The sequence below is a fragment of the Sturnus vulgaris genome, chromosome 29 (genome assembly GCF_052056855.1).
Source record: "Sturnus vulgaris isolate bStuVul1 chromosome 29, bStuVul1.hap1, whole genome shotgun sequence".
NCBI lineage: Eukaryota > Metazoa > Chordata > Aves > Passeriformes > Sturnidae > Sturnus > Sturnus vulgaris.
The window spans coordinates 5,893,737-5,954,684 of NC_142271.1; the positions used below are offsets into that span (position 1 = coordinate 5,893,737).

General features: G+C 52.7%; 2 protein-coding genes across 3 annotated transcripts; one reads left to right on the forward strand and one right to left on the reverse strand.

The window, feature by feature from the left end:
* The first annotated feature begins 25,954 nt into the window (after positions 1 to 25,954).
* CAMK1G (calcium/calmodulin dependent protein kinase IG) lies at positions 25,955 to 39,548 on the forward strand. 2 transcript variants are annotated; one of them, XM_088180214.1, is made up of 13 exons: positions 25,955 to 26,538; positions 30,023 to 30,326; positions 31,856 to 31,984; positions 32,242 to 32,316; positions 32,994 to 33,132; positions 33,227 to 33,350; positions 33,849 to 33,924; positions 34,410 to 34,522; positions 35,838 to 35,916; positions 36,652 to 36,739; positions 37,062 to 37,708; positions 38,112 to 38,228; positions 39,018 to 39,548. In XM_088180214.1, exons 2-12 carry the CDS (start codon positions 30,235 to 30,237, stop codon positions 38,203 to 38,205), a joined length of 1,656 nt encoding a protein of 551 aa, XP_088036340.1. In that variant the 5' UTR covers positions 25,955 to 26,538; positions 30,023 to 30,234; the 3' UTR covers positions 38,206 to 38,228; positions 39,018 to 39,548. The 2 variants fall into 2 exon arrangements, with proteins under 2 accessions (XP_088036340.1, XP_088036339.1); XM_088180213.1 differs by having other exon boundaries at positions 25,958 to 26,538; positions 30,209 to 30,326.
* A 170-nt stretch (positions 39,549 to 39,718) lies between these two features.
* On the reverse strand, positions 39,719 to 60,484 carry LAMB3 (laminin subunit beta 3). Its single transcript, XM_088180212.1, has 22 exons — positions 60,412 to 60,484; positions 59,835 to 59,989; positions 51,901 to 52,015; positions 51,666 to 51,739; positions 51,385 to 51,564; positions 50,843 to 50,906; positions 50,412 to 50,587; positions 50,032 to 50,155; positions 49,570 to 49,758; positions 49,335 to 49,490; positions 48,691 to 48,890; positions 47,726 to 47,837; positions 46,962 to 47,334; positions 46,278 to 46,438; positions 45,510 to 45,718; positions 44,422 to 44,625; positions 43,703 to 43,847; positions 42,708 to 42,915; positions 41,613 to 41,754; positions 41,300 to 41,476; positions 40,796 to 40,949; positions 39,719 to 40,399 (listed from the first exon to the last, which is right to left on the reverse strand). Exons 1-22 carry the CDS (start codon positions 60,458 to 60,460, stop codon positions 40,263 to 40,265), a joined length of 3,504 nt encoding a protein of 1,167 aa, XP_088036338.1. The 5' UTR covers positions 60,461 to 60,484; the 3' UTR covers positions 39,719 to 40,262.
* Positions 60,485 to 60,948: the final 464 nt, after the last annotated feature.

Genomic DNA, 60,948 nt, shown 5'->3' on the forward strand with positions numbered 1-60,948 from the left:
CACTCACGGGGCACTCAAGAGCCAGCACATTTCCCATTTCTTTAGCAGCTTTGGAAAGGTACAGTGAGCTAGGTATTGCACGGAAAGGCAAGTTTAAAAAAAAAAAAAAAAAAAGACAATTGATGGGGCAAACATGGGACTCTTTGGAGATGTTGTGCCATGCTTTGGGTGAACGCTGGGCTTCTAGGCAGCCCTGGGAGAGCAGGGTGAGGAGCAGGGTGAGTGTTGGGGTGGTTTGAGAGCGGGGGCCGGGCAGGGAGGAGCCGGGAGCTCCATTGGCTGCGGCCGCAGGTGAGCGCGGGGATAAAACCGCACCTGCGGCCGCCGGGAGGGGCCGGGATGGAGCCGAGCTGTGCCGGGCCCCCACCCCGGGAATCTGCTCCAAAAACTGAAACAAAGAAAGAAAGAACCCCCCAGTTTCCTTAGTCACCCACTGCTCCAGCGGGTCTCTGTGTCCTCAGCCTGTTTTTGTTGTTTTGTTGGAGCTCTGGGAGCGGCTGCGGGATGGGATTGGGAGCTGCTCAGCACAGCCAGGTGAGTGAGTGACCCTTCCCCCGGTGTCCGGAGGGGCTGGGGACACCTGGGGGTCACCTGTGCACAGGTGGGGGTGGGGGGCTGGAGGCACAGGATGCTCTAATTAAGGAGCTGTCCTAATTAATCCTGCTCCTACGGCAGGAGCGCTGCTCATTCCCTACAAGCACCATCCCAGCTGCCCTTGGCTGTGTGTGAGCCAGGGCACGGCTTCTAAAAGGAAAAATGAGACTTTCTTAAACGGCTCCTGGGGATATCTGAAGTCCCATTAAAGGCACTGAAAGCAGCAGTTGGTGCTTGGGGAGGTAATTCCAAACCAGCAAGGATGTGGAGGGTGCTGCTGTTTAAGAACAGCCAGGTTCCATCACAGCCTCTGCAACTCTGGGCTTGCACTGGTGCAACAATCCCAGATCGGAGCTGCTGTCCAGGCCCCTGTTTGTAAGGATTTAACTTCGTTTCAATCAATTTATTCTTCTCTTGATTTTTCTCTGTGACTCGCTTAAAATTGTTCCCTATCCAGTGGTGTCCTAAGAAGTGAAACATTTTAGAAAATTTGCCTTAGAGAGGCAGTTTTTAACTTGTTTTAGTTTGAGTTTGCCAAGGTCTTTGAGGTCCCCAAGTCCTTGTGGTGTGGTGTTCTGGGATGCTGGAGCTTTCTTTGGGTGAGCTCCCTGCTGATCTCTGGGATCAGAGGGACCAGGGGGCTCAGGCTGCGTTTCCCCCTTCCTGTGGATTCCTGTTTGTGTCGTGTTGCTGTCGTGTTCCAACAAAAGTGTCCAAAGGCCTTCCCTCACTTTTCCAAGAGAGAATCAGGAGCTTTGGCTTCAGCTGCTGCTCAACAATCAGGTTCCTCTCCACGTGCAATGCACAGGGTAAAGCCAATTTCAAATGGAACTGATTCTTATGGGGTAAAACTTCCCTAAAACCAATAGAAGCTTCCCTTTTGAAAATGTGAGGGTAATGCCTGAGAAAGGCAGAAAAAATTGGAAAAATGGAAGCCCCTGAATGAGCAGGAGCAGCCCAAAGGGTTCGGGCTGGGGCTCTGGAGGTGCTGCCTCTGGAATTCAGAGGGTTGGAGCTGAGCCCACATCACAGGGACAGAAATTATTTTGTGTTTTCTCTCCTGGCACTTCCCAGAGCACGCAGGGCATGGCACTGAATTCCCAGAGTTTGGGAATCCCTGGGGTCAGTGCCGTGCTCAGAGAATCTGCCTTAAGCTCTTGGTCCCTCACAGACCAAGGACTAGAGAAATGTCGGCTCATTTTAAAGTTGAGGGAAGTCCAGGACAATTTTAGCTGACCTTTAGTGGAAGGTTTGTCCCTTCTGAGGATGCAGCAGAGCTTTGCTGCTGTTCAGGTGAAGCTGCAGCCTGACCCCCAACACTTCTCCCCAGCAAAAATCGAGGAATATCTCATTAAAATTTGAAAAACCCAACTCCCCACACTTTAAATTGGTTGTTCAGGGCTGAGGGGAGCTGGTGGAGGTAGAGCTCGTATTTCAGGTTTTTATTACCATTGATTTAATGTGAGATTTGGCTGATAAAGCACCTTGATTTAATGATGGGAGCTGCTCCCAGGGCAGCTGCAGCTGGGCTCGGTGCATTCCGGGCTCCGAGGGGTTAATGCCCCGGGGCTCAGATGAGGCATTTGCGGGGTGAGCCCGTCCTAACTTGCCTGATAAAAGCGTTTCAAACAAGGCAGGATTGCACAGAGGAATTTCAGTTGATGGGTTCCTGCCCGGGCCACCCTTTCTCAGGGCTTACCCAAAAGCTTCTGGCAAGTCCCGACACGGGAGAGAAACACCCTGAAATATTTGTGCTGTTAAATCGTCCATCAGCACCTCTGCACCGAGGCTTTGTGGGTTGGGTTCTTGGTTGGTTTGGGGTTTTTTTTGTTGTTTTGGGTTTGTTTTTTTTTTAATTTAACTGCAGGCAAGCATTTCAGTTCACCTTCAAGGCAAGTTTTGCACTTTAACCTCTCTTTTCCCAAGCTGTGAAGTGCAGGCAAATTAAAATTCGCAATCTGAAGTTATCCAAGTGCGTGGGAGATTTTCCAAAAGTCAGAACTGGACCCTTCTGAGAGCCCCGGGTTTCCCAGGCACTGAGGAGGAAGGAGCTGGAACCTTAATTTGGCAAAGCCACCCAAACTGGAAACACCATTTGCAATTCCTTGCTGGGATGTGGAGAATTTCCATTTCATTCGTGGGATTTGTGTGTTTTGATGTAGATATCCTTTCATGTCTGCAGTTCTTTAGAGGAGAAGCAACATGCAATGCTAAGGACATGCATTATATTCTGATTTATTAATTTTATAGATAAAACCAGTGCATATCTATAAAGTAAAATATTTAAACCTTTAGTCAGATTCCTTTGCAGGAATCTCAGAAATATCTTTACTTCACCGATGTAGGGATGGGTTGGACTTTGTTAACGATCTTAATTTTCATTATTTTTGTCTCTTTCACAGATGGGAAGCTCTCAGGAAGAGGCTGCACACCTTTTAGAGGGTTTTTAAGTATTTAAAACTTCCTGGTGCCACGATATCCATGATCCATCTCCCAGAAGGGACGAGCAGGGCCAGGATGGGATGAGTTCCTTGCCCTGCCCGGGCTTCTCCAGGGGAGCAAACCCCAATTCCCACATGCTGTGGGGCCGGGATTAATGGGATTATCTCTCCCCTAGCTCGGCTAAAGGCAAGCAGTACCTTAACACACTCCCAGGATGGCCAGAGGTCTTTAAAAAGTTCCAGCACTTTGAGGAAAATCACCTGCAGGCATTCCTGGGGTTTTGTAAATTCAGGGTTTGAGGCCCGAAGGGACCCTGGCCATTATCTGGTCACACCTCCCTTGTAGAAGCCATAAAAGTAGGAAAAAAACCAAAAAAAAAGCCTTGAGCATTTAATTTGCAGCAGCTCCTGGTGGCTGCAAGGCGCTGGGCAGATGCAGAGCTGCCACAGGCTCGGCTCAGCTGCTCCCAAAGTGTCCAAAGCAGCTGCTTTGCTCCAGGCTGGCACTGCAGAGGTGAGAACCAGGGGTGTGGGGAAGGAAAAAAGAACAATTTCAGGGCAGAGAACCCCTGCAAGCACCGAGCTCACACCTCCACACACACCTGAGCACCGCAGGTGACCCAGCCTGGGCTCCCCAAAGGCTCCTGAGCGCCCCAAAACCTCCCCCACGTGTTCCTGAGGGCAGTGAGGACCATCCATGGGTTCTGTTGTCCTTCATTCCACCGGAGTCTGTCTCGTAGCCATCCAGATTTCAGTGGAGTGAAGCACAAGAGACATGGGCTGAGCCAGCACACGGGAGTTGCTGCCACTGCCGAATTTGGGGACGCCAGGCACAGACCTCGCTGCTGGGAGTGGAGAGGGGAGCACAAGGAGCTCTTTAATAACCTGGCTATTTCCTGAAAATCCCCAGTAAGAACCCTCTGTGTGAGCATGTACTTCCTTTCTGCATAATGTGTAAAGATTAAAAGTCTACAAAGACCACAAGCTGCTTTCTGGGAGGTTTAAATACCTTATTAGCAGGAAATTAAACCCTAAAGTGGATAAATGAGCTGTGTAACCTCATCCCTTTCAGTCATCTTCCCTCCAGGATGGGACAGCCAGGGAAGAAACCAGAAAATAATCTCGTTTCCGTGTGCTTGCACCGCTGCATTCCCTCCAAAATCTCTCCCTGCAGAATCCCCAGTCGTGCCTGCCTCCCTCCAACTCCCTTTCAGAACCTGTAAAAGCTCCATTAATATTTTAGACTCATTTATTTTGTAATAAAATTAATGTAAATAAAATGGAAGTTGAGGGAGAACTCAGATTTTTCAGGCTGAGCACAGGATAGATTTTTCAAGGTGTCAGTGTAAATTCCTTGAAGGTTAATGCAGTTAAACATATTTGATGCATAAATGTGTCACATCTAATGCTAATCATTCACCAGTTGTAATTGCCTTTTCAAAGTCCTCACCTCCCTGAGACAAATGCAAAAACGAATGAGATCTGGCAATTTTAAAACAAAAAAAAACCCAACAAATAATGTCTTCCTCCCATCAGGCTGTATTATTTGCCTTGATAGATTTAGTAGCAGATTTGAAGAATTTATTGTCCTGTGTTATTTCTCTCTGGCTGATTGGCAGAGCTCTCAGGAGCCCCTTGCTGATGGTTTTTCCTGCAAGCACGGAAGGCTCTGCTCCCTGCAAAGCCACAGCTCCCACCCACCCACCCAGCTGCTGCCCTCTGCCTCTGCCCAAGTCTTTATTTATTAATCCAGGCCCATTCCCCAGCCCTCCCTGTGTTGAGTATCCCACAAAACCAGGTTTCCCTGCTCAGGGTTGAAGTTATAAATTGTCCCAACAGACCAGAGCACAGCAGATCTGCAGTGAGAGTCTGGCCAGCCCTGCACTGCTTCCCTTTTCTGTATTAATACTTCATATCTTGAAATTCATCACCACCGAAGCCAGTCCAGCTTTTCATGGTTTGGTTTGGAAGGGACCTTCAAGGCTGTCCCATTCCAGCACTTTCCATCACACCAGAGCTGTCCAGCCTGGCCCTTAGCACCTCCTTTCCCTGCAGGATTTCCCCTCAGCACATCCCAGAGCTCAGCAAGCCATTCTTTGGAGTTCTGGTGGTGGGTGACAAGGACACTACAGAGAATTTGGAGGGTTTGTTTTTTTTTTTTCCCTTTGTTATCCTTTTAGCAAAACCAGGAGTCCAAGTGCACCAGGGTAAATCTCACGTGTCAGGCACAAGTGGATGAAAAACGCAGAGTTTTGTGTATTTACCAACTCCAAGCAATAAAAGAAGGGCTCCTGCCTTGCCCCAGGTCTGGGGGGCAGAATTCTGTGCTGCTGCTGAAGATCCACGGGAGCACATTTTACCTTCTCCCCCTCCCTGCCTGCCCTCAGCTCCCCAGGCTCCTGAGCAGGGCAGGAGAGGCCGGGGGATGAAGGCAGGAATAAATCCAGGTATCAGTGACACGCTGGGGAATGTTTACAGCACTACAAGTCACACATTCCCAACCCATTTGTTCTGCTTTCCCTGTATGAAGGGCACTGTGGGGAGCAGCTTTCCATACATTAAAGCCAGGCACATAACGAGACAGCAGCAGAGTGGCAGAGCCTGGACCAGGCTCTGTCAGCTCGGGCTGACTTAGCAGAGCTCCCTTCAGAGCTGACAGCTGCTGTGTAAATGCGAGCTCGTTATCAAAGCAAGCACGGCTTGCTGCTCACTCTGATGGAGCAGCAGAGACAGGAAAACCCCTCCAGTTCCTCTCCGGAGCAGAATCTGCAGCCTGACTGTTCCCAGACCCCGGTGACACAGATGTGGCAGCTCAGGCAGGGGAAGGCTCCTCTCAGGGCACAGGGATGGGATCAGTGCCAGCCTGCAGGGTCTGCCCCAGCTCCTGGGCACTCCACCCCTCTCCTGCTGCCCTTTGGATCCTGTCACTGCAGCTGGGAACGCGAGAATCCCAGGGGAAGGGGAGGGTTTGGGGCACGTTTCTTTGGAAGGTTGTGTGTGCAAGTCCTTTGCATTATATTGAGGTGCATTAAAACCTTCAGGCTCAGGTAGCCCTGGTATATTGGGGGAAAATAACCACAAATAAGGCAAATAATCACAAATAAGGCAGATAATCACAAATAAGGCAATTAATCACAAATAAGCCCCGAGCAGGGCAGGACTCCCACTCCAGGTTCACAAATGGCCAGCATAAAAGCAGGGAGTGCTCACCCACTGCAACCTGGCAAAAAATGGACTGTCAGGAGCTGAAAGGGGCCTGAACCAGCACAAAACCAGGCTGGGTTATTCCAGCAGATCTGTCCTTTCTGAATATTCCCCAAAGGAAACAAGGGGAGGAATTACACTGCTAAGCCCAGGGAGACACACTGCTGGAAAAGCCAGGAGTTTTCAGCTTTTTTTTCATGGTTACATTTCAGTGTTGTGCCGAAATGCCTCACTGAAAGCCAGTTTTCATTCAGGAGACAGCCAGGCCTCAAACAGCATTTCAATACAAACCTTCCAGCCCCTTGAGCTGCTTCAAATGAGCGCTGCCTTGTCTGGTGTTAACTTTGTGGAACTCAGAAGCAGAGGGGAGGTTTGGATGAGAGGCCCTTTAGAAACCCTTTACAAATGTAGATTTGATTGACTGACTGATTGAACTTAATTGCAGACATTCTCTTAATTGTACACTTAATTACTGACACTGTGTCAAAAGATTTCTGATGCAGCACCTGGAGGACAACCTTGCAAGTGCCAGTCGGAGCCAGCTGCACCAGACACGGGGACGTGCCACAGCTTGGGAGAGGGGGGAAAAAAATCATAATATTTTAATAATATACAATTAGGGTTCCTCCCAGCCTCAAACACGCGTGTGCACATGCACACAATCCCCGATCGTGGGGAGGAGAGGAGGAACAAAGGGGGATAATGATGGGCCCATGTGACAGTGCCACCCCTCGTGTCCCTGCGAGCATCCCCGGCAGGGAGGGAGGGAGGGAGGGAGGGAGGGCACGGTGCCATCGAGCGGGGTGGCAGCACAACAAGGAACAAACCAGTGTTTGACTGGGGGTTCTCACCTGGAGAACTCACCTGGAAAGCCCCGGAGGTTCTCAGCAGCACCCCGGGGACACTGCAGGTGAGAGCAGAGGTGACAGCAATCCCTGCTTGTCCCTGCAGGAGCTCTGTGAGTGCTCTTCGACTTTTCAACAGCAAAATGAGTTTGAGTGAATTCAAAACCCCAAAATCAGAGCACACCACAGACAAGCAGCAGAGAAGACTGGAATTGTTTTACAGCCACAGAACTGCGATTTGCTCAAAACACCTGGAGCCTCGTTAATTTACCTGTGACATGTTGCTATACTTAATTGCCTTTGACAATTAGTAACATTTCAACACCTCCTTTAATGGCCCAATTATGAGAACACTTGTCTTCCATGCAGCAGATAGAGGAAAATAGATGGGTGAATCTCCAGTGCAAAACTCCTCTGCAGGTATTTGAAAGAAGAACTCGGAAAACAAAGCCCAAGAGGCGGCTGGGACGTGGTTTGGTGGCACAGGAGCTGAGTGTGCCCAGCCCTGGCACTCCTGGCTGGCACAGCCACCTCTCCATCAGCAGCACTGCCAGGTGAAACACAGAGAACCGAGCTCAGCACTCCCCTCCTCCAGGTCCTGCACTCGGGCTGTGATCCATCCCTGCTCTCTGCTGACAAAGAGCATCTCTGGACACCAAATCCTGCTCCAGCTATCAAATCCTGCTCCAGCTATCAAATCCTGTTCCCAACAATCAAATCCTGCTCCCAGCTATCCAATCCTGCTCCCAGGTATCCAATCCTGCTCCCAACAATCAAATCCTGCTCCAGGTATCAAATCCTGTTCCCAACAATCAAATCCTGCTCCCAGCTATCAAATCCTGCTCCCAGCTATCCAATCCTGCTCCCAGCTATCAAATCCTGCTCCAGGTATCAAATCCTGCTCCCAACAATCAAATCCTGCTCCCAGCTATCCAATCCTGCTCCCAGACTGGGACAGGCACTGCAGGAGCACAGAACCTCTCCTGGCCTCACAAGGGCCTGGTGGAATGTGTCAGAACCAAGCTCTGCAGAGTTCCTTGGTTGAATCCCTGCAGCCCGAGGCTGTTCCCTGTCAGAAACAGGCAGGGAGATCCTCAGGGCACTCCAGGCTGGGCACAGGGGCTGATTTCACAGCTCCTCTGAGCAGCAGGGACTGGGGGAACCTTGCTGCTGCTGCTGGTGTAATTGGAACAATCCCTGCTGATATTCACCAGCACAACAATTCCTCTTCTGCCTTCTCCTTTCACAGCAACTCTTAAATTATTAGGATCAGGACCTGATCTTTTGCTGACCACTTTGTTTTCTCCCTGGAGCTGTAGTAAACCAGGAGCAGGTCTGAGGAAACTCCCCAGCCTCGAAGCTGCCCCAAAGTGGCTCCTCCGAAAGAGCAGGTGGAGTCTCCCCACTGGATGGAGTTGATGAATAAAACAATGTTTTATTAAACTACTATTATATTTTGATTGAACAGCGTTTGGACTACACAGGAGCAGACATATTCCTGAAAGTAATTGGTTTTCCACATCTGCTTTCCTTTCTAATTGGACTAATTACTTCAGTGTAGGATCATGTTCACTACTCTCCAGAAAGCAAGAAACCTTGATTTACAGTGAGAAGAGCAGCAATTAGAGAGAATTAATTCATACGGCAACATCTAAATAAATCATATTATGAGAAGACAGCAATGTAATTATTGTGACTGGTGACTCCCTTGTGGAGAAACATCATCCTTAAGCTGAAATCGAGCAGCTCAGTCCTCCGAGGAATCCACCACACTCCTCCAGCCTCACAGAGCTCTAGTACTGATTTTAAGACCTAATTGAGGTGCATTGTCAAAACCAATAGGTTCTAACACTCCTCAGGCAGCTGAGGAAAAGCAATCAAATCCTTGACAGCCCCACGCTTGTCCTCAGAATGCGATGTGTGCTCAACAGCCATGGATAACAGATGTCAGCAGCAGCTTCCCGGCAGAGCTGCAGGGATTTCCTGGGAGTGGGATCCTCCCTCTGGGATGAGCCAGGCTTTTCTCCCTCTGCCCCAAGCCTAACCCCATCCCGGGCTGGTTAAAGGGTTTGGTGAGGAGATCCAGCCCGGGATGGGGCTGCTGCACACGTGGATAAATCTCCTCCCCAGTGAGCCCTGAGCAGTCTGGTGCTGCCCTTGGGATGGGGATGGGATTTTCTCTGCTCCTTTGGGAAGTGCTGAAAGCGTCTGAGGGAGCTCCTTTCATCTGCTGTCCTTAATGCCACTCTCCAGTTATTAATGATGCTAATGACTCATTAATGACATTAATAACATTAATTTCTCTGCCCTCAATGGCATTCTCAAGAACATCTCTGCTCCTCTCATTGCTACCGAAAACTGATTTCTTCTCCTCTTGCACTTCCAGAAGAAAACCCACCAAGCCTTTGTTAGGGGGAGGAAAGGGATAATTCCCACACTTAAACCAGACAGTGCTGAATATCCTGGGCCATAATTCCATGGTTTTCATGGAGCAGCTCCAGGTTTCTTTACACACCAAGATTCTTTTCCTCCTCGGGTACTGAATTCTCTCAACCCAGTTTTTCTGCTCTCAGGTGTCTCAGTGACTCTGCCAGGGTCCCAGGCTGTCACACAGGACCTGCACAAACACGCAGGATCAGCACAGTGGGATGTGGCACCTCCTAAATCCCCCTCAGCACAAAGCCACCCTCACATCCCAGCGCTGATCCGTCAGGAATTCGGGAGATAAATTGTCACTCTGGGCAGGGACAGGCAGGTCCAGCCCGATCTGTGGCACAGCAGATAAACACGACATCACTTCAGGGAGCCTCCAGGGAGAGTGTTTGACACCGAGCCTGAGGGAAGGCAAAGCCCAAGGGTTGAAGCAGATTTAGGAGCCTCAGCCCTCTCTGTTATTACTGACTGCAATTCAAATCTCTCCCTTCTGAGAGGTTTTCATAGCTGCCTTTAAATCCAAAAACGCTTCAAAAAACCAGAATCAAATAAAAATGAAGAATTCCCTCTGCATTGGGAGTTTCTCCAGACTCTCAGACATTTGCATACATCAGGTGAGAATCCCTAGGGATGATTCCCTGTCACCCCACACCCGGGGCCATTGCTGGGCACAAAACACATCAAGGGGGTGAAATTCTGCACGGAGGGGGGTGAAACGCTGCCCCCCAGCCCAGCTGCTCTCTGTGCTCACAGCTGCCAGAAATTTGGATTTCAGTGCCACGAGGAACTGCCCAGCCCAGCTGTGTGCACACACCTCCAGCAGAGCAACACAAAACTCTGCTATTCCACTGCCTGGCTCCGTTTTTATCTTCATATTTGTTACCTTAACCAGGCCTGGAAACAGGATCATGGGGAAATGGATCTAATTACTCTGGAAGCACGGAAGAGATTTTTAATTGGTTTTGGCCCTGAATATCCCTAACAAAAATACAGATGCAGAATGAGCAGGGGTCCGAAAAGAGAATTAAGGGCGCAGGAAGCACAAGATCATTACAAAAGGAAAAAGAAAGAAGTACAATAATAAATACACCCAAGTATCACAACAGTGTAAGAACTATTTTGAAGGGAAGTGGAACAGCTAATAATTCACAGCCATTATTCTTTTATCATTGTTCAGTTGAAGGTTGAGAAGATTTTAAAACTGCAATTATGAACAATAGATTTGCATTGAAATCAGCTCCTCTGCTGTCTTTATCCCTCCTCTCCCCTCCTCCTCCTCCTAAATAAAGAGGTGGAAGCAACAAAGAAAGCAACATCTTGAGTACAAGAGAGAAAAGGGCTTTTTAAGGAATATCCACATGATCAGATGCTCCAAAAAAAGGAAGGAAAGTAGAGCCTGGCTCCTTGGGCAGCTCTTACAAAGCAAAGCAGTGAAGTTGGGTACCTGAGCCAGACCCCAGAGCCAAACCCCGAGGCTGCAGGCCCAGCCCAGGAGCAGGCAGGGGAGATTTTCCTCTGGAAATCGCTTTGGAGAGAGGCAGCAGCGTCCCTGTGCGTGCCCAGCCTCAGCTCTCCTGAGGATTTACCCCCTCCAGCAACTTCAGAGATTTACAATCCCTTTTCTGGTAGAACACTGCCTGCTTTGGATTTGTTTTTTTCATTTCTGGTGCCTCCTTCCCCGAGTCTCCTAATGACCGTGGATTAATGAACAATTACAAGGCTTCATTCTCACTGCCATGTAATTCCAAGAAAGGAAGAGCATCTTTCTGGAACATTATGCTTGAAAAACAAAGGAGAGCTTTGACTGTCAAGTCACTGATGTTCCCTCTTCACTTAAAAGCTTTCCAATTTACTTACAAATTATAGTGTTTTTAATGCAAATTAAGCACTAGAGAACATTCTTTCCTTCCCCCAGATTAGCAAGAACCAAATTGACCAAGAAAGCCAAACATGGAATCTGGACTCAATGAATATTTAAAATAATGAGGCTGTTTAATTATTCTGATTGGTGCAGGATGATGTTAAACCCTCTGAGCTGATGACAGGGTTGGAGCACACGGCCTCGCTTTGTGAACGCTGGGAAAGTGTTTTGTGGAACCCTGTGTTCTGTTTTCTGTGAAATCTGGGGGTGAAATGCAGCTGCTCGTGCTCCAAACCTCTGGGGAATTCCTGCTCCAGGAGCAAATGCCAGGATGGGAAGGGAGAGGAGCTGCAGGAAAGGTGGGAGGGAGCACATCCCATTATCCCATCCCATTATCCCATCCCATCCCATTATCCCATCCCATCCCATCCCATCCCATCCTTTGCCTTTTCCCGAGGGAGCAGGAGGGGATTTATAGCTGGAGGGGATTTATCCCAACCCAAAGGAACATTTTGACCCCAAGCCCAGCTCTCTGAAATGGGCCAGGGGAACACAACAAGAACAGGGACCAGGCTCAGGAGGGAGACTGGAAGCAGCTGCAGTTGCTGAATCATGGAGAAATCTGCTCAGAGTGGGGCTCTTCCGTTTGTTTTCTAAATATTTGCCATTAATTTCGATCTCAAAATGCTCTAAAGAACGCCAGTGTCCAAGGGTAGGATCCAGCTCTCTCCAGAGACCCGGGCTCTGGAGCAGATCCAGGATCTGCTGCTGTGCTGTAACCCCCCCAAACTTGCCCAAAATGGCAAAACCTGCTGCTGTCAGTGGCCACAGCCCCCAGAGCAGCTGTGCTGCAGCCCACACAGCTCTGCACCAGCCAGGAACCTCCTCCTGCAGCTCCCACTGAGCTTTCCCACTGCTGCCAGGGGCTGGCAAATTCCCCCTCAGGAAAAAAAAAAAAAAATAATAATTCAAGCTTCTACCTACATGAGCTACTGAAGGAAAAGACACAAAACCCACAAAAGCCAACTAAGCAAACAAAAAGGAGATAAAAGCAGTTTGCTTTAAGGCAGCAGCTTTTCTGAAAGCCCGCAGTAAATCTTTAAGATTATCAATAATGAACACATTCAATGTCTTTTTCCGTCTTCTTTTAAATCACTTCTTGCAGTGGAAAGAAATCAGTCCGGGGGGTAGTTCCTATGTGAGCTGCATTTATTATCAAGGGATTGAGAGTGCTGGAGATGGAAAGAGGGAAAATGAGCCTCGACAGGGCTTTGGGAAAAAAAAGCACAGCGCCACTTTCTAGTCCTTCCTCCACCTCTTTGTCACAGCACCCCGTAATGAGCCCTGGAATTCATCTCAGCTCTAATGACACTCACAGTGGTGGATGTTTCTCCCAAATTTAGTCAAGTGACAACACAGAGTCTTTAATATGCAAAGGAGGCCTTTGTGTAACTCCTCGGAACTTTGGTGTCTTGTCAATTCTTACAGGAATTCCGGGGGAAACAAATTGCGCTAATGGCAGGAGGGGCTGTCACAGCAGCGCTTGATGTTCCACACTCAGCCCGGCTCTCCTGGAACATCCCGGGATTCCTCGGGAATTGCTCCAGCCTTGGGGACCCCTGCGTGCCACGCAGCCAGCAGTGCAAGGGGACACTGCCCGGGGACACTGCCCCAAAAAACAGTCCTGTACCAAAATCCAGCCCTGTCCCAAAATCCAGCCCCAAATCCCAGCCCCAAAAACCAGCCCTGTCCCAAAAATCAGCCCCAAATCCCAGCCCCAAATCCCAGCCCTAAAAACCAGCCCTGCCCCAGAAAATCCAGCCCCACATCCCAGCCCTAAAAACCAGCCCTGTCCCAAAAATCTAGCCCCAAATCCCAGCCCTGCCCCAAAAATCAGCCCCAAATCCCAGCCCCAAAACACAGCCCTGCCCCAAAAATCTAGCCCCAAATCCCAGCCCTAAAAACCAGCCCTGTCCCAAAAACCAGCCCCAACCATCCCAGCCCAGCTCTCCCCACTCCTGCTGCCGTTCCCCAGGCAGGACGGACCCCAGAGCTCCTGGGGGAGCTCAGCTCGCCCTGGGCACCAGGAGAGCTCCTGGGCACTGCCCAAAGCCCAGCAGAGGCGATGCTGCCAATGCCCACGGTCCTGAGAGCTGGGCTGGGGCCTCAGAGCAATGGGATGGGCTTAAAATTAAAAAAAAAAAAAAATCTACTTAGACATTTTCATGGGGTTGTCTTGGGGGTTTGGTAGTGGTTGCTTGGGTTTTTGTTGTTTGTTTTTTGGCTTTTTTTTTTTTTTTTTTCCTTTGGGGCTATTTTTTGATTAAATGGGAAGGAAATAAAGCAATACTCCCCTCCTAGCCCAAATCATTATGTTAGCAAATCCTTCTGGCCAAAGGCATTAAATTAAAAAGAATGTGTCATTTTCTCCTGATAATTTTTAATTGATCACATCCACCACGGAGGTGGAGCTTGGCTAGAAAGGGTCTGCACCAAACAGCTCCTATTTGTCTGTGATTTCCCTGGGGCATCTTTTAAACCATTAAAATTTACAAACAACTTCATTTCTTATTAACACAGTTCCTTAATTGCTTCCATGGGAAAAGAGTCAAGTTATTTGCATCTTCTTTTCTTGGGGCTCCAGGGCTTTAGAGCAAACATTTAAGGATGAGCTTTGAAATGGAGCAGTTGTGCTGCAGAGCCGGGCCAGGCTCCTCTCCAGGCTCAGACACCTGCACATCCCACGGGGTTGTTTCAAACCTCCTGGACAAATGAAGGGATGGTTTGGGGCACATTTTGGGATAACCACTCTTGGCAGCTCACACCAAACCATTTTCCTTGTCCCCCACATCTGCCAAAAGCTTCCAAGGAGTGCAGCCCCATCATCTGAACTCCCACAAACTGCATCTCCTGCCCTGGGGGAAGGCACAAAGCCCAGCCCAGCACAAATCCTGCATTTCCCCGGCCAGGAACTTTCTCATCCCCAGGGCCCCTCATCACTCGGATGCATTAATTAAATCTCCTGTGCTCACATCAGTGGGGATGAAGCCGTTCCCAGGTCCAGGAGAGCCCCACAAACAGCAAACACCACCCAGGTTCCTTTGCTGAATGTGCCTGGCACAGGGTCGTGGCTGAGGAGCCCTGGCATTGCCCCCAGGCAGCTCCTGCAGGGCTCAGAGCAGCCCTGGGCTGTCCCAAGAGAATCTCAGCTCGCACAGACCCTCCAGGCAGCCCAGCAGAGCAATTTCAGCATTTCTGCTCTGCTAGAGGCTCCTCCCGCAGCTCGGGCAGGGCTTGGAGCACCCTGGGGCAGTGGAAGGTGTCCCTGCCCATGGACCGGATCACCTTTACCCAGGAGTGACGATCCCAGGCAATGGTGATTCCCGATTCCCTGCCGGGATGTGAGTGCAGAGGCTGCACCCCGAATCCCCCCTTGCCGTGGGTGTCTGCTGGAGCTCCACATTCCCCACGTGTGCCATGGAAATCCCCACTCCTCCCACGATCCGGGCTCTGCCTGAGCACCAGGAAAGCTCTCCCAGCAAACGGCACCGGCTTTGCCATAAGCGGATACATCGCACAAATTCTCTTTACATCTAAAGACTGAAATGTAAATCCCAGAGCTATATTGAAGCTGGAGCTCGCCCAAAGCCAGGAGTCTGTTGCTTGGCTTTAAATATCTGGGAAATGGAAAGGGATCCTTTTAGTTAATACTAATTATTATTCAGTCTATCATTAACAGCAAGTGTGCTTTGATAGACGGGTTGAGAAGCAGCTTTGGTTTGCACTGATGAGTCTGTGACGAGTTGCCAAACTTTTCTTATTACTGATAATTAGCTGCTGTTCGTTCATCAGCTGCTCCTGCTCCAAGTGCTGAGGGCTGCTCATGCCTGGGCAGTTCTGAGACCGGAGGGATCTGAGCAGGCTTCCCAAAAATCTGGGAAAAAAAAAAAAAAAAAATCTGAGTGGGCAGGGACAGCTGCCTGCACCAGGACAGAGGAAACAAAATAAATATTTTTTTTTTACTTCCATGATCTGAACTAATTTTTATAAAATTACCTTTGCAAAACTCGAGCTGCTCATCCTCCCTCCAGCATTTTTAATAACACAAACGCGATGCTGGGACTGGCGATGGCAACTTTTAGGTTTTTTTTAGGTCTGCTGCTGGTATCAAGGGAATGGCTTTAGGTGTGTTTTAGAACTTCTGACACATCCATCAGGGTATGACAAAGAGAGCTGGGGCACAGAGAACCCATTAGAGGAGCTTTGCTCAAAATTCCTGGCAGTTGAGTCATACTTTTGTAAAATAAAGCCTCTGTTGATGTCTCCTCGGGGCATAAGAAGTGTTTATAAAATACCCATTACACACGGGGATTATGAGCAATTTAGAGATTTATTTTGATACGTGAAGAAGCTGATAAAAATCTCCGAAAATTTCGAACATTAATTTCTCCAAACGTTTCTCCTCGCAGCTCCTTTGTTCTAGGGGACAATGGTAAACAATGTTCCAGTGACCTCCAGTGGGGACTGGGGAGAATACAGCGACCCTGGGCTGAGCACAGGGCCCGGCCAGGACAGGGGACAGGACAGGGGACAGGACACGGGACAGGACACGGGACAGGACACGGGACCCTCCCGCAGTGCCCTGGATGGACAAACAGAGCGAGGGCTCCGGGCAAACCTCCTTTGTGTTTTATTCAAACAGCTCCAACTCACCCCCATCCCTCTGACACACAAACTCAGTGAAAATCTCTCCTGTTTGGACAACAGGACCTTGGACAAAGCTGCCTGAGCCCACCCAACCCCAGAATTCTGCAGATCCTTCACCTTTTCATCAGTCAGCACAAGCCAAGGGCTCTCAGCTCGGTCTCATTCCTGGTTATCTCCTAAGGACTTCTGAGCCAGCCCAGAACCAAAGACTTTCAGTCTAAGATTAATCCCCTCCCTTCCTGTTGTTGGTGGAGGCTAAGGAAGAAAAGGAGGATGGTGATTTTTAAACCACAAATCCTCCTTATCACCATCTGGTGCTGATGAATATGGGCAGAACTCTGGAGCTCCGTTAATAAATGCAGGATTACAGGGTAGAACTGATAGCAGGGGGAGCACATCAGTCACACACAGCAGAGCAGAGCTCAACTCACAGGCATGACCTTGAATTAAAGGAAACAGTGACACAAGGAAAACCCACGTCCTGTTCTGGATCTGAGTCAGGAGAGGATTAACCAAACCAAGACTAAACCAGGATTAAACCAGGCCAAGACTAACAATCTTCTCCTGATCTCAGCTTTCACAGCCACCAAGACCTGCAGTGATGTTTATGTGCAGTGTCTGCCCCAGCCACTGCTCCTCTTAAAGCCCCTGGAGGAGCTCATGGCAGCTCCTGGAATTGGAGATCCTGAGGGACAAAAGCCACAGGCTGGCCTGGCTGTGCTTGCTCTGCCATCCCACAGCCCTGCCAGGAACCTCCTGAGCCACCCTGAGCCACCCCAGACACAGCAGCAGCCCCAGGGAGCTCCACATTCCCGCAGGATTCCCCTCGCCTTCTTTCTGCCTGATGGCACAAGAACAATGGTGTGTGTGCCTTTTGCCTCTTCCTTTTCAGAGTTAAAGAACAAACACAGACCTCAGAACTCACTGAGTGTCCCAGAACACCATCCCTCACTGCACTGAAGCTGCACAGGAGGGTAATTTCTCATCATGGAGGGAGCACCAGCACCAGTGCAGGGTCTCTGTCTGCCACTGTCTGCACGATATTAATGTAGAAAATAATATATTGGCTGGAATCAATACTTGCCTGACTCCTCCATCCATCAGCCCCCCCTCCATTTGATAAAAGTCCTTCCATGTCACGTTTCCCCAGACTGATGAGATCACAGCACCTCTTCCCAGCATGAGTGATGGTGTGGGGATGTGTAATTGCCCAATAAATCACACCCTCCGGATCAAAGAGCTCAGATCCTCTGGGTGCCAAGGAGGCACAGCAAACATCATCAAATACAATAAGTTAATTAATTGCTGCAAGATTTTTGCCACCTTGAGACAGGTTGAGCGTGACTTGTCACACACAGATCCCCTGAAAGAGCCAGGCAGAACCTCAGGACTGCTCTGAGCTGGGAATTCTGTCCCTCCTGGCTGCAGGACTGCTCTGAACTGGGAATTTTGTCCATCCTGGCTGCTCCCATCCCTGTCCCCAGCACAGCCCAGCACCAAGGAGCTCCTTCAGCCACAATCTCCGAATGTGAGCTCAGGAAAAAACCCCACGGCACCCAGAACCCTCTGCTTTACAAACATCTGATTCCAAACCCTTTAATCCTTTCTGTCAGCGCTGCAAGATCAGGTATTAACATCTCTGTAACCTCTTGTTCTAATTAAGACAGCAGATCTTTGGAACTCACCTCCCCAGCAGCTTCAAAGCCGACACTGACAGGGCACTGAAGTGTTTGTGCTTTTGGTGAGTGGCCCTTGTAAAACAGAAATGATAATGAACACACCACAGGAAGCTTTAATAAAAGCGTGCAGCCATTAGCAAGGGGATTTGGGCTGGAAAAATCCCAGGTTTAGCTTTGGGAGATTCCCAGGCTGGTGCTGTGGGGAGCAGGCACTGCTCCCAAACGCTCTGCAGAGTTTGGGATGCTCTGCCCAGCCCTGCCCTCCCCACACAGCCCCGACCTGTGTGTCCCAAACGTGCCTGGGGACAGCAGGGACAGCCAGGAGAGCCTGGGCAGCCACGGCAGGGCCAGGGAAACCCAGGAGCAGGAATTCTGCCCTCCTGGGGGCAGTGGGAGGATCTCACATGGACACAGACCCCATGGTGTAATACTTAGTATTTAATACCTAGTATTTAGCATTTAGCATCTAGTACATAGAATTTAATATCTGGCATTTAGTATCTAGTATCCAGTGTCTAGAATTGAGCATTTAGCATTTAGTATCTAGGATTTAGTATTAAGTATTTAGCATTTAGTACTTAGTATCTAGCATTTAATATCTAGTATTTAGTATTTAGTATCTAATATTTAGTATTTAGTATCTAGCATTTAGTATCTAGTATCTAGTATTTAATATTTAGTATCTCACATTTAGTATCTCATATTCAGTATTTAGTATCCAGCATTCAGTATTTAGTATCTAATATATTTAGTATTTAGTATCCAGCATTTAGAGCCCCTTCTGAGCCAGGTTTGCGGCAGTCAGAGGTTCCTCCCCTCTGAGCACCGGGCACAGCACACGGGACTGAAGGAAACTGAAATCCCAAAAGCTCCTTAGGACTTGGCTGGTTTTTGCTCGTCTGCCATCAGAGGCTGAGCACTTTCTCCTCCTGCAGCTCGAGAACCGCGGCTACGGGGAAAGGGAACAGCAAAAATGTCAAAATGGGTTTGGAATCAACATCCCCAAGTCCCTGCACGAACTCCTGGTGGCACTGGGAGCTCCCCACGCTCCCCTTCCATCCGTGCAGCAGCCAGGCGCTCAGACAGAGTGAAAAACCAAGAAAACAAGAGAGGAAAAGGAAGGAAAAGCCTCGATTTTCTCACACAGCTCATCCAGCCCTCCCCCAGCCCAGCTCCCATTTCTGTGCTGCTGTCCCAGCACAGGCTTTGCTGCAGGGAGCTCCCTGTTTGCACAAAATTCACTTTTCCCTCCTCATCTGCATCTCCTTCACCTGCTGGGTGTGCCCAGAGCAGATTTCAGTAAAATTTTTTGGCCACAGACATTCAGCTCTTTATCCCTACTCTGCCCTTGGCCAAGATGAAGAATTAAAAAATAAAAAAATAAAAAATTAAAAAAAACGAAGCTAAAACACACAAAGAATTAAAAAAAACAAAAAAACAAAAAAACAAAAACAAACTCAGGGGAGAAAAAATCTCGGTGGGGAGAATAATTCAGTTGGAAATTTCAGTACTTTTCCAAACTTCTCTGTTGGATTTCACTCCATGCTGGTCTCTCCCAGATTAACAGAACACTTGGCCAAGTTAACCTTTGGAAAGGTTCTTCTATCGATCTGACATTCCACAGACATTTACATTTCTTGGAGGGAGGGAGAGGCAGGGAAGAAAATTAAATTACTTTGCTCAGTGATCTTAATTATCTGAAATAATTATCTCCAGTCAATTCTCAAACAAGAACTCTCTGGAGAGCTGTGCATTTCAGTTTGGATAGAGCAAAAGGAATTGAGTCCAAAGGAACACATTTTGTAACTTATTTAGAAATACCTAATTAACCATCTGAGCGAGGAACCCAATCAGGGTTCCTCCATTGCACTTAATTATTAAAAGCCATTTGTGGGGAGACACAAAAGGAGGGGTTTAAAGCAGCTCTCTGTGCCTCAAGAAGTAATTTTAGCAAAGAACTGAACGAGTTGTGTGCACAGGGGCGATGTGCCTGTTTGGGGGCCACTCGAGGCATTTCCATGACTTGTGTGGGATTCGTGGAGAAGCCAAACTAAGGATGCTCCTCCTGTAAAATCCAATTAATAACTCGGAGCTCCCGGCAGGGCTGGCTCTCACACAGCCCGGGTGGAGAAGTCCAACAGGGTTTATTCGTGGAGCTGGGATGGGTCCCCACCACCTGGAGCTCCTCTCCTGAATTTCCCCCGCAGAGCTCAGCCCACCCTGCCAGCCCCCGAGGTGATCCCAGCATTAAAAACAGGGGGGTGGTTCGGGGTTCAATCAAAGCAAACAAATTGCTAAAAATAAATTGGTGGCCCATCTGTTGCCAGGCAAGGAATTCAGCCTCGACAGTCGGGGAAGGGGATGAAAGGCTGCAATAAACACCTTGAAATGGATATCTGAGAAATTCTGTGGCCTCGGGAAAATGGAATGGTTTTCTCTTCCTTCTCGTTTAATTCGTTTTTCCTGAGGGGAAGAGCGAGTGTGGGTTTGTACAGCGTGGGGAGAGAAGCAAACAAACACTGAGATTAGGAATGTTCCAATGAACTTCTGCTGCTAAACAGGATTTGAGGGGCAGGACGTGCTGCAGGGGGGCTGGGGGTGAGCACGGAGCCAGCCCAGGCTCTGCTGTGTCCCCACAGCATCCCAGGGACCTCCCTCATCCTCCCCGCACCAAAAACCATCCTGTGGCAAACCCTCTGCTCAGAGAGTCAATATTGTGCAGCTGTAATGTATCTTTTTGCAATGTATAGTGCATTATTTTTTTATTATTATTATTATATTACATTATTACAGTACAGTATAGTATTATATATATAATGTATATTTTTGTAATGTATACTACAATATTATTATTATTATATTATATATTATATTTATATTTTTGTAGTGTATATTGCATTATTATATTATTATTGCATTGTATTGCATTGTATTGTATTATATTGTATTATATTATTATATCATATATAATATGTATATTTTTGTAATGTGTATTGCATTATTATATTATTATTGCATTGTATTGTATTGTATTGTAATATATTATATTATATTATATTATATTATATTATATTATATTATATTATATTATATTATATTATATTATATTATATTATATTATATTATATTATATTATATTATATTATATTATATTATATTATTATATAATATATAATGTATATTTTTGTAATGTATATTACAGCTGTAATGCAATATTTTGGGCTGTAATGGCCACTCTGGCTGCAGCTCTGGAGAAATCCAATTCTCCCAGGGAGAGGCAGAGCAGCATCAGCGCCTGTGAGGGGTTTGGGCAGAGAGAGCAGCACAGAGCCTGTGCCCACCCTGAGCTGCTGAGGGGTGCAGGGACCCCTCCCAGTGTCCCCCAGATCTTATTCAGAATTTGGGGTTTTTTCTTTCTTTGTGTTGTTAATAAAGCTTTTCTTTCATACCCTAGTAAGTTTTAAACCTACCTTGCTTTAACTCCTAATTCTATCTCACAGCAGAAAATCGGTATATTGAAATAAAGAAACCTAAACTTTCACATTCCCTGTGCTCAGTGTGAAGCCGTTCCCTTGTCCTGTCCCTCCAGGGTCCCTCCAGGGTCCCTCTCTGGGGTCCCTCTCTGGGGTCCCTCTCTGGGGTCCCTGCAGCCCCCCCAGCTCTGGGAGGTTCCCTGGGCTCTCCCTGCAATCTGCTCTTCTCCACACCCCCCCTCCCATCCCATCCCATCCCAGTCCAGGGCACGTTCCCAGTGCTGGTGGCCACCAGGGCTGGGGACAGGCTTGGGGGTGACATCCAGAGCTCCAGGCAGGGCTGCCGGGGTGCAGTCCCCAGTGTCAGGAAAATCCTGCTTTTCTCAGCCCTCCCACACTCTGAGATGGACTCTGAGGCTGCTCCTGAAATGTTTTGTCATCTCTCTTCCACTTCCCCGCAAGCTGATGAAAAAAAAGCACAAATCCCTCCGACGTGTTGTCTTCCCAGCTCCTGATATGTTTTGGCTACTTGCAGAGAGTAAGAGGAGTCTTTGGAGCAGATGTGAAATTCAGCTCTTGTTTCCTCGCTTGTCATCACTCAGAAAGCAAAACAAACACTTCTGCTCGTGCAGAACCAGCCCTGGTGTGCTGCTCTGTGCTGCTCCTCCCCAGCCACCAGGGCTCCCCCCTGTCCTCGTCCCAAATTCTTCAGAACCTGCTGAGAAGCAGCAGAGATCAAGATAGTGTTGGTGTATCACTTACAGGAGGGTTTTTTGTTTTTTTTTTCCTCATGTTCTTAAGCCTGTAATCACAGATAAAATAGAAAAAAAAAAAGTGATTTAAAGCTGCTGTGTGGCCCGGGAGGAAAAAACCTGAACTGAAACACGCATAATCCTGTATGAGACAAGCCCAGAGAAATGTAATTGGATTCTTCCCCAAACCAAATTCTACAGTACAGTTATCTCCTTGATTATTTACTGCTCACAATAATAAGCTGACAAAGAAAAATTGCTCCTGGAAAAGTCTTCCAGGCAGATCTCACCATCCTGAAAGATTTCTTTGGCTGGGAATGCCTTAATAGGTCTGGGTTCTAACAGCAATCACAAGGTGTGAAAGGAATGGCTCTGGAAATTCTGAATTCCACGGCTCCTGTTGCCTTCTTTGGAACAACTGAGGTGTTGAAGCTTCTCCCCAGTGGGGCCAGGGCAGGGAGGTGCCAGGGCCCAGTCAGAGGTTCTGGAGGTTCCCTGGGGGTCCATTCCAGCTGTGCTCCTGGTCCCAGGGGAAGTTTCCAGGGAATCCCAAAGCTCTGGGAGCTGCACCCAGAGCAGCCCAGAGGGCAGGACATGAAATAAAACCTAGCACAGCCCCAGGCTGCACCCAGAGGGCAGGACATGAAATAAAACCCAGCACAGGCTGTACCCAGAGGGCAGGACATGAAATAAAACCCAGCACAGCCCCAGGCTGTACCCAGAGGGCAGGACATGGAATAAAACCTAGCACAGGCTGTACCCAGAGCAACCTAGAGCTGCAGGACATGGAATAAAAACCAGCACAGGCTGCACCCAGAGGGCAGGACATGGAATAAAACCCAGCACAGGCTGTACCCAGAGGGCAGGACACGAAATAAAGCCCAGCACAGCCCCAGGCTGCACCCAGAGCAGCTCTCCCACCCTCCCAGGCAGGGATGGGCACTCCCTGGGTGCCTGTCCCAGGATGAGCAGGGACTGCAGGGCACGAACTTCCCAGAGCCTGCAGCAGCCACGGCTCCCGGAGCCTCCCCGGATGCACTAAATGAAGTTTTGCTCTTCACGGCTGCATAATTAACCCCTTGAGTAAACATCTATTCAAACCTGCATAATTAGCACTGAATTTTTCAAAAGGCTAATGAAAGGCCCTTTTAGGTCCCTAATTGGCTTCCTCTTCGTCAGCTCTGGGTATGAGCTGTCAGCACAGCACGGGAAGGGCTCTGTGCATTGGGAATGGGAGGCTGGAATTCCACACAGGATGGCCAAGGGTGCCCAGCCAGCCTCTCCTCGTGGGGACTCTCCCAGCAAACATCACTCAGGCTGGGGAAATTCAGCCCCAAACCCCCAAAGTCTGACTGCTGGGTAAATTTTGGGGGGGTGGTTTGTACAGGGTGTTGGGATGTGTCCCAGAAAAGCAGTTTTCTATGGAAATGATGGAGATACAAGAGATGGAATTATTTAGGGACAGATAATGAAGCTGTGCTGTAAATGTGCCACTGAATAGGGTAATTAACAGTAATGCTCATCAGGAGCTAATTACATGATTCTTTGCCATTTTTTAATGAATAGTTGCCATGTAGTTTCCTGGACCAGAATTCCCAGGTTAAGGAGAATGTGCAAAACCTGGGGCTGAGTTCCATGGGTAACTCATTCACCAGTTTATCCACTGAATTTTTAAAAATAAAGCCTGGAAAAAAGAGCAGCACTTTCCAATTGAAACTCAAAGAATCAGCATCCACACCCACCTCAACTCATCCCCAGTCATGCCATGAATGGAGGAGCCTCCCTGCTTTACAGAATCCCTGTTTGAGGGCAACAAGAAAAGCAAATCACACTCCCAGACTGAGAAGAATGCATTCTGGAATCGCACATCATTGCCCGGAGTTCTGCTACGATGACTTCCCCTGGCCAGCTGTTCAAAACCCCAACTGCACCAAAGTGTTCGTACAAAACTTTTCCTTCCGAGGGCTTTTCCCCGCTGGTTCCCTTTTGCTGCCGAGGCCAGGTGGCTGCATTGGCTGTGCTGCAGTGCTCCCTGCTGGCACCGGAGCTCCTGGGCTGCTCCAGCTGGGCAGGGCTGTCCCCGACCCTGGCACACAGCCACAGAACGCTTCAGCTCGGGAAGGAGCCTCGGGGACATCGAGCCCAACGCCAGCAGTGCCACAGCCACCAGTGCCCACGTCCCCAAGGGCCACCTGGGGCTGCCAGGGGCTGCAGCCAGACCCAAGGCTCCCAGCTCCAGGAAGAGCCAGGCACTGCCAGCCCTGGCTCTCTGCATTCAGGGTGTCCTGACTCAAAATCCTCTGCCAGAAAACCCCCCTGGGCACACAGGTCCTGCCTGAAGGGCCCTGTTCCCTTCTCACAGAGGGTTTGGGTGGGAAGGGATATTAAAGATTATCTATTTCCAATTTCCCCTGTCCCAGGCTGCTCCCAGCCCCAGTGCCCACCTGGCCTTGGGCACTGCCAGGGATCCAGGGGCAGCCACACACCCTCCCAGGGAGGAATTCCCTCCCAACATCCACTCGGAATCTTCTCTTATTTAGTTTAAAACCACTCCTCCTTGTCCTCTCACCAGCTGCCCCTGTAAAAAGTCCCTCTCCATCTCTTTTATGACACTCAGGGGATATATATATATATATATATATATATTTCCTTTCCTCACTCTTTGCGTGTTGCAGGTGTTGGTCCCCAGGGATGGGGACACCAGCACTGTCCCCCCATGCACAGGGGCTGCTGTGCTGAACATTCTGCTGCTTCCCTCCCACCCCCTGGCTGTGATTCCCAGCAGCACAGCCAGCAGTGCTCTGGCTCTGCTGCCTTTGGTTAATAATTGCTATTTTAGCTCGAGCCCACGGAGAGCTCTGCACGAGTCCCTGAGCTGCGTTGCTGCTGTCCCAGATTTCCATCAGGCAAGGTCAGGAGCCACCATCTCCATCGATTCCTGCTGAGCAGAGCCCTCGGGGAGCTCTCCCCCCTCACTCCTGCAGGTTGTTGGTGTTTTTCTCTCTTTCTGAAGGCCAGGCTCTGAGCTCGGCCATGTGGGAACGCTGCAGTGAAGAGCTCTGCTCTCCTTCCCTTCTCTCAGCAATGTTTGCTCCCCTGCTGCAGTGGGGCTCTCGCTGTGCATTCCTGGCACATTTACAGCCAGTTCTGCCAGGGCAAGGCAAGGCGTGGGCACCCAGGGGCTGCAGCACGGGCACAGCTCCCTTTGTGCTCCTCCCCTGTGCCCGGAGCTCCTCCAGACCATCCCAGCATGGCTGTGAACCTCCTGATGAACCCCGCGATAAACCCTCCAAAAACCCCCTCATAAACCCAAATAAACCCCTCTAATAAACCAAATAAACTCTCTAATAAATCTCCTAATAAATCCCCCCGAACCCCCCTAATAAACCCCTTAATAAACCTAATAAACCTCCCAATAAACCCTTTAATAAACCAAATAAACCCCCCAAAACCCCCTCATTAGCCCCTCTAATAAACCCCCTAATAAAGTCCCTCACATCACTCTGACTCTGGTGTCTCCCCCAGCACTGGGAATGGTTCCCTCTCACTCCCCAGCTGAGTCCTTACAGTGATTTTTATTTTTTTTTTTTTTTGTAAAATCCATTCAAATTCCACCTAAAGCCTGCACTAAAGGAGACCTGCACGTTCAAACCACACCCAGGAATCCTGACCAAAATCCCAGTGGAGTTCCCAGAGATGGAGCCTGACCAGCAGGGACAGGACCAACCCCAGAGAGCCTCTGCCTTGGAGCCAAGCTACTGAGGAAAAGATATCGAGAAAAAGAATGGGATTTTCAAGTATTGCCTCAGAGCTGATTTATTCCTGACATAAAACTAAACTTCCCAATGATATGGACTTTTTCCATGCATTATTCTAGATGGCAGTGTAAATCAACTGAGAATGCAGTCAGTAAAGTTGTTATTGCCAGCTCTAAAACTCCCACACTATAGAAAAGATTCAAAGAATTATTAATATTTCCTCTATTCATGTGCGCTGTGCTTGAGCAGGCACTCACAGGGAGGTTTGGGAAGTCGAAATCGAGCCATTGTAGGGGCTGAAAGAGCCCCGAGCCGGGGGCATGGAGATGAACCCCGCTCGCTGATTGCTCTGCACGGCTTTGTGCTGTTTGCAGGCTCTGGATGAGGAGCATCCCCTGCCCAGGGCTGAGCTCCTGCTGGCACAGCCCATCCCAGAGCAGCCCCACAGAGCTGCCAGCACCTCACAGCCATCCCAAGGGGCGGCTTTCCAAGCCCCGAGCCCTCGGGGGTTCGTTCGAGGAAGGCAAATTCTCTTTGCATCCCTCCGGGGATGGGTCAGCAGCAGACGGAGCAGGGGCGAGGGGCGGCTGCTGCACGCCCAGCTCCATCCTGAGCCTGGGGCATCTGGGACTGCCAGCCCTGCTGCGTTATCCCCCTGCCCCTGCCGACTCCCTGGTTACCATCTCGGCTCCATCTCCTCCTCCTCCTCCTCCTCACCGAGCTCTAATCCCCGCAGACTCGGAGCTGAGCGCCGCCAGCCAACAGGAGTTGCTTTGTCTGTGCTGACTTGGGTAAGCAAAAATATTCTTTCCTTACGAGCCATTTGCTGTTCCTGCTCTTGCAGTGAAGCAGGTGGGAGCCCTGCTCACCTGCTCGGCGTTAAAATGGGTTTTATCTTGTGACAGGGAAATACCAGAGGACTTCTCCTCCGTAGTATCTTCCAGCACTCGTGTTGCATTCAGCAGTTTCATAGAAAGCTGCCTCTGATATTTTACAGCCAAAGTATTGTAGGGAATCTGGGATGTTTGTAATGAAAATGGAGATTTTGCAAGTGCTCCCCAAGTTGCCTTGGCATGGATGGTGTGGTGGGAGGGATACAGGAGCTTTGAGCTGGGTTTGTTTTTAATGGCGAGCTCGTGGTTTCAATTTCTTGTTCTTTTGTCCCTGACCACGGAGGCTGCCCTGGCACTTCATTCATTCATTCATTCACATGCAGATTTGCTTGCTTCGCTGTGGTTTTTTGGTTTTGGTTTTTTTTTTTAGATCAAAGCTCTTTGAATTTGCATTCTCTTTTTTTTCCTATAAACTTTTAATTCCAAAGGCAAACCCCTGAAAGCTGCATGTCTGCTCCCCCTGCCCATGGAAGTTTGTCACGAGACCATTAATCATGACTTACAATCATTCTGCTAATGCAGAGCATCCATTCAGGAGCAGGGTCTGCCTGCTGATGGATTTGTTGCTGTGGGATGTGGAAGCAGAACAAATTTCCTCAGGAAAGATTTAAGCAAGGTCATAATAACATCCCCTGCACTCTGATCAGACAGAGCAGAGCAGTTTGTTGGCTCGGGCTGTGGGAGAGCCCAGAGGTCAGACATTGATATCAGACTTGTTTATTATCTCCTAGCTCTGATAGAAACTCAGCTGAAGCCCCCAGTGTTGCTGTGTTTGTTGTGGTGGGGAAAGGGGAAGCTCCACAGCTTAAAGCCGTGTTGTGCACTTCATCCTCGGCTCCAGAGCTTCTCACCTGCATTAATTAATGAGCTTTTCAATCTCATTACACAACCACAGCACAAGGTGTGCTTGCTCTGCCAAGAGGTGAACGGGCTAAAGGGCACCACAACCCCTTGTTGGGATCAGGGGCTAAAATAATGGGATTTCCCAGTGCCCATGGGTGCCCTGGTGTGCATCCCCCTGCTGGGCTGGGTGTGTCCCCAGGCACACCTGGATGGGGCCAGGGTGGAGCTGCCAGGGCAAGGAGGGCAGGGTGAGATGGGCACAGGCAGGGCAGGAAAAGCTGCCAGCCCCAGCACCAGGTGTTTGCCCAGCCCTGCCGTGTTCTCTCTCCTGTGGGGCCTCTCCAGCTCAGGGAGCCCATCCAGAAAGCCAGGTTTGGGCACCAGCAGTGGGAAAGGTGAGGGCATGAAGGGCACAGGGTGCCCAGAGCAGCCCAGGATCCCTGGTGGTGCCCAAGGCCAGGCTGGAGCACCCTGGGACAGTGGGAGGTGTCCCTGCCCAGGACAGGGGTGGCACTGGGTGGATTTTGAGGTCCCTTCCCACCCAAACCATTCTGGGGTTTTGGGATTGTTGCACCAGAGCTTGAAGGAATAATAAAAGACAAACAACAAATACATCAAAGGCTGCATTGTGACCAACTGCTGTGAAGTGCAACAGGTGAGGTAAGCAGAGTGAGAGACAACGATGAGCTCCCAGAGACCCCGGGAATTCACGTTCTCCTGATCCCACAATCGTGGCTGGACCCAGAGGCTGCCGTGCCCTGCACCAACCCCTGGGCAAACTCTTCCCCAAAAGAGACAAAAGCACGGCAAGGAAGTGATCCAGGAGGAGCAAAGTGGGGCAGGTCCATCACCTGAGCACACACAGAGTCACAGGACTGGGGTTGGAAGGGACCTTAGAGATCATTCCACCCCCCTGCCATATGCAGCTTCACATCTCAGGAGCTCAAACATTGCATTGTTTTGCTCTCAGAATAGCAGCATTGACTCCCCTTCCTCGCAGAGAGGCGAGGGCAGGCAGGAAATGACTTGCTGATGATGGCACAGAAGAACTGAGAAAGCAGGAAATCAAATCCACGTGTAGGGAGGGAGGGCTGCTCACACAGCCTGTCCCCAGCACCAACTGCCACACAGAGTGACAGCAGGAGCAGCTCTGAGAGGGGCAGATGATTCACAGAACGAGGAAAACATGATACTACCTTCCCTTGGGAGCAAAACCCGCTTCAAAATAAGGAACTTGTTGAATTCACAAGGAGTTAAACATCAAAATTCTCTGGGAATGGAACTGAAATGAGCCAGGACTGGGAAAATTTAACCCTTGGGTTGAATGGGCCAAATTCTCAGAACTGAGTGTCCATCACCCAGTGTCCCCAGGGGTGGGGACAGCCAGTGCAGGAGGGTCTCTGTGCCCTGTTCCCTCTGTCCCACGGAGCTGGTCCCAACCAGGACGTGCTCCAGCACAGGAGCCCAAAATGCCACTTGTCCCCAGGGCCAGGCTGACCTACTTGGGTTTTTTTTCCTCTTTTTTTCATCTCATATTCTCTGGTTGACAGCAGCCTGGGAGGGGAATGGAGAGTTCCTCTCAATTTTCCTGTCACTCAGCACCAGCCCGCTGATCTTTATTTGGAGTGGATAAAACTCACCTGCCATCCCCAGCTGAATGTCTCTGCCAGTAAATTCCCTTTCTGTGATATTCCAGATCTGTAGATTTGGGATGGGCAGGTGACTGCAAAGAAAACATTGTTTAGGGATTTAAAATAATTGGCAGAAAGGTTTCTGCTGATTGATCAGCATTTTTGTGAAGGACTTTTCACCTTCCCTGCTTTCAAACAGCAGGATAAAGCTGGGTTCTAGAAGGAATTTCTGTATTTCTGTGAATTACACAGGCATCAGAAACCAGGAGGTAAATAAAGGTCAAGTTCAGGAGGCCTTTGGTGATTTTATGGACTGAAGCCTTTAACTGTTTACAATCGAGTCGATTTTGGTTTCAATAATGTTAAATTAACCTTTAAAAATTGTGTCAAGGAGCTGAAAACCCTGCAAACGTGCTAATTAAGGAGATAAAGTAGGTTCAGGAGGAATCCAATATCTAAGCTGTCTCTCATGAAAAAAGACCTTTCAGCTTTTTCTCTGCTTTAATACTTCTGCCTTTTCCAGAGGGATAAAAAAACATCCACGAAAGCTTTTGCTTTGTCTTCTGAAGTCTCAGCTGTGTCCCACAGCCTTGGGCTCCCTTCCTGCTCTGGGAAGGGGATGTTCCCCATGTCCAGGGATGTTCCCCAGTCCCAGGGATGCTCCCCATGTCCAGGGATGTTCCCCAGTCCCAGGGATGTTCCCCAGTCCCAGGGATGTTCCCCATGTCCAGGGATGTTCCCCATGTCCAGGGATGTTCCCCAGTCCCAGGGATATTCCCCATGTCCAGGGATGTTCCCCATATCCAGGGATGTTCCCCATGTCCAGGGATGCTCCCCATGTCCAGGGATGCTCTCCGTGCCCCTGCTGCCCAGGGTCACTTTTAGATCTCCTTTTCCCTCATCTCCAGGTTCCTCTCTCACCTTCCAGTGCCCCTCCAGCCCTTAGAGCTGATCTCCTTACGGGTGCTAAGAGGTTTGTGGATCATTTTCCACCTCCCAGACCTTGGGCAGCTCTAATTCTGATGGAGCCGGGGAGTCCTGGGCTTCCTGCAGGCACACAGCCCGTCAGTGACCTCTCCCCCTGCTCCTCACAGCGTCCCCTGGTTCCACTCTGGAGGAGATGGGGCGCAAGGAGGAGGATGGCAGCGGCTCCTGGAAGAAGCAGACCAGCAACATCCGCAAAACCTTCATCTTCATGGAGGCCCTGGGATCGTGAGTACCGTCCCCAGAGCGCTGGCCCTGGGCAGCAGCAGCCCCAGTCCCGGCTCCCCAGACCCTCCTGGCCCTGGCCAATGTCCCAGGGACCCCCTGCCCTCCCCTGGGGCAGACAGGAACGGGTGAGGGGGTGCCCAGGATGGTCCTGCTGCCATTCCTGGCACGATTCACCCTCCCCAAAGACCCCCAGATCCCCCTGCCCTCCCCTCCAGCCCCTCTGACCCCGAGGGATCCTTGCACCAGGAGGTTTTTGCCCCTCTCCTGCCTGTCCCTGCTGCTGCAAGGTCAGAGGAATTGCAATAACAAGTCGTATATTTAGCTCAGGAGCCCTGACTCAGTTGGGGAATGAAACAAAAACAAGGATGTTGGAGTTGTACAATCCTTCCCTGTGCGTTAACAGCTTAATTTGCCTATTCATGGGGATGAGACAACAAAACATTTCCAAGGTGCTGGGGGAGGAATTGAATTACCTCCACCAGCAAGTTCTGTCATGGACAAATTTTCTGTGACTTCCGAGCCCATGACAAAGCTCCCGAAGAAGCAGCTACTCCCAATTCTGTGCCTTGTCAGCCTCAGAGATTAATTGAATTATCCAGCAGCTTTCACTAAAGGAATGAGGTTAGAAAAAGCTTTATTCTCTCCTAGCTCACTTGTTGATTCATCATTTTTAATAAGGGGCATAATTATTATAAACTGTTTGGGACAGAGATGTAGAACAGATGCCCCAGCAGCTGATTTGTAGGTTGTTCATTTCCTACTATTGCTTTAATAGGAAAATTTACCATTAGAAATTGGGATTTATTTTTTTTTCCCCCACATGCATCGCTTCATCTCTCTGAAGAATTGAAATGAAGATTTGGGACTTTAAACCACCTCAAAGTTGTGATCACCTTCCCCCAGGGTCCCCAGCCCTGCCCTGCCCTCTGCTCCCTGCAGGCTTTGCAGGCTCAGAGCCAGCCCCGATTCATGACCCCAATTAAGGAGCTGCTGGATTGATGAGGATTAGTGAGGACTGGCCTGGCCCAGTGTCACTGTCACTGCCCCAGCCTCATGGCCAGCTCCCCAGGACAGAGCTGTAACAGGATTGGGGTTTTAGGCAGGTTATAAATACCTGCTCCTGCTCTCAGGGCTCACTGTCACTTTGTCACCGAGGGGAGCAGCAGCCTCTGCTGACAGGAGAACACCCAGAGGCTGAACTGAAAGATTAACTGAGGTTCTGCTGCTGTTTTGCATTTTAGACCTGCAGAATGTTGGGTGACACCAACCCAAACTGCAGCTCCCTGGTGGACTGTGCAGGATTAACATTTTCTCTACAGAAAACAAAAAGTGGGGTTTTATTTACATTGCATAACCTTGCCCTGAACATCCTAATTTTGGGGCTGCTCCAGTACAGTTCCAGCTTTAGAATCAGCATCCACCTGAAGTCCCCACCACAGAGTTTCCCTGTGCTATTTCCCCTCTCTGTCAGTGCCTCCCCATCCCCAAAGCAGCACCCTCTGAAATGCAGCTTCCCCCCCTCTCTGCAGAGGAGCCTTCTCAGAAGTTTTCCTGGTGAAGCAGAAAAGCACTGGCAAGCTCTTTGCTCTGAAATGCATCAAGAAGTCTCCTCTCAACAGGGACAGCAGCTTGGAGAATGAGATAGCAGTGCTGAAAAAGTGAGTGTGAGAGTCCAAGGAACATTCCTGATGTGCTGGGTACTTTAAATAAAGGCTTTGGTCCCCCACTGGTGGTGCCTGGTGCTCCAAAGCGAACTGGATGGGCATCAGTGATCCTCTGCAGGCAGGGGTGGAGCAGAGAGCACCCCAGTGAACTTTCCCTGCAGATTAAAGCAGGATCACTGCTGAGTTTTCCACCCCAGAAGCCCCTTCTGTCCTTGCCAGGATTTGTTTCTGACCCACATTTCCCTTTGCAGAATAAAGCACGAAAACATCGTGACTTTAGAGGATATTTATGAGAGCACAACCCACTTCTACCTGGTGATGCAGCTGTGAGTACCAGCAGAGCCATCTCGGGGCCACACAGAAGGACAGGGCAGGAGCAGGGGGATGTGTGGGATCCCAGCAGAGCCCAGAGCCCCTCCAGGGTCCCTTCACACACCCTCAGTGCCGAGGCTGGAACCAGCCCTGTCATTCCCGGGGGCTCCTGGGCCCATCCCGGGCTAACAGAGACTTTCTGAACCATGGTTGGGATCGATTTATGCAAATTAACTGCTCACAGTTTAGCGGGGCAGAGACAGAAGTATTTCTAATTAAAGCTGTGCCATGCAGGGTTTCTAGAAATGGAATGGGCACGTGTCAGCAGCAGGGGAAGAGCTCTGAGCACCCGGCTGCTGCTTGACTGCAAATTCAGGAGAGAACAAAACCCTTGTAAGGAACAAAACTACCTGTGGGGTGGAGCCTGAGGCAGGGCTGGGTACCTGCAGCTCAGCCCTCCCAGGATTTGCCTCAGAACCTCTCCCAAATCAGCCAGGTTTACCAGCAATCCTCACCGGGATCGCACCCGGGAGCACCCACCAGCCTCAGCCTCCCAAAAACTGCTGTGAAAGGAGCAGAACGCAGCTCACCTAAACGAAAAAAAAAAAAAAAAAAAAAAAAAAAAAAAAAAAAAAAGAGCATTGTTCACGTTTTTCCCAGTCCTGTTCTTTCTGAGCTGCCCTCTCCACAGGGTGTCTGGGGGAGAGCTGTTTGACAGGATCCTGGAGCGGGGCGTTTACACCGAGAAGGACGCGAGCCTGGTGATCCACCAGGTGCTGACAGCCGTGAAATACCTGCACGAGAACGGGATCGTGCATCGCGACCTGAAGGTGAGCCCTGCCCTGGCCCCACCGCCTCCTGCTCCTCTTTGCCATTTCCTACCCCAAATTTCACCCTCTGAGCACCCCCCCGTTGTGTTGCCAGCCCGAGAACCTCCTGTACCTCACCCCCGAGGAGAACTCCAAAATCATGATCACGGATTTCGGCTTGTCGAAAATGGAGCAGAACGGGATCATGTCAACAGCCTGTGGGACTCCAGGATATGTGGGTGAGCCAAGGGGCAGCAGTGGGCTTGGCTGGTGCATTTCCTGGAAAAAAGGGTTGTGCACATGCAGGGCATTGCCTGGGAGAAGGGAAAGAAATACATCAATATGTTGATAACAACGTCAGACTCACAGATGCACTGCACAGACCCTATAAACGAGTGTAGGGACTGAAAAATTTCAGTATTTTTAAAATGCAAAGAAAAGGGTAATTTTGAAGGCAATATATTTACTGAAAAAAATATTAAAATTATTTTAATGCAGTGGGATTTTGTTTCATTCCCACCAGACTGCATTGGCTGGATGCAGCTCCGTGGTTAAACCTCAGCACGCAGGCAGAGATTGTCTGTGGTTCTTTCTATACAGTGGCATAAAAAAGACACAAAAACCGCAGAGCAATTCAGCTGGGAGACGGGGCTGCTCCTGGCTGAAACTCCTGCTTTTCCCCGTGCTGGATAACTCATAATTGCTCAGAATTCCCCTTTGGTTTCGGTGTCCTGCAGCCCCCGAAGTGCTGGCCCAGAAGCCCTACAGCAAAGCCGTGGACTGCTGGTCCATCGGGGTCATCACCTACATCCTGTGAGTACGGGCAGCAGCAAATCCCTCCATTCTCCCCGAACTCCCCACGTCCCCCGGGCTCTGCGGCGCGGGGGCGATGCCAGACCTCCCCTTTTCCTGCAGAGCACTGAATTCCTCCCAAACACAGCAATTAAAGGGATGTGGGGATGCAGTGCAGGAGCGGGGATGAGAGGAATCGCGTTTGCTCTGTTCCGTGCCTCATCCTTTGCTTTGTTTTTTACCAGTTCCCTACAAATACCATCCCATCTTCCCGGGTACTTTTTGTTTCGTTTCCTCCCACACTGCTCAGCTCGGTACCAGCTGTGGCTTTGTCCTCTCGCTGCTGCAGTGAAGTTTTTAACTCTTTGGAGGGACAGCAGGGTGGGCAGAGCAGCTCCTCGGTCACTGCTGTCACTCCTCACTCGTGTGCCCTCCGTGGGCTGCAGAGGAGCCTGTGCCACTTCGTGGTGGCACTGAAGGGCCCCTGGCTCTCTGCTCTGCTCCAGGCTCTGTGGGTACCCCCCCTTCTATGAAGAGACTGAATCCAAACTCTTTGAAAAGATTAAGGAAGGCTACTACGAGTTCGAGTCTCCGTTCTGGGATGATATCTCCGAGTCAGGTAAAGCTCCGGGGCTGGGGAGCTCCACATCCCCTCCCACAGGCTCTGATCCCAAATCCCCAAACCAGCAGAGCCCCTGAACACCCTGTGCTGATCCCAAATCCCCAAACCAGCAGAGCCCCTGGAACCGTCTGTGCTGATCCCAAATCCCCAAACCCCTGAACTCTCTGTGCCAATCCCAAATCCCCAAAGCAGCCAAACCCCTGTGCTGCCCCAGCAGGGACGGGGAGGGCTGGAGCTCTGACCTGAGTCACTCCCTCACACGCTGGGAACGGTGGGGATGATCAGGGGCTCCATCTCCTCAGTGCTGGGGGATGATGCCAAAGCAGAGCTGCCCTGGCAGGGAGGGGCTGCTTGGAGCCCAGCTGAGCAGCATCCTCAGCTGAGGCCGTGGTTAATGTAATCTTGATTTTCACAAATGATCACTGAGCTCTGAGTGGGCTCAGATTTCCCTTGGAAGTGTCCAAGGCCAGGCTGGACAGGGCTTGGGGCTACCTGGGACAGTGGGAGGTGTCCCTGCCATGCCAGGGATGGCCCTGGATCAGCTTTAAGGCTCCTTCCAACCCAAACCACTCTGTGAATCTGTAAAAAGGGAAACTCTGGGGTTTTCTCCCCATTTTTTCCCTCTGTCCTTCACCAGCCCAAGCTGCTGGTGGAGCTCCCTGTGCACAGCTCACTGCAGGCAGCATCCTCACGCTTATTTCAACATCAATCTTTTATACAAACAAACAGACCTAGCGGGGGGTGTGCTGGGGTTTAATAACAAACATCACGATCCTTCCTGCAAGAAAAACAAGGGGAAAAAAGGGGAGAGATGTAACAGCTCTTCAGGGCAACTTCTAAATCTGCTCAGTTTGCACTTCATGGTTTTTAGGTGAATAATTCAACTCCAATTCACACAGGCTAAGAGTGAAGTTTGCTACATCCAGAGTTGATATTTTTCCACCTGGAGCCTGTCACAATGAGAGTTTTCCTTTACTGGAGTAATCACAGAATTACTGACATTGGAAAAGATCTCCAAGATCAAGTCCAGCCTTCGACTGAATCCCACCAAACCTCATCACCAAATACCAAATACCATCCACTCATCTCTGAGCACTTCAGGGATGGGGACTCCAATTCCTGACCACTCTTTCAGTGAAGGAATTTCTGCCAATATCCAACCTGAACCTCCCCTGGTGCAGTGACACAAACCCCTCCTCCTCAGGGCTCACCTCTGTGTTCATCCGGCAGCATTTCCCCTGTTCTGTGAGGATCAGCTCTGGGAAGAAGGAGGAGCTAACCTTGTCTCTGCTTTCCCCCCTTTCCCAAACAGCCAAGGACTTCATCCGGCATTTACTGGAGAAGAACCCAAGCGCGAGGTTCACGTGTGAGGAGGCTCTGAGGCACCCGTGGTGAGGGTCGGGGTGGCCACGGGGATTCTGCAGCCCCAGATTCTGTTCTGTGTGCTCCTGGGAGCAGGGGACAGCAGTGTCCCAGGATCAGGATTGTCCCCAGGATCAGGAGTGTCCCCAAGATCAGGATTGTCCCCAGGACAGGATTGTCCCGAGGATCAGGAGCATCCCGAGGATCAGGAGTGTCCCCAGAACAGGACTGTCCCCAGGATCAGGATTGTCCCGAGGATCAGGATTGTCCCGAGGATCAGGAGTGTCCCCAGGATCAGGAGTGTCCCCAGAACAGGACTGTCCCCAGGATCTGGATTGTCCCGAGGAACAGGCGTGTCCCAGGGTCAGGATTGTCCCCAGGATCAGGATTGTCCCGAGGATCAGGACTGTCCCCAGGATCAGGAGTGTCCCCAGAACAGAAGTGTCCCCCACCCCATCACTAACGTCACCGCCTCCCCCGCGCTCCAGGGCTGCCTCCTTCTTGTGTGCAAAGAAAGCAAACCATGAATAATTAAAGATGCAATTTGTGCATATTTGCCTCCACAAACAGAGGCAGAGGAGAAATCCCACCCTGAGCTTTCCCAGGCTTTGAAGTGTGTGTTTGTGTTACATTTTGTTGCTGTTTTTCCTTTGGGTTTAATTATTGCTGATTGAACGTACAAAGCAGTTCAGTGCTTCCAGAATGTGGAATGCCTTACAAATGCCATCTGCCTACGAGCCCATTTTCTTCTCTTCCATCTGCAGGATTAATGGAAATACAGCCCTTCACCGTGACATCTACCCATCTGTCAGTGCTCAGATCCAGAAAAACTTTGCAAAGAGCAAATGGAGGGTAAGTGGCTGCTGCCGGGAGCCCACAGCCATTTCACCAACAAATACCAGCTGGTGTCAGCCAGCACTGAGCAGGGCTTCAGCTGCTGGGGAAGCACCCAAAAACTGGGATGCTCCAAAGCTGGATCCTCCAAAGCTGGAATTGCCTGCAGTCGATGTTCAGGGGGTGTTTGGAGCGATATTCCTGCTGCAAAGTGCTGTTTCCAATGTGCCCATCCCAACCAGGCAGTGCTGGCAGAGCTGTGCTGGTGTCACCTGGGGGTGGGACAGGGGACAGTGTCCTGCCATCAGCACCTCACCAATGGCTTTGTCTCCTTCCCCAGCAAGCCTTCAACGCCGCGGCCGTCGTGCACCACATGAAGAAGCTGCACATGAGTGGCCATGGGGCAGCCCAGGGCTCTGTCCCTGTCCCCGAGAGCTCAGAGCCCCCCAGGGCCAGCAGCCCCACGGGGACCCCCCTGCCAGCAGCGCCAGGAGATGACAAGGACACGGCACAGGGGCACCCAAACCCACCCAGAGCCACTCGGGACATGGGAGCAGAGGAGGAAAAGCTGCCAAGCCCCTCGGAGGAGGGACCCCTGCCCGGGGACAGCAGCTTGACCCCACCAGACACCCACAGCCCCCCAGAGGAGGGACCCCTGCCAGGGGACAACAGCCTGACCCTGCCAGACACCCACAGCCCCCCAGAGGAGGGACCCCTGCCCGGGGACAGCAGCCTGACCCCACCAGACACCCACAGCCCCCCAGAGGAGGGACCCCTGCCCGGGGACAACAGCCTGGCCCCACCAGACACCCACAGCCCCCCAGAGGAGGGACCCCTGCCCAAGGACAACAGCCTGGCCCTGCCAGACACCCACAGCCCCCCGGGCAGGAGCTCCTGTGGCTGCAGCCCCTCCTGCGTGGGCCATGAGAAGACAAAGGCGTCCTCCTGCTCCGAGACAGTGCTGCTCAAAAAGTCTTCAAAATCCCAGTAAGTGTCCAGGTCATTCCCATTAACTTCCAGTGAATTGTGTGGGAATGGCCATCCCTGGAAGGGGATACCTGGCACTGGCACAGGTGCAGGGGAAGGGGAGGGAAGAGCCAGGGCTTTGTTTGGCTGGAAGCTGTGCCCAGCCCAGGCTCTCCTGGGTGTCCCAGCACAGGGTGAGCAGGGTGCCCGGGCTGGGGCACAGCTCCCCAGGTTTTCCAGAACAGTGACCAGTGACTCACTGCTGGAGCTGAGTGCCCAGACCCTGCCTTGGCTGCAGGGGCTGCACCCAGCCCTGCCCTGCTCTCACAGCTGATGTGCATTGACACCACAGTTCCCCTACAGAACAATCCTAAATAATTACTGTTTCTCTTCTTTCTCTTCCCTCTCACCCATTCCCAACCAGTCACTTCAAGTCAGAGGTTCTTGTTCCAATGAAAACCAGCAAACACTCATCCCACTGTGGCACTGGGCAAACTGGAGTTTGTTTGATCATGTGATGGAGGCAGCCATGTGGTCAGAGGTGAGTGCCCTGCAATCCGATCATCGACTGCTCTTAATTAATCCAATTAGGGCAGGCAAAAGGGAAAGGCACAAATAGCACAGTGACAGTACATGAAATGAATGAACCCAGGTTTTCTGCAGGAGAAAAACCCTTTCCCCAAACCACCTCTCCAGCTCCACGAGGTTGCCCAGGAACGTGAGAGAGGAAGCCAAGCATGGCTTTGTCATACCCAACTCTCCAATGAGTTCAATGATGTTCAGCCAGGGCCCAGCTGTGGCCATGAGCAAAGGGTGACAGAACTGCAGCTCCAGGGCTCAGCACATCTCTGTTCCAGATCTGGCCCAGGCAGGCTTGAATGTGAGCAGAGCCCAGATGCTCCTTTTGTAAAGCAGAGGAAAATAATGCGAGTTTGATCCTGTTATCATTTGCACCACTTTGTGTGTGAGCAGGGAGGAGCTTTGCTGTTAGATCTGCTCGAAGGAATGTCCCCAAGGTGAGCTCCTGCTGGCAGAGCTCTCCTCCAAAGCACATCAAGTGAGCTCCCTCCTCTCATGTCCTGTGCCAGCCTCTGCTGATGAGGCTGTTTGAACAGGACTGAGACACGCAGAGGATTAACAGCAGAGACAAACGCGAGTGAGAGCCACTGCAGACTCCAAAGAGCTCATTCCAACAATCAGAGCTTTGGAAGAGCCCCCAGAGGGATCTGAGCTGTCCCCAGCCCCACAGCAGCTCATTAGCAGCACGATCTGCAGGCAGCAGGGCAGTGGAACAAAGCCCAGTCCTCACCCGGAATTCTCTCTCTTGCAGAACCAGAAGGGCTCTTTTCCTCTTTTCTGCACTTCAGAGCCAGCCAGCGCAGGACAGGAGGCTCTGCCCCAGCAGCAGCCCTGAGAGCAGTGCCCAGGGGCACAGCAGGGCCAGGAGCCATCCCTGCAGCGAGCTCGGGGTGTCTCTGGATCATTTCTGGATCATTCCAGCTGGGAGGAGGCTCGGGAAGGTCTGAGGCTCCTGCCCCACACCAGTGTACATTACCATAGGGCATCACCAGTGCTCCCAGCTTCTGTTTGCTGTACCTGTGTAGCTGTCAATGCACAAATGCACTGCACAACATCCACCCCACAAACCAAAGCCAGGCACAGCTTTACTCCCGTGGCAGCTCAGTTGTTTTTACAGCCCTCACCCCAGGCTTTGGCACTCTGGAGTTCAGCTGCACCAGGAGAGAACCTGCTAGAAACCTCCCTGTGTCTGACAGTAACACAGCAAGGTCTGAGCTCCCCTTCCAAGGCTGTAATTGCACAATGAACACTTGCTTAATAAAGCTGAGATTTGTTTTGTAAAGTGCCTCTTGGTTATTCATAGAAATCCGATGTGGAAATGGTCTGTTAAGTCCCTCCTAAAGCCTTCCCTGTGCATCCCAGACCTGCTCCTGCTGGTGTTTTTCTGGCAAAATGTTCTGTGGTAAATAAGCAGATTGTGGCAGAAAATCAAACAAGACATCTGACTTCACCTTTGACTATGAGCCTGTGTTTCTCTAATTTGCATAAATATAGGTATGTTGTACAGAGGGAGATAAAATTCTCCATTTCTCTGATCTGCTTATTTGAAGGAAGATCTCAGAGGGAAGTACTGAAGCCACGGCATGTTTGAAGAATTAACTGCAGCACAGATAAAAAGCTTTAGAAGACCCCACAGGAGGGCTTTAATTTGAACAGTGAAATTCAGCTTAAAGAGCTTGAATTGGCTAAAAGAAGAAAAAAAATAATGTCCTGGTTTCTAAAGCCCTCTGGAAATAAGAACCTGTGGATGTGTTTATTTGCACGGGAGCCTGATGTCTCTGGCCCCGTTTTCCTCCAGCCACTGGGCAGCTCTGGCCAGTCCAACCCACTCCATGGGGCTGCTCCTTTCCTTCAGTGCAGCTGTTTCCCAGAGGTATGGAAAATTCACTTGCTAAAAACAGGGGTATTGTGCACAGGAGAGCTGCAGTGGGAAATGGGGGTGGATGCAGCAGGCTGTGTGTGCAGAGGGGACAGAGATGCCCGGGGCAGCCCCTGCTCAGGAGCAGCTCTCGTAGTAGGCGACTTTGCTCTTGATGATGTCCCGGATCCTCCCCACCCGCTCCTCCATCCCCGACAGCTGCGATATCCTGGACACCAGAGCCTTGTTGCCTTCCTGAATTTCCGACTCTAAAGCTGAGGAGAGAGGGCAGGGTTACGTGGTGGGGTTGGGCTGAGCCTCCATCTCACTCCTGCACAGCTCTGACGGGGCAGGAAAACCAACATCCTGCACTCCCTCTGCTCCCCACCTCTAAACCAGCCCCAAAACACCACTGCCATTAGTTTTGAGTGCCAAAAAATGGAAATGAGTGAGTGGAGGAAAATGGGAGCACAGTGGCACTGCAGGCAGGGCTTCCCTTCATGGTGGCACCCTTGAAAACTCAATTTCCTGGAACAGCACCACGAGCTACAGCCCAGATCCCACCCTCACTGCCCAAAGTGCATTGTCTGCCTCCTCACTCCTTTCCCTCACACCACAGCAGCCCAAGCTCTGCCCAGGGTGTGATGACATTGAATTTGTGAGAGCCTTACTTTGCATCCTGAGCACGATGCCCATGGTTTCCTGGAGCAGATCCTTTGCCTCCTGGCTGATGTTCTGCACCCTCCTGCCCTGCTCCCCCAGCGCCGGGCCCTGCCCTATCCTGCTCTGCAGCTCCGAGTACAGCTCCTTCACCCGGGAAAAAGCCTGGCCAGAAGCAAACAAACACTGCAGGTGAGATCCAGGCTGTGGGGAAGGGGCGTTTCCAGTGCTGAATCCTGTTGGGATATTAAATGGAACTGCACCAGAGCAATGTGTGACAGTTTGTGATGCACTCCAGGACTGACAGACAGCTCCTCGAGCTGCTCTGCCTCGGGCAGGAAAACCCAGGAATGAGTTCCCAGCAAAGGGCATGAGGGCTGGGAACGACTCCGGAGGAATTCAGCAGCGGGATGATGCTGAGATGTGCCAGCACAGCAGCCAGGACCTGCACAGGAAGGTCTGGGCTCGCCCGAGCAGGGCACAGCTGGCACAGCTGGCACACCCCGAGCCCGTACCTGCTGGGCAGTGCTGGCCAGCTGAGCCGCTGTCCCCGCCGTGTCCCGCGTGTCCCCAGCCCGCAGGCGGTTCTGCTCCGTGCTCTGCTGCAGCTGCGAGAGCCGCTCGGCCAGCCCGGCCAGCCCGGCCCCCACGGCCACCACGTTCCTCTCAGCTGGCCCCAGGACAGCCTCGATCTGCGGGCACAGGGGTCCCCGTGAGCAGGGAGCCACGTCCAAACCGTCCCTGTGCAGAGACAGCTCTGCTGGCTGCAGCACAGGACGAGGAACAGGGCTCAGGATGGATTTTGGGGAGCTGCTGGGCATCCCTCACCTCCTCCAGGCGCTCCTGGATGAAGCGCAGCGAGGAGCCCGAGCCCCTGAGGGCTCCCTGGGCCTCCAGCAGCCCGGTGTTGGCTCTCTGCAGGGTCCCCAGCACCTCCTCCACGCTGCCCTCCACGGCATTCGCCCGGTTCCTGGGGACAGCAGCCAGGGGTGAGCGTGGAAAAGGGCACAGAGAGGAAGTTCAGGTCACAGAGGTAAAATCAGGGAGCTTGGGAAGCAAGAGAGGATTGCTACAGGGGAGGTTGCAATCTCCCACCCCCAAAACCCACAGGTCTGCACTCCAGGTTTCCTTGTGAGAGGAACATCAGCTCCACCTCACAGCCTCAGGAGAGATTAACTAAGAAGGGAAGAGAAACCGTCCTAAAAACTAGTCAGAAACGTTGATTTCATGGTGCATGACAAGGTATCAAAGCAATAAGCACAGAGGCAGTTCCAATGAACAGTTCCCTGCTCAGGGTGGGTGACAGAGCTCTGGAGAAAGCCAGGCTCCCCTGTCTCATCACTTCCAGCAGGTTAAGCAGGTGTCAGACACTGCCAAGGAGTTTACAGATTAATCCTGCTGACCTTCTCACTGGGGTATTGCTGCAAGTCAACTTGTGACAAAGCAGATGCTCCAAATTGGCAAGGACATCCTGTAATTACTTTTTAAGGGACCATGGAATAATTCTCCCAACTTTCACCCAGAAAACAAATAGCCCATTGACTCTCCCCATGCTCTCTTGTGCAATTAGGATGTAGGTCACCAATACCAACTAATACCAGGGCAACGCTGTCACCTCCCAGACAGGCTCTCGAGATAAGAGAAAAGCCTCCACTGCTTTTGATAAAACCCTTCTTGTCCTGGTATCTATAACAGGATCTATTCTTGGGAGATTTATTCACCCTGGGTCCCCAGGGAGGTGTCTGGAGATTGCAGACTCATTATTTTAGACGCTGGATGGACACAGAAGATCCTGGCCTAAAACTTCAGATTGTGCAAGTCAGGACAGCTCGGGCAGAGCAAGATTTGAACCCAGCTGAGAACCACCAGTTCCACCCCAGCCAAGGGAGCCTCAGCTGCCAAAGGCCTTGAACCCCCACCGACCTGGCCTGCTCTGCCTCCTGCTGCAGCCTCTTGGCCCTGGCCACGTCCTCGGCCGTCTGGGCAAGGATGTCCTCCGGGCACTGCAGCGCCGTCGCCAGCCTTTGGATCTCGGCCATTCTCTTCCGGACGGCAGCAGCGTCCGTGGGGAGGCGCAGGGACAGAACTGACTCACTGATTTCCTGGATAGAGGCAGGATCCGTGTCCTTGTCTGCAGAGCCAGCACACACACGGCATCAGGGCAGGTGGGAGTGCAAACGCAAGGGAGGAGGAGGGCGGCCACCCATGCACATCTCACACACATCTCCTCATTCCAGCTGCCAGGATCCCTTCTGAATTCACCTCCTTGAATTCCATGCACTTCTCATTCACACCAGCAACACTTCCAGGAAGCAGCCGAAGTGATGCCTTGGATTTGGCAACACCATGGCTGAGCCCAGAGCAGCCAGCAGCCCTCACTGAGCAGATGAGGATGTGTTTCAAGACAAGCCTTTTCTCATTTCACAAATACAAGTTAATAAATCAGAGGCAGGCAGAGCCCAAGGGACATTATCCCAGCGATTAGCTCAGAAATATCTTCACTCATCATTAACACCAGGCAGCACGAAATGACCTGGTTTTCTTATTCAGCTAATGCTCAGGAGGCTCATTATGTTATTACAATCTCTCTGTGAACAATAAGTCATCCCATCGGTTTGTAGGACAACAAGGAGTTCTCATCTGATTAACAGCCTGCTCCAGAGGAGGGTCATCTGTCTGTCTGTCTGTCTGTCTGCATCAGTGAGCGTGGCCAGAGAACCCCTCTGCAGCATCAGGTCCCTGCTGGCTGCCAATCCCCATCCCTGCAGTGCCCAGGGAACGCCTGGACGTGGCACTCAGCGCTCCGGGCTGGTGACAAGGCAGGGATGGGGCACAGCTCGGACTCGGTGACCTTGGAGGTGTTTCCCGAGCTCAGTGTGAACACCAGGTGTGCCCATGCCCTGCAGCGCCCCAGGTACCTGCCAGGAAGCCCCGCAGGCGCTGCAGGAGCTGCCGCAGGCGCCGCACGTCGCCCTGGATCTGTGTCCTGGTCACCCCCAGCTGCTCCGCCAGCCGCCGCGTGCTGCGCTGCATCTGAGTCGCTGACAGCTCCGTGCTCTGGATCTGCACACAGCAAAGGGCTGGTGGTGCCTCTGCCGGGACCAGAGCCCACAGCCCTGCCCCAGCTCTGGCCTGGGCCACGCACGATGCTGCTCCCTGCTCTCCCCGTGCCAGAGCTTTAAAGGATTGTAAATGTTAAAGGCTGAGGGTTGGATCTGCGAAGGAAGCTCTCAAAGAGTGACAGCTCCATTTAGCTTTTAAAAACGCCTTTGAAATGGGTTTTGAATCACTTTGAAAGCTCACTTTCTCTTTGCAAGGCACAGAAAGAGGCTGCAAGAGCTTCTTGAACTCTCTCTGATTGTATCAAATGCACCAAACCTGCAGAATCTGGGAGTTTTCCACATTCCCAGCCTTTCTGCCATACTGACCCCACCCCAGGAGGGAGAGAGGTTTCCTTGTGGTGTGTCCAGTGCCCCTCAGGTGCCTTCAGCTGGGGAAGCAGGACCCACACACCCAGCAGGGAGCCTCCCACTCCAAAATCCCAGCATTTCTGAAGCTGCCCGAGGGATCAAGCCTTGGGTGGGTATCCCTCCCTGTGTCTGGGGTGAGCAGGGGGACGGGCAGTGCCCACACTCACCAGCTGTGCCGTGTCCCGGAGCCGGGCGCTCAGGCTGCTGAACTCCTTGGCCGCTTGCCCGGCTGCAGCCAGGGCCCCCCTGGCCAGCGGGAAGAGGCCGTGGCAGGGCTGGCCAGCCCCACAGACAGAGCTGTTGTCCCGAGGGCACAGCAGCCCCTGGCAGCGGGCAGGGGTGCACGGCTCCACTCGGGCCCCTCCGCACACCTGGGCGGGAGAGAACAGCTGGAGTTGGGCACAGCTCGGGAGGTGAACACAGCCCTAAGGGATGGCAGACCCTGCCCAGGGAGCTGGGAACTGCTGAGCCCACACTACAAGGGCTGTGTGGGCACGGGAGGGAGCCCAGCAGGCTGGCAGTGACACAGGTGGCACAGCCCAAAGCACTGAGATGTGCCACCATCAGAGAAGGGCAGCCAAAGCTGGATGCCCTCACCTGAGCCAGTGACACCGAATCAGCACGGCCTCACCTGCCCAAAATGGAGCAGAAACAGGAGCCAAGCCCCAGAGGCTCATGATGAGCAACAGCAATGTGTGGAGCAAACATCTCTGCAGAACGACCCATGTGCCCTGCTTGCTTTGGGGGAGAACTGGACCAGGAGCCCCCGGAGAGCAGCAGCAGCTCTGACTGTGGCATCTGGCAGAATTCCCCCAAAGCCACAGGGCAGCAGGGCCATGTGCTCAGCCAGGCCAGGCCAGGCTGCTGGCTCAGATCGTGCTGGTGCCCCCAGCAGCAGAGAGGGGAGGCTGGTGGTCTCCACAGCAACCAGAATGGATCTCCATGGCAATAACAAAGCAGTGAAGGAGAAATAAGAGAAACCTCACCCAGAAATAAAGTGGGTCTTGGAGATACAAGAAGTGACAGGAGAGAGTCCCCAGGGTATGGCTGGGAGGGGTGGGGGGCAGTGCTTTGGGATCCCCGGGCAGGGGATGCTGGGCCAATTCTACAGCCCCGTCTGTCTGGACAGGAATCTGTCCTGCCACGCCTGAGGAGAGGGGCTGCAGGATGAGCCTGCTCCTGCTGAGCTCTGCAGGACACCCCTGAACACCAGCACACCCCGTGGAGCAGTGAAAAACCCCCTTTGCATCTTCACCTGGTTGATGACAGGGGTGAGGTCGGGGGCTGAGGCCAGCTGGCCCTGCAGGGCCACCAGCTTGGCCGTGTCCCCAGCCAGGTCCCGCTCCAGCCCCGCGGCGCTCTGGCGGCTCTCCCTGGCCTGGGCCAGCAGCCCCGGGGCTCCCTGGGCCAGGCTGCTGGCACTGCTGGAGCTCTGGTAGGCAGAGCGGATGGTCTGGAAGGCTCCTGTGGGAATAAAGGGGAAAATGGCACAAATGACTCAGAAAGGCAGTTCAGCCCCTGGGGAGGCTCTGCCTCTGCCCTGCCCTGCACAGGAGAGGGTGCAGCCAGGCATTAGTCACCAAGGCATCACCAAAAACTCCTTTTAATTCCAAACACCATTCAGCCGTTCCCTCAGCGAGCTCGAGGTCTCCTGAAGGACTGAACTCAGGGCTGGGATAAAAGTCCCTTCCATGTGTGCACAGCCTCCGTGCTCTCGGTGCCTCATGGATTCAGTGACACTCTCCCAGCAGGGCTGGCCCCCTCCCACCCCTCCCTGGCAGCAGAGATTGTGCTGGTGGGGAACAGGAACACAGAATGAGCTGCCAGCCCCAAAACAACAGAGCAAATGCCCCAGAGTATGAAAGCCAGGTCATGGAGCATCACTGGGACGGGAGATCTGTTTGCTGTCCTGAGGCTGTTCAGGGTAAAAACCCCTCCTCATCCACCTGAGAAACCCCAGGCAGCCACGCTGAGATAAATTAATGACTGCAAATTAAGAGATGCTGCAGCTGCAGAGCTGTACCTGCCAGGTCCGTGCTGCGGCTGCTTTCAAACTGGGTTTTCTTGCTCTGGTACTGGGAGCTGGTGACCAACAAGCTGCTGTTGAGGGCTTGGAGCTCCCTCGATAGAGAGGCAGTGACATCCAGGAAATGAAGGTCGGGATTTATGCCTCGGACCTGCTCCCTGGGAGAGAAAAAGAACAAAATGTGAATTAGGCAGAGAGCAAAGCACCTGCAGACAGAGAGCAGGGCCAAGAGAGCCACCTGTGCTGGGGCACTGCCAGCACCTGGCAAAGGGGCACTTCAGAGCCCAGAGACAGCCCAGGACACGCCAGAGCATCGCAGGTTTGCAGAGAGAGGAGCTGGGCTGCAGACCCCCAACACAAGGGCTGTGGCCACACAGGGACCAGGAATGCTGGGTGTGCCCTGAGAGTGCCACCACACAGCCCTGAGTGCCACCACACAGCCCTGAGTGCCACCACACAGCCCTGAGAGTGTCACCATACACTACCCACGCTCCCCCTGCCTTGGGGACATTCTGCACAGGACAGGCACGCGTGGAATCGCTGCTCTGCTGCTTCCCTGTGAGCAGAGCCAGGCTTGGCAGGGGCAGAACCGAAGCAGAACCGAAGCAGAAGCCGCGGAAGGAGCTGACAGAGAAACCCCCGCAGCTCCCCGAGGAGCAGGGACGCTCACCCATCCCTCACCTGATGGCAGCGAGCGTGCTGCCCACCTGGGCCAGGCGCTGCTGAGTGCCAGGGGGGTGTCTGAGGATGCCCTGCGCCTGCTGCAGGTTCTGCAGCGCCTGTGAGAGGCGGGGGCCGGGCTGGTAGCCCCCCGTGCCCGGGGACAGCCCCGCTGTGGCGTTGGCCAGGCCGGCCTGGCGCTGGCGCAGGCGCTGCACGTCCCCGCCGTAGGTGTTGAAGCAGGGGTGGCACAGCTGGCAGCCGGGGTAGGAGCCGCAGTGGCCAGGCTGGCACTGGTCACAGCGGGGCCCGCTGACCCCGGCCCGGCACAGGCACTGGCCCGTGACCCGGTCACAGCCCGGCTCCTCCGTGCCCTGGAAGTCACAGTCACACTCTGGGATGAGAAAAGGTGGTGGTCATTAATTTTGTATCTGTATAAAAGCAGCCTCTTAATTAGCATTAATGAGGTCCCAACCCAAGCTGACATCCACCCCCTCCTGCCAGCTCCTGCAGCAGCTAGGACCAAGGTGGCACAGGCAGAGGAACGGGAAGAGCCCCCAGACCCCGGAGCTGGCCCCTGACCCTGTAGGACCAGTCCGGGGTGGCCCAGGACTCGCCCAAGGCTGCTGGGAGGGCACTGGTGGATACTGGAGATGAACTGGGATTCTGTTCCAGAGCAGAAATCTCTTGCCAAGCAGCAAGGGGACGGGGATGTGAGCACGTGGGCCAGCTGCTCCTTTTCCCAGGTAATCCATGATCTCCCCCAGGAAACACCAAAGCCGTACCTGTGCACCCTCCCCGTGCGTCCCTGTAGTGCCTGGCTGGGCACTGCTGCTGCCCCATGGCCGAGCACGTCTGTCCTGTGAAGCCATCCCTGCACGGGCACTGTCCTGTGAACTGAGAGGGGAGCACGTCAGGGACACCCAGTGCCAGACCCTTCCCTGGCAGAGCTCTCCCCCCGCTGCTCCTGACCACCACAACCAGCCCATGGACCATTTCCTCCTGCCTGTCTGTGCCCAGGGCATGCCCGAGGTGCCCGTGCCAGGCTGCAGCTCAGGCACAGGATGCAAACAGGCTCCAGGCAGCCCCAGCACCACGAGGAGGGTGTTCAGCCTTGTTTCAAAAACAAAGCAATCGCCCACGAGCAGCTGCTTTGCCATCTCAGGTCTCCTCCCCACGCTTGTTTGGAACCTATCTTAGGCTCTTAGAATTTGTCATGGTTTGGGGTTTTTACATTTAACTTTAATTTTCCCAGTTGCCTCTTAAGCCTGAAGTGGCACACATGCTTTTCATTGACAAATGAGCATAATTAACTTCCCTCGCCTGTATGAAGATGTCTTATTAGGACTTCCTTGATAAATATCAAGCTTGTTAAAGTGACTTAATCTTGCCTCAATAATTACCACCTTCTTTCATTTTCCTGAATAATCTGTCGTGGTGTTTTCTAAGAATTAGGAGAAGGAAAATAGGAGTGGGATGCGCTGAGGAGCACACGGCTGTTTTGTGAAGGTTCCTGTGGATGGGACAGGACAAAGCAGCCACCCTGCAGGAGGGTTTGAGGCTCTGACAGGTCCCCAGTGAGGGCACACAGAGCCATGGCCGTGCCACCCCGGCACAAACCCTGAGAGTCCCTCATGGCAGAAATGTGGAATTGGGAAGGGAGAGAACAGAGCAAGCACAGGGGAAAAAGGAGAGGGGAAAAGCAAGGCTGGTGCAGGAACAGGAGGCTGCCCGGGCGGGCTGGGGGTACCTGGTTGCAGTGGGGGCTGTGGGAGCCGCGGGGGTGGCAGGCACAGGGCTGGCAGCCCTGCCCGCTGGCCAGCCCCCAGTGCCCGGCCGCGCACTGCCCGCAGTCGCTGCCCACCACGTTGGGCAGGCAGAAGCAGCTGCCGGTGTCACCGTCACAGGACACCGCGTCCTGCCGCGTCCCCAGGGCATTGCAGGTGCATCCTGCAACAGGGAGGGGCTGGCTGTGGCAGGAGCAGCCTCTGGAGGAGCCGCAGCCCCCCAGAGAGGGGCTCTGTCCCTGTCCCTTCCCACCCGAGCTCAGGAGATGAGCACCTCGCTCCCACAGCCCCCCCAAATGCTGCAGCAGGAATTGGAGCCCGAGGGGCTTCAGCATCCCCCAGCCCAGGGGTCACAGCAGTGCCCTGACCTGTGCCCTGCTCTGCGTGGCATCACCTCCTGAGCGCTGGGGTCACCCCCCAAACCCCACTGCCCTGTGCTTTTTGCTAAACTTACACCTGGAACCACCCCCAGACTGAACAAGGAGCTTTTATAAACCTTTACGAACCGGGCTCTTGGCTTGAAAACCCCAAGGCAAAGCTGGGCAGGAGCGGGGTCCCTTTCAGAGGGGGCACCCCGGGGGCAGGGGGGTGTCCTGGGGGTACTCACTGCGGCACCCAGCGGGGTTGGCAGCGGCCAGCTGGGCAAAGCCCGGCTTGCAGAGGTGGCAGCGCTCCCCCTGCACGTTGTCCTTGCACACACAGCGCCCGGTGCCTGGGTCGCAGGCAGAGCCGGGCACGGTGCCATCCGGGTCACACTCGCACGCTGCAAACGGGCAGGAGATGTCCCAGGTGAGGGGGCAGGTCCTGGGGAAGGTGCTGGGGGGTTTTGGGGTGTCACTCACGCAGACAGGCCTCGGGGTGGCTCAGCTCCCGCCGCGGGTTACGGAAATAGTTGGTTTTGCAGCGCTCGCAGTTGTTGCCCTCGGTGTTGTGCTGGCAGTGGTCACACACGCCCCCGCTGGCCCCGCCGCTGGCCTGGTACAGCTCGGGGTCAAAGTGGCACGAGGACGAGTGACCATTGCAGTCGCATCCTAAAAAACCCCAGAAAACGTCTCAGCTGGAGCTGGCACCGTGCAAACCCTCCAGCAGCAGCAGCAGGGGCACTAGAGGGTGCCCAAGGCTCCCGTGTGACACAGTGACACGGTGACAGCCCCACAGTGGCACCGGGGGCTGGCACTGCTGCAGCCCGTGAGAGGCAGAGGTGCCGAGGCACCGTGCCACCAGCCAGCCCCACAGAGTCCCAGGGAAGGGGCTCGGAGCGCCGGGCCGGGCAGGATTTGGGGCGGGGGCAGCACTGGCCGTACGCTGGCACTCGTGGGGGTCGCTGTCCTCGGCGGGTGCCCAGGGCCGGGCGTTGAACAGGGCAGCACAGCGCTCACAGTGCGGCCCGGCCGTGTTGTGCTGGCACACGCAGTGCCCGGGGACCTGCTGTGTGACACCAACACCGTGTCACCCACCCTGGGGACAGCACCCAGGACAGAGCCTCCCCCTCCCACTGCCTCTCCAGTTAGTGCCCATCAAAGAGCCTCCCACAGCCCCTTCCTGGTCACTGTGGCCAAGTGTCCCCAGGGGCACCCCAGGCAGGCAGTGGAGCCATCCCAGCAGTGCCCAGACCCCTGGCATCCCGGTGCTCCCCATGCCCCTTGCAGAGCCCTCCCAGTGCTGCCCAGCTCCCTGGTCTCACCGTGCTGTGCTGGTTCCCTGCAGGGCTGCAGTGCTCGGCGTGCCCGTGGCAGAAGCAGCTCCCCAGCACCTGCATCTCCGTCACGGCGTAGAAGGTGCTGGGCGCGTGGTAGCCCTGGCGAGGGATGTGGGGCAGCTCCGTGAAGTTGATGCGCAGGTTGGTGAAGGGTCCCAGCCCTGTTGGGGACAGGGGATGGGTGTGAGGGGCAGCAGGGGCCCAGCAGAAGCTCCTTGCAATTGGTGGGGAGGGTTTGGAGCAAGGGAAGGAGGAATTGGCACAAAGAGCAGCAAAGACCAAAGGCTGCTCCTTGAGAGCCCAGATGTGCAGCTGAGGGTCCCCCAGGGGTTACCCCAACTCAGCTCTCCCCATCCCTGCACAAGGAGCCTCATTCCCCTCTCCCCGCTCAGCTCTGGACGAGCCCCATCGCTTACTCTCTATGGCTTGGCTGAGAGAGGAGCTGATTGTAGATCCCAGGTCTTGGACACTGAATTTCACCTTAGAGAGGAAAAAAACGCAGGTTAAAAAGCAGGGAACTCGAGCTGCTCTCTGCTCCTGCTCTGGGCACCTTGTGCTCTGGACTTGGCTCTGTCACTAAACACAGGGACAGCCTTTAGAGCTGCAGAGGATTTTACAGGAAGTCCAACACAACAGCTCACCCATCACAGAGCAGCAGAGGTTTTCCTGCCAGAGGAGCAGGAACCTTCCCAAGGACTGCCCTCAGCAGTGCTGGGTGCCACGGGCCCCATCCCTCACCAGGTGTACCAGGCTTCCAACCTCCCCCATCCCTCACCAGGTGTTCAAAGCTTCCAACCTCCCCCATCCCTCACCAGGTGTTCAAAGCTTCCAACCTCCCCCATCCCTCACCAGGTGTTCAAAGCTTCCAACCTCCATCCCTCACCAGATGTGTGAGGTTTCCACCCACCCCAACCCCAAGACCACAGTGGGGTCCCTACCACAAACCCCCAGTCCCTACCGTGCCCCCGTGCACGGGGTGCCCCTGCAGCTCCTGGCACCGGGGGTCCTGCCAGCCCTCGGGGGGCCCGCGGGGCACACGGGGGAAGGCAGTGGCACAGTCTGAGGCCAGGTACTGCAGCACCTGCCACGTCCTGCCAGCGTCCACGGAGCGCTCGATCAGCATCGCTGCGGGCGGTGACTGCGGGACAGACAGACACACAGACAGACACACGGGCTGGCACCACAGCTGGCACCACAGCTGGCACCTCACGGGCAGAGGAGCTGCTCACAGACACCAACCCTGAAGTGCAGCACGACGCTGTCCAGCTGGAACATCTGCTCCAGGTCCAGCTGCAGGGACACGCGCTCCACACCTGCGGGCACAGACGGGCACCGTCACAGGGACACACTGGGGACGTGGGGACAGTAATAACCAGTCAGGCCAGTCATTTCCTCGTTCCTCCCCATTTACAGAGCCCAGCACCATTCCCTCTTCCCCTCGGGCACGTCCCTGGCAGCAGTTAGTGCCCCTCACCGTTCTGGGACTGCCACCAGCGTGCGCGGCCGGCCGAGGACAGCACGTTCTCCACGCGGTGCCCGTTGTAGCTGTGGGGCAGCCTCGAGTCACACCTGCAGCATTTCATGCTCCACTGCAAAAGAGAGGACAGCGGGAGTGACCATCCCAGCATCCCAGAGGGAAAGGGCTCAGGGAGGAGCAGGAAGGGCGGGGTGGATGCTGTAAGGACCAAGGAGAATCAGCACAGCTCAGTTAGAGAGAGATGAAGGACCACGATCAGCCAACACACAGGCCTCAAGTGCTCCCTTCCACACCTTGGTAAAAACCACAACTCAAGGTTTTATGGACTAAAAACTAAACCAAAGATGCTTTTGACTAATGCAGATTTTTGGCAAACCATCAAAATCGCGGTTTTTAAAGCAACCCTCTGGTTTCCACAACACCAACACTCGATAGAAAAGCCCTTTGCAGCTTTTCAGGACTGGTTTGCCCTTTCCACAGAGCCCAGGGCTGTCTGGTGGACAGAAGGGCTTTTCTCTCCTATCCAAGGCTCCGGGCGATGCTCGGCCCCCAGGGCTCTCCCCGGGGAGCAGAGCAGGAGCGAGCAGTGGGTGAGAAGCCAGGGGGTGGAAGTCGAGTGGCTCAAAGTTCAGCCCTTCACTTGTGCAAGTAATCCAAGGAGTAAACAGAGATTTAGCACGGGGAATGTGGGGTCGGGAGAAAAGGGTCCCCGGGGAGCAAACAAATACCCAAAATGTCGCTAACCAGGCAACGCTCCCTGCAGGCACCAGCGGCCACCACCGCGGGGCTCCTGAGCCGGCTCAGGAACGGGCAGAGAGCAGGGAAGGGATTGAGCAAGAGCCGGGAGCGGGGAAGGGCTGGACAGCAGCCAAGGGGAGAGGCAGCACGGGGTGGGCGAGCAGGTTGGGCGAGGACCACCAGGAAACTGGGATGGAGACAGCCAAGGTGGGACCAAGGTGGGGAAGGGCAGGGCCCGGGAGGATGGGGAATCTGGGGAGATGGTGGTGGGGAATTTGGGGAGATGGTGCCAGAGCCCACAGCAGCATCCCGGGGGGATACAGGGAGGCCCCGACTGGAGCAAACACCAGGGACTGCAGAGGCCACTGGGAGGGGAAAGATGCTGCTCAGGTATGAAATGAAGGGCTCAGCACCTCCAGCCTGTGGAAAACAGGTTATCCAGAGAAACTGTGGCTGCCCCATCCCTGGAAGCATCCAAGGCCAGGCTGGATGGGATGGTGGAAGGTGTCCCATCACAGGGCACTGGAACTGCATCCTCTCCTCCAACCCAAACCTTGTGGGAATCTGAGCTGTCAGTGGCCTGAGCAGCAGAGGAGCCTCCCAAATGGAGCAGTGGGACACGTCTGTCACACTGACACATCCCAGAGCCTCAGGGATTAGGGAGGATGAGCAGGGTTTGCCAGAGATGGCAGGAGCCGGCCCTGGTGGCTCAGAAAGGTCACCCTGGGGACAGTGGGTCTGGGGGACAGGAGGGGACAGGGCCTGGCAGGGGCACAGCTGGCAGGGGGAGGGCAATGAGATGCCCTGGCAGGGGCTGCAGTGACACCAGAGGCACGGGCAGGTTGTGTCCCCAGTGGGGAATCAGCTTTCAGTGACACAGGGGTGACAAGTGACAAGCAGCACTTCACAGCCACCCCCGAGCTAAAACCATCCACGGGCTGCTTGAAACAGAGGAGCCAAATCCATCCCAATGCCAGACCAGGGCTGTGCTCAGGGGGCAGCAGGAGGTGGCAGCCACTGGGCCACGGTGACACCACAATTTCTGGTTTCCCCTTTAAAAATTAATTTCTGGTTTACAAAAATTAGTCTGTGCTTTCATTCCTAACACAGCCCAGACCTGAGTCTGCTCTGTCCCCGGCCTGGGAACCCTTCCCCAGCTGGGTGCACATTGAGATCCTCCCTTGTAACCCATCTGTTTCCAGATTTTCCACAATCTTTATGTTCTCTGTCTATAAATACCCCAGCACAAGAGTTGGCAAACTACAATATGTATAACAATATCACAAAGTAAGCAAACATAGCACTGAAAATATGTAATCATGCAATTTCTCTACCAGTGAGAATCACAAATAACTTAATCAGGTCCAGGCAGAACTCATTTCAGATAATGGCCACGAGCAGCAAATTGTCAGGGAGCTGCAGGAATTATCCACAGAAATAATCTACTGAACAATTGCCAGCGGTGATTTAACTTCCCACCAGTTCTGACTGTGCTTAGCAAAGGAGAAAGGAAAGTTTTCTGCGAGGGGAAAGGTTAATCTCGGCTAAATTATTCATTAGCAATGACTCGTGCATACTTATGAGATCATTCACCCAGCCAGGGACAGCAGCCACAGGGCAGCTGCAGCCACACTTCCAGAGTGGTGCTAAGGCAAAATGAAACTTCAACTGTGTGAGACAAACCCAGGGCTGGCTGGGTGCAAAAATCACCTTTTTTCTTTTTCCTTTTTGTCAGTTTTTAAATTAAGATTAAAATTAACACTGGAAGCCAAATTCATTTCACGTCCTCAGAGTAAATTGTGAAACCCCTGTATTGCACAACAGCAGGATTTGCTCTTACCAGCTGTGACTATGTGTCTCAAAGTTCCTTGGGACAGAGGGAATAACCAAAAATGACAGCCCAAAATGAGGAGAGATTTACCAGCACGTACCTTTTTCCAGCTCTTTTCCATTTATGGTTTTTTTTTAACCAGGCTCAGTGGATCCCTGGGAGCTGGGCCAGGAGCACACAGGGCTGCAGCACTCACAGATAAATGGCAATTACACGATAAATGGTAATTATGTGATACATGGCAAGCAATTACGTGATAAATGGCAAGGAAGGTTTTGGGATCTATTCTGGGTCAGCCACCCCGGGGGCAGCGCTGGCTCCCTGCATGTCCTCCCCTCCCTGCCAGGCACAGAATTGTACCTGGGGGCTGCCAGGGCCATTTTAGGAAGGTAAAAGAGCTTGTGGGTCTGCAAGGAAATCACTTCTCACCCTCTGTGCCTCCAAGCTACTCCAGAGTCACCCAAAAAATGGGTTATGGAGGTTCTGGGATGAAGGGAAATTCATTCCAGACTTTTGAAAGATAATTCACAAGACAGTTGTGTGAGAGGGAAAACTACTGTGCTCGGAATAAATAGAGTCGTGTCTCAGAAATAAATGGAAGGGGGGAAAGTCCACAAAGAATAACTTGAAAATGCCCGAGCGTGACAGCTCTGCAGGGCTGTGCTGCTCCCCCCTCCTGCCCTGGCCCTGTGACCCAGCTCCTGAGCAGCCTCCCTGCTCGTGCAGGGCAGCAGATCTCACACCATTTTAACCTGATGGCCCCTGACCAAAGTTATTTCAGGAGCTCCTGCTGCCATTTTAACATGAGCAGAGAGGCCTTGAAATAAAAAACCTCCTGGCACAGGAGCTCAGCCCAAAATAAACGGCACTAATTCATCAGCAGAGAGGGAAGCTGAGCCCTGGAGCAGAGACCTCGGGGGTCCCAGCCCGTGGCAGGGACACAGCACTGTGTCTGTCAGGCTGCTGGCACTCAGCCTCCCACCAGGCAGCTCTTACACAACCAATATTCCATGGGGACAGCAATCACCATCCCGATTTTATCTGGGAACAATCCGAAATTTATACACACGCTGGGATTTAGGGTTATTAAACCATGGGTGGGCAGCAGCTCTAAGTTACCTGGGGGACAAAGGCCAAGGCAAAGCCAGGTTATGTAATTCCCTGTTCCAACCCATTTTTCAGGACAATTCTCTACTCCAGCACTGTTATCTGCAGGTCATGGCTGTGCCAGGCTCCTGGAGCAAGGCTTGTCCTGCTGGGAAGAAATCCATACATTTGCCATGGGAAAAGCAGCAGAAGTTCCCATGGCTCTGTCACCGAGGTTAAACTTCCGAGTGAGGAACTGGTGTTCACTAAACAGGACTGGGACTCAGTTTTGGACCACGGATCTACCACAGAATCAGGGGGTTGAAAGGGAGCCACGGGATCAGTGAGTCCCACAAAACACACCCCAAAATCCCAGCCTGGCCTGAGGTTCCCTTTGCCATGACACCAATGTCACTTCCTTGCCTGGCTGGTTGGAAATGACACTGAAAATTATCTCCAAGGTTATGCTGAAAACACAGAGAGAGCTCTGCCCCCCAGCTTGGCTTTACCCCAGACTCAGAGGGGCAGCAGAGATGGGGTAAAGACACGAGCTGGACAAACACCCCAGGGATGAGGCTCAAGGAAATGAAGTTCCTTTCCCTTGCTTAAAAGCAAGCACGTGGGTGCTGTTTTCCTCACCCCATCTGTTCTCACATCAGCAAAACTTCATCTAAAATCTGCCAGGATGATTTGACAGGCTGCAAACCCCAAACTGCACCAGCTTATCCCACACTCCACACGGGTCCTGCTGCCTCTGCAGCTCGGCTCCCAGGCAGTGACGAGATGTCTCCCAGCATGTGTCAGTCTGCAGCCGTGGGGCCAAAAAAATGACATACAGGAAAGGGAGGAGGGAAAAAATAATGAGAAAAAGGCTTTTTGTTTGGCAGGTAGGGGCACATCCCTGCAGCAAAGAGCAGGGCGTGCCTGATGAGATAAGCACTGAGCAGCAGCCTGTGGTTGCTGCATTACCTTCAGCCCATCAGGAACACAAATTATTCAGTGCAAACCCCTGACTTGATGAAGAAAAAGCCCATCTAGAAGCCATGCTTTGGTCCCATGCAGCCCCAGCTGTTTCGTGATTCTGGGCATGCATTGTCCCTGTAAACCTTGCTGTGGAACAAGGTGAGCAGGGCAGCACAGCTTCCCCTGCTCCAGCGTGTGGGGTGGGCTCCGAGCTCCCTGAGTGACTCAGCCAGGTGGCCCAGCAGATGTGAGCACTAGCCAGGCTCCAGACCTGTCTGGCACTTCCCTCCTGGCAGACATTGGCCGGTATTTTTGGAAGCAGCCAAAGAGGAGTCGGTGCTGAGGCTCCGGAGATGCTGCAGCCCTGCCAGGCAGCTGCCAGCATCCATCAGCAGCAGGGACCCTGTGCTGTGCCAGGGGCTCACATCTCCCTCCTGGCTCCCACCGGCTTCCCTGGCAGCTCTCCTCTCAGTCCCCTGTGGATGATCTCATGTCACCCTGACACCAGAGCTGACAAAGTGACCGCCCACCCTCCACATCCACCGAGTGCCCACAAAGATCCGCTGGCAGAAGGCAGAAAATCCTCTGCAAACAACATTTTAAATATCAAAAGCGTCCCAGGGCTGGAGGGTGAGGAGTCCCAGTCACACCCCCCAACCTGCTCCAGGACCACCAGCTCAGGGACACAGCTCTGCTCCTGTCCTGCCTCCTCTCCTGCTCCCACAGGATCTCGCAGGGATGCTCGAGGTGTCTGTGAAAGCCACCCCTGGCTGGAGGCACCAGTGGGAGCTGCTCTGCTCCTCAGTGCTGTGCATACATTTACACTGACATATGTAACATACGTATTTACATATGTAACATACACATTTACATATATAATATACATATTTACATATATAATATACATATTTACATCGATTATGTTCTACAGTTAAAGGAGAGAAGTGTTGACTGGCTTGAATCACACCTCAGTCCATCACAGTCTTTCACACCGAGCCTTCCCTCAGCACCTCCCAGGCTCCAAGCCCAACCTCGCTTATTTTCCTGTTTTATTTTCAGTTTCCCTCCCCAGCACGGAGTGGTTTCCAGCCTGGACCATTGGCCTGCCTGCTCCCACTCCCATCCCCGCCCTGCTCACTGCCCTGTGCTATAAATGGCAGAGCTGAGTGTCCTTTTCGGATTTCACCGGGCTGAGCCCCCGGGCAGGGATGGAGCAATCAGGAGTGTAAAGTATAAAGGTTAGAGGGATCTGCAGCTGGGGCAGACAATGGAGCAGAGGCTGAAGTTGATGAGTGACCACCAGAGTTGCAAAAGAGGGCCCTGGGGCCAGCAGGGCACTGCACAGTGACAGCAACCCCTCATCTCATGCCCTCTGCTGAGCTTGCAAAACCACCTCCAGATTTGTACCTATTTGGCAATCGAACAAGAGCAAGGCTTGTAACCAAAAAAGGATCCTAAGAGTCTATAAATTAAACTTGCTTGCTTTTTATAGGATGGGAATAGAGAAATCGAGTTCAGTTTTGCTTAAATTAGGGAAGTAGAGAAAGGGAGGGAAAAATTAGGAAATGCTGAACCCGTGGGGATTTCTCCCAAGTTGAGAGTTGCTATAATCAAACCTCCATCAGCAATTACAGCTGCAGAACAGAAATCGGGGGATTTGCCATCAGTAACTCTGAATCTCTCATTTCAATAAAGGAGCAAAATGTGAAGAAGCAAAGGCCCCATTCCCAGAGCTGGAACTGGAGAATCCAACTCAGTGTAATGTTAATTATGTTAATGATCTATGTCCTTTAACCCCGGTACTTGTAAGGCAAGGGATGAGGGATATGAAAACCGAGTAGTTTGGGGATTTGTAGCCTGGAAGGGAGCACTGCAGCCCTGCTCCCTGCCTTCCTCCAGGAACCCTCACTCCCCCACTGCCCCCAGCAGGTCATTCCTGCTGCAGGGGTAGCACAGCCAGGCTCCACTTCAAAGATTGCAAATGATGCAGAGGATCACAGTGATGCCCTCTGAAGGAGCTCCCAGGGTCAGCAAAGGGGGTCACCATTCCAGCCCATTCCAGCTGCTGTGGGGATGAGCAGCTTAATCAGGGTTTTGTCCACACTCACTTCCCAAGCACAAGCCCCCCATGCCTCATTTTCAAATAAAAGCCACTGCCAAAATCATTGTTAAATGAAGATTTCAGAGGCACATTTATGAGCACATTTTTCCTCATCTATAAGCAGAAATTTGGAAGCAAAAACTAATTAAGCCACAGGAAATAGTTTATTTGTGTGGTGAGCACAAATCCTGACCCCTAAGAGCAGCAGAAGAGCTCCAGAAAAAGGGAGTGGAGGAAATGCCTGACTGTGACTGTCAGCCTAGAAAAGGACCTGAGGGGGGAGAGATGCTGCAGCCAGCCCAGCATCCAGGATTTGGTGCTCACACCCCTCTGGGCAGGGAGCTGCCCCCTCCCTGAGCTCAGGGATGAGTGGAAATCTCTCCAGCCCAGCCAGAACACCACTGGCTCCACAACAAATGCACTCACAGCCACATCTTGGCCTTCAGTGTGCATGCAGGGCAATTAAAAGCAGAAGGCTGAGTCACTGCTTCAGAAAACACTGCCCCACTGGACAGCTGCCACCTCCTTCCCTCTGGAGCATCTCTCCCTTCCTGCCTGTCCTGCACTGAACCCTCGGGCTCTTCCCAAGGCACTTTTGGGGTTAAGAGCAGCCCCAGAAGGGCTGCAGGAAGTTCTCTCACCAGGGACACACCACCCCTGCAGCTCTCAGCTCTGTGCCCAGGCAGATTTACCCTCAAACTCTCCCTCTGCCTCCGTGGCAGCTCTGGGAATCTGCAGCTGGATGAAGCCTTGTCCCCCAGCAGGATCTCCTGCCCCCACACAAGATTGAAAACAGTTGTTCACTTCAGCAGCTTTTCCAAGTCTTTGTGAAAGACCTGAAATGTTCCCGTTTATGACAAGTAAAATACGAGTTTAGTTTATAACTAAAATGTCCAGGGACAGGAGGGTTTGGGATGTTTCACACACAGTGCTCATGCCAGAACTCGGCTGCCTGTGCCCTGTCCCTGCCTTCACACTCAGCTCCTCTCCCATGAGGACAGAGAAGGGCTCCAGGGGACACTGCAGGGACAAATCCCAGCACCCCAGAATGATTTGGGTTGGAAAGAACCTTAAAGCTCATCCCATTCCACCCCTGCCACGGGGCAGGGACAGCCCCCCCAGCCTGGACACATCACAGAGGAGAGGATGGGATGGATGAAGGCACTCCCATCCCTCGGGGAGGTTTGGGGTGCAGGGTGAGCAGGGCTGTACCTGTCCATGGGGTGTGCAGTACGTCTCGGGCTTGCTGAGGCCGCAGGTGGAGGAGGCTCTCAGGTGAGGGGCTCGTCCCAGCAGCAGGTCCCCGGGGGCAGGGTAGCAGGCTCCCTGGGAACAGGCTCCCTGTGCTCCCAGGAGCTGTGGGGCAGCTGGAACGGCAGGAAAAGGGATCAGGGCTGGTGCCAGACACCAAGCACCCCCCAGAACAGGGAGCTCTTTGCTGCACCAAACCAACCACGAGACCATGCTTGGGCAACCTCCCCAGCTGCTGCCCATGCCAGCAAAGATGGGTGCTTCACCCCTGAGGTACCTTTCTGTTTTAATAGCAGTGCTTTGTACTGAGAGTTACTTCCAAAGCACTTCCTTGCCCTGGCCCCAGGTTTTGGGCTGCAAGGATGCTCTGTGTCTTCCCATCAAAGTGACCAGCCCTGGTTGGTGTCCCCTGTCCCCAGAGCCAGCCCTGGTTGGTGTCCCCTGTCCCCAGAGCAGCAGCCTCCTGCCAGCCCCCAGCACTGCAATCCAAGCTCCCAGCAGCAGCGTTGCTGTTCAGCCAGCTGTGCTCTGTTCTTACCCAGCAGGACAAGCACTGCCCACGGCCACAGCTGGCACAGAGGCTCCATTCGCCCACGGACACGCCTGGGGAAGTTTGCAGAGACTGAAAAGAGCAGAAAATGTCGGTTCAAAAGCTCAGCCCAGGTCCTCCTCCCTTCTCATTTTATAGGGAGATACTTTTAATTAATCTACACAGAATAGCATGGGGGTGGGGGAATCAAGAATAATGAAGAGGAAAATCAGATGCTCGAACTGAATTCGCCTGCAATGCAACGAGCCCCTGTCCCAGCCCGCGATCGCTGGTGCCGGGCAGGAATGCGGGGCTGGAAGGGAGGGGATGGAGCGAGCACACACAGCCCGTACAGCCCCCACCACCCTGCCCTGCGCTCCCAGAGTCAATCCCACATCCAAACTCATCCCAGGAAAAGGAGAAATCCATAAAAACCTCCCGTGAGCGTCCCTGCAGGGAAAGGAGCCCCGTGGGACAGCCCAGAGGAGGAAACGCTGCCAGCACACACCCGCAGCATTCCCAAACCTCACCTGCCCTGCGGGAGCA

Bases quoted from the DNA above. Each gene is read 5' to 3' on its own strand.
- CAMK1G (XM_088180214.1), top strand. From the start codon at position 30,235: ATGGGGCGCAAGGAGGAGGATGGCAGCGGCTCCTGGAAGAAGCAGACC. The intron at 35,917-36,651 runs GTGAGGGTCGGG...TTCCATCTGCAG, and splicing joins GAGGCTCTGAGGCACCCGTG to GATTAATGGAAATACAGCCC. The intron at 37,709-38,111 runs GTAAGTGTCCAG...ATTCCCAACCAG, and splicing joins AAAAAGTCTTCAAAATCCCA to TCACTTCAAGTCAGAGGTTC.
- LAMB3 (XM_088180212.1), bottom strand. From the start codon at position 60,460: ATGGAGCCTCTGTGCCAGCTGTGGCCGTGGGCAGTGCTTGTCCTGCTG. The intron at 51,565-51,665 runs GTTGGTGTCTGT...TCTGTCCCGCAG, and splicing joins GCGTCGTGCTGCACTTCAGG to TCACCGCCCGCAGCGATGCT. The intron at 46,439-46,961 runs GTGAGGGATGGG...TTTCTCTCCCAG, and splicing joins AGCACGCTCGCTGCCATCAG to GGAGCAGGTCCGAGGCATAA.